This window comes from Lactuca virosa, chromosome 6 (assembly GCF_052849685.1).
Source record: "Lactuca virosa cultivar CGN04683 chromosome 6, Lactuca_virosa_CGN04683_v6, whole genome shotgun sequence".
Classification (NCBI taxonomy): Eukaryota; Viridiplantae; Streptophyta; class Magnoliopsida; order Asterales; family Asteraceae; genus Lactuca; species Lactuca virosa.
In genome coordinates this window covers 101,466,908-101,538,996 of record NC_136431.1, presented here as the reverse complement: position 1 = coordinate 101,538,996, position 72,089 = coordinate 101,466,908, and the positions used below count along the sequence as shown (strand labels likewise).

General features: G+C 37.8%; 1 protein-coding gene across 1 annotated transcript; it reads right to left on the bottom strand.

The window, feature by feature from the left end:
- Positions 1-36,368: 36,368 nt before the first annotated feature.
- On the bottom strand, positions 36,369-48,439 carry LOC145121783 (lipoxygenase 2, chloroplastic-like). Its single transcript, XM_079057484.1, has 8 exons — positions 48,094-48,439; positions 45,006-45,271; positions 40,055-40,292; positions 39,049-39,366; positions 38,881-38,966; positions 38,657-38,767; positions 38,014-38,582; positions 36,369-37,128 (listed from the first exon to the last, which is right to left on the bottom strand). Exons 1-8 carry the CDS (start codon positions 48,437-48,439, stop codon positions 36,369-36,371), a joined length of 2,694 nt encoding a protein of 897 aa, XP_078913610.1.
- Between the last annotated feature and the right edge of the window lie 23,650 nt (positions 48,440-72,089).

Here is a 72,089-nt window from a genome sequence, read left to right as displayed (position 1 = left end):
CACCTCAAGTGTGATGCCTCCAATGCTTCACACAACACCAAGTACACTTGGAATAAACTCTAAGAGAATAAGAACACTTGGATTTTCGGCTAGCCCTCTTTTATTCACTCTAGTAGTACGAAAATGGTGAATAATAGCTTCTTTATATAGTATGTTACAATTAGGGTTACACCATGTAAACCCTAATTGTCATGACCTTTCATTTCCATGACCCATGGGTTATGTAACTCCCATGGAGCATCTTATGGATTTAACCCAACTTGATAATCCATGGAGCCTTGGCCCACTATATAAGTTATGGATGATTGACACAATCAACCCATATATTTAATTAGTCTTCTTTTGATCAATTAATTAATTCTAAATTAATTATTGATCAATACTAACTAAATATTATTATTCTTATTATTAATATATTAGAACTTATAATATATTAATAAACCATAAGTGTCTTATTTCTCTCATTTAGTCTATCCAAGTGCATGATGCCATGCAACCCAAATGGACCATGCCGGGTCGGGTCAAGTACATACCAAATATAGTTATGGACTTAGACACTATATCCAACAGTCTCCCACTTGGATAAGTCTAATAACTATAGTTGCAAGTATGACTTCAGGAACCGATCAGCAATCGTAGCTCTTTCATGGTCTCTCGGAACTGAGAAGTGATGGTGTGCCATTTTAGATAAGTGATCATATAATCCTCTGTTCTAGATATCAGCCGGACAAACACATGGAACAATGTCTTTCTATTGTCTAGCAGTTGTTTCCCGATTTCCGATTTGTTTGACATAGAACTTAATTGAACACATCAATTTAGTTCTGACCGGGCCCGGTACATGGGTCAAAACAAAATCATCGAGGGGCCCAGTTATCGCTTCTAATCCAAGAAGGAACAGATAAACTTCGACTCATATGTTTGCTCTACTACTTGTTGAATTACACACAAAGGTACGTTTTATAACATCGAGTTACCAATGCGTTTTCGTACAATCAATGCATAACCAACTCATAGGTAACAAATCATATGTCTAGGTTTGAAGACTTATATGATATTACCGTCTCACAATCACTCGAGATAAATTACATGAAGTGATACCAGTGAGCGTGGGTTGAATCCAATACTCAGAACTTATGAGCACTCATGAGTGTTGTAGCCCCCTTTGTCCAACATCTTGGACCTCTACAAACCAACCCATGATAGTCTTGATTCATATGTACTTCCAACATATGATTGACTGTGGAGAATTTGAATAATATGATATATACCATAACATAATTATTCTAGAAGTCAAAACATGCAAAAAGAAATACTAGTAAATGATTGACAAGAGATAGCAACACTTTACTCATAAATAACAACTTTTATTTATCATCAAATGTCAATTACATTTTACATATTTCAAAATTATCTAGCTTCTAAAAACTAATATCATCTCTAAGCCCTATGCACCTAGCATGCTGAAGATGCTTAACCCTACTCAGTCCCTTCGTGAGGGGATCTGCCGGGTTCTCATCTGATGATACCCTCTTTGCCACGAGGATTCCTTCTTCTATTCGATGTCTGATGAAATGATATTTTCGGTCGATGTTCCTGGATCTCCCGTGATCCCTTGGTTCCTTTGCTAAGGCAACTGCACTTTCACTATCACAGAAAATTTCCATGGGCTCCTTAATAGCTGGTACAACTCCAAGGTCTCCGATGAAGTTCCTTAGCCATATAGCCTCCTTTGCTGCTTCACTTGCTGCTATATACTCTGATTCACAAGTGGAATCAGCCACTGTATCTTGCTTGGAACTTTTCCAAGTAATTGCCCCTCCATTTAGAGTAAAGACCCAGCCCGACTGAGAGCGAAAAATATCCCTATCAGTCTGAAAGCTAGCATCACTATACCCTGCTACTTTCAAGTCATCACTCCCACCAAGGGTAAGGACCCAGTCCTTAGTCCTTCGCAGGTACTTGAGAATATTCTTTACTGCAGTCCAGTGAGCCTTGCTAGGATTACTCTGATATCTGCTAACCATGCTTAAAGCAAAAGCAACATCAGGACGAGTACAAGTCATAGCATACATGATCGAGCCTACAGCGGAAGCATATGGGACTCGATTCATTTCAGCTATCTCTTCATCTGTACTCGGGCTCTGAGTTTTACTCAGTCTGGCATTACACTGAATAGGTAAATCTCCTTTCTTGGAATTTTCCATGCTGAACCTCTTCAGCACTTTGTCCAAGTAGGTACTCTGACTAGGTCCAATTAGTCTTTTACTCCTGTTTCTCAAAATCTTTATCCCGAGGATATAGGCAGCTTCTCCTAGGTCTTTCATAGCAAAGCACTTCCCAAGCCAGGATTTCACCTCCTGCAAGGTTGGGATGTCATTTCCTATGAGCAGTATGTCATCCACATACAGTACCAAAAAGCTAACTATACTCCCACTAGCCTTGGCATATATACATGATTCATCTTCACATCTCGAAAAGCCAAACTCTTTGACTTTCTCATTGAAGCAAAGATTCCATCTGCGAGGCGCTTGTTTTAATCCATATATGGATTTTTCAAGCTTACACACTCTATTAGGGTATTCTGTACTTACAAAACCCTCTGGCTGAACCATGTAAACATCCTCAGCCAACTTTCCATTAAGGAAAGCGGTTTTGACATCCATTTGCCTTATTTCATAATCATGAAATGCAGCAATGGCTAACAGAACCCTAATAGACTTAATCTTGGCCACTGGTGCAAAGGTCTCATCATAATCAACTCCCGGAGTTTGAGAATAACCCTTTGCAACCAGTCGTGCCTTATAAGTGTGTACATTACCATCCATGTCGGTCTTCTTCTTGAAGATCCATTTGCACCCTACTGTCTTACGACCTGGTACATTGTCAACCAAGTTCCAAACATGATTGTCATACATGGATTGTATCTCGCTATCCATAGCCTCTTTCCATTTAGCAGACTCAGGGCCTGCCATGGCTTCCGTGTAGCTGTTAGGCTCTTCCAGATTTATCAGTGTATTATCACTGATAAGGGTATCACCTTCTGCAGTAATATGGAAACCATAATAATGTTCAGGTGCATTCCTAACTCTGGTGGAACGCCTCAGAGGTATGGACTCTTCAGTCGGCTCAACAGGAGTTTCCTCCTCAGGTTGAGCGCTAGGGTTTGAGGTTCCTTCACCGCTTGACTCTTGAATTTCTTCAAGGTCAACTTTCCACCCACTGTCTCCTTGGCTTATGAGTTCTCTCTCTCGAAAGACTCCTCTTCTTGCTACAAAGACCACATTATTACTGGGTCTGTAGAAGATGTAACCAAAGGATTTCTGTGGGTAGCCGATGAAAATACACCTCTCACTTCGAGGTTCAAGCTTGTCATGAGTCTCGCGTCTCACGAAAGCCTTACAACCCCAAACCTTGATGTGGTCTAGATTTGGAACTTTTCCAGTCCACATCTCGTGAGGTGTTTTGGCAACCTTCTTTGTAGGGACTAGATTAAGGATATGGACGGCAGTTTCTAAGGCATACCCCCAAAATGAGATTGGTAGCGAAACTCGACTCATCATGGAACGAACCATGTCCAACAAGGTTCGATTGCACCTTTCAGCTACACCATTCAACTGTGGTGTTCTGGGAGGTGTCAGTTATGAGACTATCCCACATTCCTTAAGATAGTCAAGGAACTCGGTACTAAGATACTCACCACCTCGATCGGATCAAAGCATCTTAATGTTCCTGTCCAACTGATTTTCCACTTCTTGCTTAAACTCTTTGAATTTATCAAAGGTTTCCGACTTATGTTTGATTAAGTAGACATATCCATATCTACTAAAATCATCAATAAAAGTCACATAAAAGCGATTAGCATCTCTAGTGGCGGTTCTGAAGGGTCCACACACATCTGTGTGTATGAGATCCAACACACCTTCACCCCTAGCACAAGTGCCAGTAAAAGGTGACTTTGTCATTTTTCCAAGTAGACAAGATTCACAACTATCATCCGACTTTAGGTCAAATGATTCCAAGACTCCATCCTTTTGGAGTTGGCCTATGCGTTTCTTGCTTACATGTCCAAGACGACAATGCCATAAGGATGCTTTATCTAAGCTAGTGGAAGAATCAATACACAATACATTATTTCCTAAGTTATCTTCAACAGATACAGTTTCATACACACCATCACAAGGTAATGCTTTAAAATAAAGAACACTATTATAGAAAGCATCAATACCTCCACTTTTATTATCAAAATAAAAGGTGAAACCTTGTTTATACGATGCATGAAAGGAAATAACATTTCTTGCCATTTCTGGCGAATAACAACATTTATTCAAGTCTAATGTAAACCCATTATCTAGTAACAAGGAATAAACTCCAATCTTGGTGACAGGTGAAACTTTCCTATTCGCCATGATGAGGTTTATCTTTCCATGCTCCAAATCCTCACTTCTTCTTAGTCCCTGCAGATCAGAACATATGTGAATTCCACAACCTGTATCAAGGACCCAAGACTTAGAATGAGGTGAGTTATTAGACAATATTGTGTATATACCTGCATGGTTGGGTTTTACTTTCCCATCCTTAAGATCTTGCTGGTATTTAGGGCAGTTTCGCTTCCAGTGCAACTTTTCATGGCAATAGAAGCATTCAGCCTCATTAGGGTTAGCAGAAGGAGTGACAAAACCTTTCTTGGTTTTGCTTGAAGAGTAGCCTTCAAGGGTCTTACCCTTGGTACCCTTAGAAGGGTTCTTTCTCTTCTTACCTTTGCCTTGCCCGATTGCCAAGACATTAGCCGCAGTAGGAGTAGGAGGAGTAGTAACACCCGACTTACCCTTAAGACTACTTTCTGCAGTCTTTAAGATTCCTTGAAGTTTACTAAGTGTAACTTCTTCCTTATTCATGTGGTATGTCATTCTAAATTGATCATAACATGAAGGTAAGGAGTGCAAAATGATATCTATTGCTAACTCCTCAGGAAAGTCAACATTCAGTTTCTTCAAGCGATCCACAAATCTTTGCATTTTCTGCATGTGGGTCGTGAGGGACTCATTGTCCTTCATTTGGGTGGTTATCATGGAGGAGATTATTTCATACCTCTATTGACGAGCACTTTGATGGTATCGCTCCATCAAATCCATGTGCATCTGAAAAGGGTAATAGTCCTCATAGGACTTTTGGAGGTCAGATGTCATTGTGGCAGTCATGATACATGCTACTTTGGTAGCATCCCTTTCATGTGCCTGAAATGCAGCAATCTCCTCTGGGGTAGCAGTTGACTCATCAATCTCCTTCAGCTCCTTCTCAAGGACATATTCTTTGTCCTCATAGCGAGTGACCATCCTGATGTTTCTGATCCAATCCATAAAATTGGATCCATCAAAGATGACTCTCCCACAAAGGTTCATGAGAGAGAAGGAGCCAGTAGGGTTTGAGCCAGACACATTGGTTTTGGAAGACATCTGAAATGAAAGAATCAGTTTAGATTAGATTTCAGGATAGTCCTTAATAAAGCACCCAAATGCTATATTAAGGCTAGGACCCAACACAATATTTTATAACTTAGAAGAGGGATGACGTAATCCAAGCTATAAAATATTTGAAGGTAGGTGAATGACGATTCACCAATTTCCACCATAAAACGGAATAAATCTTATTAGGTTTTAATTGGTTTAGAAATTCCTAGGTTCTTTGAGATTCATTGAACTTTTCAATGGCATGTTTCAATCTCGAGTGTGCCCTTCAAGTTTTGTGACTGGGATGCCGAGGATCACAAAACAAGGTGTGAAGTAACCATGCAAATTACTTGGTACACTTAATGTATTACCCCTCAATCGAAGTGCCGGTTAACCACACACGCTCCAACGATACTATGATAAACATTAAGTCACCCTTTGCCTACCTTGATAAGTCCAAGTTAGTGTGCCGGTTAACCACACATGCTCCACTAACGACTTAATCAAAGTGCAAAGTGTAATTTCATGGATTAGCACCTTATTCACATTTTCCTAAAGTAACTAAGATTGGGAATTTATAAATGTTTAGTTACTTTAGTATATTCATAATACTTATTATGAGAATTTATAAGTCCTTGTTCTACCTTTTCGGCTAACGACCCTCCACCGATCAAGGAAGCGGTGGGTGAGAATGGACACCCATTAAGTTGCCATTTTATAGGCAACAACCTTATACCCCCCTTATAGACCGGCTTCGTGAATGAGGCCTACTAATGGTGAAACGACTTTTATCTTATACATATATAATTATTATTCACTTATAATATTATAAAGTATAAGGGTTGAATTTTAATATTTAAAATTCTAAAGGTTGGAACTAAAGTTTTAATTATGACTTTACTTGTTCCAAAACTTGAGGGCAAGTTTTGTAAACTTTCAAAACTTTTCATTTCTCATAACTTATGATTTTATTAGAGTATTAAAATGAAGACTCTTCATTTTCATAACTCTTGTGTTCTTTTAATAGTTTTAATTCAAGTGAGACTCTTGGTTTTCCATAACTTGAGGACAAGTTATGGACTCCATTAACACACATAATGATCAAGAATTAACTAACATGGAGGTTACAAATAATTCCTATGATCATCTAAATTCATAAGTTCAAGAACATGATTATCAAGAATTTCAAGAATCATAACAAACTTATATAAAACTTGTAATTTTTGATAATAGCCATTGAAAATGGATTAGAACAACCATTACACCATCTAAAACAGGTTTAATAACACTAAAACAGTTTAGGGTAATGTTTCTAGTCCATTTCCAGCAGCAAAGTCGAAAATCTGCATTCTGAGACTCCTACTCGTCGAGTGCACGAACCTACTCGACGAGTAGGATGAGTTTAGTCATGAGCTCGGCGAGTCCCCCATGGACTCGGCGAGTTCATCATGCAGACAGCACAAAATCGACTTTTTTCACTATTTTGCATCAAGTATCAAACAAGCAAGCCTAGGCTCTGATACCACGGTTGGGTTTTGAGCAATTCTAACACTCCTAAGTGTACATGCAACCCTAGAAAACCTTGGATCTATGTTTGTCTAAGATACATGCAAAATACTTTTTCCAAGGTTCATAAACCTATCTAGCATACATGGGGAACTCTATAATATAAAAGATAGCTAGAAATACATACCTTGTTGTTGTTATGATTCCTTGAAACCTTGTGAGCCTAGCACCTCAAGTGTGATGCCTCAAATGCTTCACACAACACCAAGTACACTTGGAATAAACTCTAAGAGAATAAGAACACTTGGATTTTCGGCTAGCCCTCTTTTATTCACTCTAGTAGTATGAAAATGGTGAATAATAGCTTCTTTATATAGTATGTTACAATTAGGGTTACACCATGTAAACCCTAATTGTCATGACCTTTCATTTCCATGACCCATGGGTTATGTAACTCCCATGGAGCATCCATGGAGCATCTTATGGATTTAACCCAACTTGATAATCCATGGAGCCTTGGCCCACTATATAAGTTATGGATGATTGACACAATCAACCCATATATTTTATTAGTCTTCTTTTGATCAATTAATTAATTCTAAATTAATTATTGATCAATACTAACTAAATATTATTATTCTTATTATTAATATATTAGAACTTATAATATATTAATAAACCATAAGTGTCTTATTTCTCTCATTTAGTCTATCCAAGTGCATGATGCCATGCAACCCAAATGGACCATGCCGGGTCGGGTCAAGTACATACCAAATGTAGTTATGGACTTAGACACTATATCCAACAGTTATGTTGTATGTGGTATGATAGGGGAACTCACTAAGCTTCGTGCTTACGGTTTACAGTTTTGGTTTCAAGTACTTTGTTTCAAAGGAAAGGAGTCGGCTTGGTCGCAGCGCATCACACTATGTTTTCCGCACACGAGATCCTTGGGATTATACTCTGATATGGTTTCATAATATTATATTTTGATTATTCACACTTTGGTTTTATGTAATAACCTAATTAAAAATGAAATTTTTGGCCTTAAGTTTTGGGATGTTACAAGTTGGTATCAGAGCCTTGGTTTGAGGGATTCGGGTGCACTCTCGGGTGTGTCTAGACTCAAACTGAGGACTTAGTATGAAAATTGTCAAAAGAAAATCATTTTTATAAAAAAGAGTTTGAAAAGAATTTGGAAGGATAAAAGAACTTTGAAAAGAACAAGGTGTGTGATGCGTGCAATCAGCCGAGCTCAAGTAAGTTTTCCCCAAGATACCCATACATGTTGTGTTATGATATGATATGATTATGAGAACTGCATGATTGACTAGGGCTAAGGATCTAGGAAGATGCCTTATGTGCCTGCTGTATGTGCTTGCTGGATTACATGATAGTACTGATCAGTCAGTGATAGGATAGCCTATTTAGGTTATGCCTGATTGTATGAGCCTTTGGAGTTACATGCTAGTATAGATTCCTGATAGGAGGATAAACTGATTTGATTGGAATATGTTGGTTAGATTTCCCATTGTCTGAATGCTGCTTGCTTTGTGCTTTGAGGGACTCTTGGTAATGTGAGCTAGCTACTAAGTGAATATGCTAAATCGCGAGTGGCTATATTCATGAGGTAGCTAGTTGACGTTAGTGGGAAGTCCTTCAGCAGCTGAGGACTGGGTGAGTACGGGAACCTAGGAAAGCCTAGAAAGTGCTTTAGTGGGTTCGGTTGCGCTGTTAGCGAGCATTCAGGGTACTAGTTTGAGGAAGTGAATTGGAGGATTCAGGAGGATTGCTGAGGAAAGTATGGATAGGTGTGGAAGGTAGTATTGGGCCCGTACTACTGAAAGCACAGGATCCATACTCGATTCAGTGAGAGTCTTAGAGAATATGAGAAGCTTCAGGGGAAGTTTGTGACCCGGTTTGGGGACAGAGGATGTTCCCGTTGTTGCAGCTTAGCCATTGGCAAGTGAGTTAGTGAGCGTGGCAGGGTGTCAGACCCTGAAGGGTATGAGTTCCACGAGGTTGCAGATGTGAGATCGATCTGGAGCACTTGGAGAAGAGAGTTTCGTGCTAGGTGCATATAATAAAGGGTCCCGGGAAGAGACCCATGATTTTTGATCATCAGGAGAAAGGCCAGCAGGGCCGGAGTCAGTGCAGCACGTACGGGAGAGTGCACGAGGGAGTTTGTTGCTCCAAGGGTTAGGCTGCTACAGGTATGGCAGGGTTGGTTATGCCAGCAGAAGGTGGTAAGGATTCTTGGGTATATTCGAATCCTTGGAGTGTCAGTTCAATATGGTGTTAAGCACCCAAGAGTGAGATACAGATTCTAGTTCCAGCTCAGGATCATGGCCTGGTCCAGGCAATGCGCAATCACAGGAGTTCATCTCATCGGAGATTACTTATAGAGTTATGGGAACAAACCTTGGTGGTCTTTCGTTCAGCCAAGGTATGACTTTAGAAGGTCTCGGTGGTTGTCTCGGGGCCTTTTGGGCCAGAATTGTCACGGGAAAGTTAGGGGTTCGTTTGGAACCCAAGGTCTGTGGACCCTTAGAATCTTTTGGGAAGGAATATTCTATAGTTGGTTCCTGTCATCAAGACCAGGATTTCGTTAGATGTTCACGGGAATGTCATCTTATGCCACTTCAAGGTGGATATTGGGAATCAGTATCGCTTCAGAATTATGAGTGTTGAATGAGGATATTCAAGAGGAATGTACTTTCGCATGGGTTGTGATCAGTTAGAGTTCAGTAGTGTTGCAAGATCGGAACTGAGGACGAGGATTCGTCAGCCAGAGTGAGAATTTAGACCTCCAATGGTCAACATGACAGGTGGATTAAGGTGTCGGATTGGACCTGATTTCAAGAGTACTCTTCAAGATTTCAGAGGATGGGCGATCTTAAGGTTTGATTGGTGATGGATCGCTAGCACTGGTAAGTACAGGTTATCATCAGTGGACTATTAGGAAGTAAGAAGGATTGGGAATCCTTCGATTCTCACGTACAGTGAAGACTTAGTCGAATCTAATTGGGGGAGAGACTTTTTATAAAGTCCTCCAAATGTGAGTTCTGGTTGCACGGGGTGCAATCTCTTGGGCACCTTGTCAACCAGAAGGGTATTCTAGTCGATCCGGCCGAGATAGAGGCCGTGATGCAATGGGAGATTTCGAGGTCTCCATCCGAGATTCGGAGTTTCCGGGGTCTAGCGGGTTATTACCGGAGATTTATTCGAGACTTCTCCGAGATTGAGGTTCCCTTTGACCCGACTGACCAAGAAATCGGTGGCCTTTCGCTGGGGACCTGAGTAGCAGGCAGCCTTCGAGACTCTCAGACAGCGGTTGTGCGAGGCACTTATTCTCACCATGCCAGAGGATGTATATGATTTCGTGGGTTACTGTGACGCTTTGATCATGGGCATGGGTGCGGTACTGATACAGTGGGGTCACGTGATAGCAGGTTTCGGGAACCAGGTTAGAGTTCCGGTTTGGATTCAAGCTCAGTTGTGTGTTAGGTCGAGTGCGTGTTCGACCGGTATGGAAAGTGTTGTAAGACTACGGGGGTAGCAGTAGCATTCACTAGCGATCAGATAGTATGGAAAGTGTTGTAAGACTACGGGGGTAGCCGTAGCATTCACTAGCTGTCAGATAGTATGGAAAGTGTTGTAAGACTACGGGGGTAGCCGTAGCATTCAGTAGTGGTCAGTTAGTATGGGAAGTGTTGTAAGACTGCGGGTGTAGCCGTAGCATTCACTAGTGGTCAGATAGTGATAGAGTGTTGTGAGACTGCGGGTGTAGCCGCAGCATTCACTAGGTTAGTAGATAGTGTGAACGCGTTGTTAGGACGTAGACGGAACAGTAGTACCCACCAGTTCGGGTGTAGCAGTAAGGATAAGGAAATCCACGGATCGGATTTCGGAATTACCCAGATGGATTAGATCTGGTTGAACCAATGATAGGACTGTAGGAGCGCCACTACAGTTATGGGATCAGGAAAGCAATGGACCGTATGAGATTGCTTGTGATGTAAGGCTACCATCAGCTTGGTGGCAATCACTTTTAGCCTTGGGTTTGGTGACGTCAGGATTCGACGCATGGAACCGATCGGTTAGATCAGAAAGTTTTTAGAGTCACAGTGGCATGATAACTAGTTGCAACTAGTTCCAGAGAAGGATTTCGTTCAGAAGTCGTGTGAGGCGACTAAGTGGGAGTCTTTTGGCTCCACAGCCGGGCCAAAACCTGGTATTTCTGATGATTGGTGAATGAATCGAGACCAGGCAGGTCTCAGTAGATTCTGGAAAGCAGCCGTGTGGCAACATATTGCGTCAGGCAGTTCAGTGTTCCGACAGTTTCAGCTTTTGGGCAGTGTTAGTATTTGCGTTTCAGGTTGCTGGTACGGACATAATAGTTGGCTGATCGGGAAGTGACAAGTCACTCACAGCGGGATTAGCTGAGCCTTGGATAAGTATACGTGATTTGCAGGGATAATTGGGTCTGTGATCCTGTTTTATAGTGGGAACCTCGATTTATTAGAAGTTGAGTGGTCCGTTGAGGGATAACTGGACTGGGTTCAACGAGTGGTCTGTCAAGGATTCAGACCATCTCGAGACAACAGATTTCGAACGGAGTAGATGAGATCTTGTTGCGAGGAATTCGTTCACCTGCAGATTTTAGGGCTTTACGAGGATTGGTCATGGCTACCCTGGGAAGGCTATGGTATGCCCAAGTTGGTGACCATGCTACTAGAGTGGTTGGCGAGTAAGGAATGGTAAGGAATGATTTCGAGGACGAAATCTAATTTAAGTGGGGGAGAGTTGTAACACCCTGTTTATTTATTAGGTAAATAAATTAATTAATGAACAAATGGTAGCCCTAAAATAAATAATTATATATCAAAGTTTGGTCTCGACGGGCTAATTGTCACAATTTTAGAAGTCAGGGGTTAAAAGTGTGAGTCCCGGACTCAGTTTGTAAATATTTATGAAGACAAGGGCTCTGTGGTAATTATCAGGTTTAATTTGAAGAAGAATTCCAAAGCCAGGGTAGAAAAGGTAAAATTTGGACTTCAATTGTAAAGGATTCAGGAGCCAGGGTTCAAATGGTAAATTTTGGATCATAGTTGAAAAGAATTATATAGAGAAGGACTATACTTGCCATTATGGGGTGAAGTTTCAAAGTTACGGGATATATAACCCCATCTAAACCCTAACCCTACTCAATGATCTACAACCGCCATTTCTCCCCCCTTATGCCTCCCACCGCCGGCCACCACCCTATCCCCCTTATTTCTCCGTCCATCGAGCCTCCATGGTGTCTTTTTGTCGCTGCTGAAGACGGAGACCATCGTGTGATGCTGTTGTTCAGTCAGTAGCAAAGGGAAGCGAGTTGCAGCTGCCATCTCCGATGTTAGAGCCCGCTGCCGCCACTCCTTCGCCATCGAGATACCACGATGCTGTTCCACCTTCCGACATCGCGCAACTGGCGTCCTCGTTGGAGACCATCTCATCGCCGGACACCATTTTGTGGCAGCTGGCGCTCTTTCCCGGTCATTGGCACCACTGTTGTGAACACGAATATCGCTCCTGCCGCCTTTCTCCACTGTTACACCGCAAGTACCACCACCTGCCGCTAGTTCTTCTACTTCTGTCGTCGCCGCCATGTGCCATCTGGTGGCTGCGAGTTGTGTGGGTGTGTGATTGTGCTTCAAGTGTGTGTTAGGTGTGTGTGGTTGTGTTTCCATTTGTATTATGTGTGTTTGGGTGTTTTGGTTAGCCGGGATTCACAAAAGAGCCACTGCCACCACCGTGAGGTGGTGGCTGCCACCATGTGCCACCATGTATGTGTGTTTACGTTAGTTAGGGCGTGTGTGTATTTTGGTATTTCATTGTAATTTGTAAAAGAAAATGGAATAATGAAAAAGAAACCCTAACCACCACCGTGAGGTGGTGGCTGCCGCCATTGGCCGCCGTGTCGGGTGGCGATGTACTTAGTTGTGTTGGGATTGCTAGTTTGGGATGTTTGGATAAGGGACTAAAACCCTAATGGGCCTTGAAACCCTAATGGGCCCAATGAGGCTTAATGGACATAAAAGCCCAAACATGTGATCAATGGGCTTAAGGAAACCCTAATGGGTCTAATGGACCCTAATTGACCCAAAGAGACCTTAATAGGCCCAATAAAGCTCTAAACGACCTAAAAGCCCAACAAATTAATAAATGGGCTAGTATTTGGGTTGGAAACCCTAATTAGGGTTTGGAAAACCCTAATGCCACCAAAACCCTAATTTTGGGGAATTAATCGAGACACACGGGACTTATTAATAACTTGGAATATTAAATAATAATCATTGGCGGAAATTAATCTAAGCAATATTGGACTTAATGGATTAAGTCCTTAATGGGTTAAGTAGGAAACTTAACCCTAATCATCATTTTATGTGAAACCCTAATTTCACTTGGGTTTATTGTTGGGCCTTGATGATTGGGTTATTAATGGGTCATCCAAAGTCAAGCAAATGGACTAGAATAATTTAATGGGCCTGGGTAAGGCCCATGTAAGGGGTGCGGGCCCAATTTGGAAAACTAGGCCATAGATGGGCCATAGTTTGGGCCTTAATGATTATATGATGTTGGGCCTTAGAATGAGACCATGTATAGGCCTAGGCCCAATTTGGAAAATTAGGCCATGTGTTGGGCTTTGATTCTTAGTTGACTTTGGGCCTATGGATTGGGCCTTGGGCTTGAATAAGCCAAGCTTGGGGTAATGTAGTAATTATCCAAGTATGTATTATGGTTATGTGCTGGGACCCAATTATTAATTGGGTGTTATTTTGGTATTGACAGTTCGGGAACCTGTCATCCAGCAGCTAGAGTTGAGTCTGCGGGACTACAGCAGTGTGGGATTGTGTCTACGGGACTTCAGCAGTGTGAGGTGAGTTACCTTCCAGTACGGGTGGGTCTAAGGCCACAATGCCGGCCCACCAACAGGTGTAGTTGGTAGATAATTGTCTTTGTGATAATTATCTTGGTATGCTTATGCGATATGCTAATGAGATATGCTTATGTGATATGCTATGTGTGTCAGTGGTAGTAGCAGGGAATAGTTCTTCCCTGACTCGGTCGTTAGGATCGAAGGGTAGGTCAGTAACCCAGATATGCCTGACTGTATGATTATATCATGTTATTATATGATAGTGGTAGGGGGTGAAATAGTCCCCGGTTACCGGTTGAAAGATACCGATGGCGGATACCGGTTGAAAGACACCGATGGCAGATACCGGTTGAAAGATACCGATGGCAGCTGCCGGTTGAAAGATACCGAAGGGGTATACAGAACCCATGCAATGCTTATCTGTCTGTTTATGATATGTTAGTATGTGATCAACATGTTTATGATATGTTAGTATGTGATCAGCATGTTTATGATGTTAATACGTGATCAGTATGTTTATGACATATTATTATATGATAGTGGTAGGGGCGAAATAGTCCCCGGTTACCGGTTGAAAGATACCGATGGCAGTTACCGGTTGAGAGATACCGATGGTGTTATGTGGTATGTGGTATGATGGGGGAACTCACTAAGCTTCATGCTTACGGTTCACAGTTTTGGTTTCAGGTACTTTGTTTCAAAGGAAAGGAGTCGGCTTGGTCGCAGCGCATCACACTATGTTTTCCGCACACGAGATCCTTGGGATTATACTCTGATATGGTTTCATAATATTATATTTTGATTATTCACACTTTGGTTTTATGTAATAACCTAATTAAAAATGAAATTTTTGGCCTTAAATTTTGGGATGTTACACACTACTTAGCAACAAAAAATAAACTCCAATCTTGGTGACAGGTGAAGCTTTCCAATTCCCTATGATCAAGTTTATCTTTCCGTGCTCCACATCCTCACTTCTTCTTAGGCCCTGCAAATCAAAACATATATGAATACCACAACCTGTATCAAGGACCTAAGAATTAGTGTGCGGTGAGTTATTAGACAACATAGTGTAAATACCTGCATGGGTAGGTTTGACCTTCCCATCCTTAACATCTTGCAGGTACTTGGGGCAGTTTCGTTTCCAATGCCACTTATCATGACAATAGAAGCATTCAGCTTCCTTTGGGGTGAAAGAAGGAGTGACAGAACCACCTTTGGTTCTACTCGAAGAGGAGCCATCAAGAGACTTTCCCTTGGTACTCTTCGAAGGAGTCTTCCTCTTCTTCCCTCTACTTTGCCTGATTGCCAGAACAGGGGCGGTGTTAGGAGTAGGAGTAGTAACAAACAATTTACCTTTAAGACCACTTTCGGCGGTCTTCAAAAGTCCTTGAAGTTTGCTGAGTGTGACCTCCTCCTTGTTCATGTGATAGGTCATTCGGAATTAATCATAACAAGTAGGTAAGGAATGCAGTATGATATCAATAGCCAACTCCTCGGGGAAGGTCACATTCAATTTCAGAAAACGGTCCACAAACCTTTGCATTTTCTGCATGTGGCCCGTGATGGGTTCACCATCCTGCATTCGGGTTGTTATCATGGAAGAGATGATTTCATACCTCTCTTGACGAGCACTTTGATGGTAGTGGTCCATCAGGTCCATGTGCATCTCAAAAGGGTAAAAGTCCTCATAGGACTTCTGGAGTTCAGCTGTCATTGTGGCCAACATGATACATGCCACCTTGGTGGCATCTCTCTTATGTGCCCTAAAGTCAGCGATCTCCTGTGGAGTAGAAGTAGACTCATCAATTTCTTTCAGCTCCTTGTCGAGGACATATTCCTTGTCCTCGTAACGCATGACCATCCTGATGTTCCTAATCCAATCATTAAAGTTTGAACCATCAAAGATGACTCTCCCACAAAGGTACATGAGAGAGAAGGAGCCGGTACGGTTTGAGCCAGAAGCAGCATTGTTGGAAGACATCTGAAAAGAAGAAAGACAAGTTTAGATTAGATATGGAATCCTTAATAAGACACCCAAATGTAATATTAAGGCTAGGACCCAACACAATACTTTAAAACTTGGAAGAGGGATGCCGTAATCCAAGCTAAAAAATATTTGAAGGAAGGCGAATGACGATTCACCAATTTCCACCATGAAAAACAAAATAAATTATTAGGTTTTAATTGGATTGAAACTCCTAGATCTTTTGAGATTCATTGAACTTTTCAATGACATGTTTAAATCTCGATTGTGCCCTCTCAAGTTTGTGACTGGGATGCCAATGATCATAAACAATGTGTGAATAACCATGCAAAACAACTTGCTACCCTTAATCTTTATCACCTAATTGATGTGCCGGTTACCCACACACACTCCACCGATCTATGATAAACAATAAGTCACCCTTTACTACTCTTACTAGTCCATGTTAGTGTGCCGGTTACCCACACACGCTCCACCAACGACTTGGTAAGGTACAAAGTGTAATTTCATGGGTTAGCACCAATTTCACATTTTCCTAAAGTAACTAAGATTGGGAATTTATAAAAGGTTTACTTACTTTATATATATCATTATACTTTTAATGAGAATTATAGCCCTTGTCCTACCCGTTCGGCTAAAGACCGTCCACCAGTCAAGGAAGCGGTGGGTGAGAGTGGACCCCCATTAAGCTGCCATTTTATAGGCAACAACCTTATACCCCCCCTTATAGACCGGCTTCGTGAATGAGGCCTACTAACGGTAAGACTGACTTGATCTTATATATATATATATATATATATATATATATATATATATATATTAACTTATAATAGTATAAAGTATAATGGTTGAATTTTAACTTTTAAAACTCTAGGGTTTTGAATTAAAGTGTGTGTGAGACTTTACAAATTCCAAGACTTGAGGGCAAGTTTTGAAACTGTTCAAGACTCTTCATTTCTATAACTTATGAGTTTTAATGGTTTTAAAGAAAAGACTTTTGGAATTCCATAACTTGAGGACAAGTTATCGAGTCCATTAATTGGCATTTAGATCAAGAATTACACTAACAAACAATTTGCAAATAATGCCTATGATCTTCTAAAACTCATGAGTATGAACATTCATATCAACAATTTCAAGAATCATATAAACACATATAAAACTTGAAATTTTGATAATAACCAATGTAAATGGATTAGCAGAATCATTACCTCATCAAAAACATGTTTTATAAGTCCAAAACAGTTTAGGGTAATGATTCTAGTCCATTTCCAGCAGTAAAACTCGAAAATCTGCACACAGGGCCTCCTACTCGTCGAGTGCAAGAACCTACTCGACGAGAAGGATGAATTAACACATGGACTCGTCAAGTCCCCCCATGGACTCGGCGAGTTCACTGAACAGTGAACAATTTTTTGACTTTTTCAAGCATTTTGCATCAAGTATAATGAAAAAAAGCCTAGGCTCTGATACAACTGATGGGTTTTGAGCATTCTAACACTCCTATGGTGTACATGCAACCCTAGAAACCTTGGATCTATGTTTTCTCTATTATACATGCAAATTTGTTTTTCCAAGGTTCTCAACCTAACTAGCATGTTATGGGGTACTTGTAATATAAAAACCTTAGTAGAATAACATACCTTTTCTTGTGGTTGATTACTTGGAGTCTTGACATCCTAGCACCAATAATGTGGATGCCTCAAGTGGAATCACTAATCACCAAAACACCTTGGAAGACTGGAGAGAATAGTATGCACCAAGTTGAAATCGGCCCACCCTTTGTACTCACACACTAGTGCCATTTCATGTGCCAAAGACCTCTTTATATAGTATGGAGGATTAGGGTTACATCCATGTAAACCCTGTTGGATAAGGTGTCTAAGTCCATAACTTATTTGGTATATACTTGACCCGACCCGACCCGACATGGTCCATTTGGGTTGCACTTCACCCAAACTGTTTATGGATAATTTTATGAGAATTGTATACTTACGATTTATTAATATATTATAAGTTATAATATATTAATATAAAGTCATGTTATTTAATTAGTTTTAATCTTGAATTAATTATGAATTAATTTAGTGATTAAAAGGAAGACTGATTAAATCATGGGCTATTATATTTATATGGTGTGGGCTAATGCTCATTTGTTAATGGGCTAAGCTTATATGGAAGTCCATGGATGATCCATGGAGCTTTTAACCCATGGATCCTTGGAAAGGAAAAGACATGGGTTATTAGGGTTTCACCCTAACCATGCACACTATATAAACAAGCTTATGTTGCATGAAAAACACCCTAAGTGTGTGTGTAATAGTGGTGGCTGAAATCTAAGAGTTAGTATACTCTCTCATACATTTTCCAAGTTTGTGGTGATTTGTGATTTCCATTTGAGGCATTCACATTATTGGTGCTTGGCTCTCAAACTCCAAGGAATCAACAATCAACAAAAGGTATGTAATTCATCTAGTCCTTTTATGTTTAAAAGTACCCCATGCCATGCTAGATAGGTTATAAACCTTGGAAATTAATATTTTGCATGTACCTTAGACAAACATAGATCCAAGGTTTATTAGGGTTGCATGTACACTTAGGAAGTGTTAGAATGCTCAAAACCCAACAGTGGTATCAGAGCCTAGGCTTGTTTGTTTGATACTTGATGCAAAATAGTGATAAAAATTCGATTTTTTTGCTGTCTGACTGATGAACTTGCCGAGTCCATGGGGGGACTCGCCGAGTTCATGTGTAAACTCATCCTACTCGCCGAGTAGGTTCGTGCACTCGGCGAGTAGGAGCCTCAGAATGCAGATTTTCGACTTTTGTTGCTGGAAATGGACTAGAAACATTACCCTAAACTGTTTTGGTGTTTTAAAACTTGTTTTAGTTGGTGTAGTGGTAGTTCTAATCCATTTTCAATGGCTTATATCAAAATTTCATGCTTTGTATGTGTTTATATAATTCTTGAAACTTTGATGATCATGTTCATGTTCTTATGAATTTAGAAGATGATAGGAATTATTTACTGAATTGTTTAGGATTAATTCTTGATCATTTATGTGTTTTAATGGAGTCCATAATTTGTCCTCAAGTTATGGATATCCAAAGGTCACTTCTTTTAAACACACACTTAAAACACATAAGTTACATAAAATGAAGAGTCTTCATTTTTATGAACCTTTAATTCATAAGTTATGAAATGAAAAGTTTTGGATAGTTACAAAACTTGCCCTCAAGTTTTGGAATTTGTAAAGTTTCACACACTTTAATAAACTTTAATTCCAAACCCTTAGAGTTTTAAAAGTTAAAATTCAACCCTTATACTATTTATAACATTAATGGTTAATTATTATATATATGTATAAGATCAAGTCGTTTTACCGTTAGTAGGCCTCATTTACGAAGCCGGTCTATAAGGGGGGTATAAGGTTGTTGCCTATAAAATGGCAACTTAATGGGTGTCCATTCTCACCCACCTCTTCCTTGATCAGTGGAGGGTCGTTAGCCGAACGGGTAGGACAATGACTTTAAATTCTCATTAAAAGTATAATGAATATTATAAAGTAAGTAAACCTTTTATAAATTCCCAATCTTAGTTACTTTAGGAAAATGTGAATATGGTGCTAACCCATGAAATTCACACTTTGTACCTTACCAAGTCGTTGGTGGAGCGTGTGTGGTTAACCGGCACACTAACTTGGACTAGTAAGGATCACGAAGGATGACTTAATGTTTATCATAGATCGGTGGAGCGTGTGTGGTTAACCGGCACATCGATTAGGTGATAATATTAAGGGTACCAAGTGAGTTTGCATGGTTATTCACACCTTGTTTTGTGATCCTCGGCATCCCAGTCACAAAACCTGAAGGGCACAATCGAGATTGAAACATGCCATTGAAAAGTTCAATGAATCTCAAAAGATCTAGGAGTTTCAAATCCAATTAAAACCTAATAAATTATTTCGTTTTTCATGGTGGAAATTGGTGAATCGTCATTCACCTACCTTCAAATATTTTATAGCTTGGATTACGGCATCCCTCTTCCAAGTTATAAAATATTGTGTTGGGTCCTAGCCTTAATATTTCATATTGGGTGTTATATTAAGGACTTGAATCAACTAACTTGATTTTCTCCCATTGTAGATGTCTGGTTCAGACAACTATGATCTTCCCAAATTGCTTGAAACAAGCTTTCCTCCTGAAGATGATGTCCCTCAACATCATGCTTCACTCCCCCCACCTCCTCCATTTATTCTCCCTGACCCACAAGCCCGAAGACTTGAAAGGTTCAAGATCACTCAAGCTCTACTAGAAATGAAACATAAAGATGGAAGACCTGTGTGCACTCATGTCTTAGGAATGAAGTCACACATAGACAGGTTGAGAATGTTGGGTGCTGTTATTTCAAGGAAGTTCGCTGTTGACTGGGTTCTTCAGTCACTTCCTGAGTCATATAGTGAGTTTATTAAAGACTACCATATGACAGATCCCGACATAACCCTAATAGATCTTTCTTATTTGCTTGTTGCTGCTGAATCAGCAATGATTTGGCGCAATGGTCAAGCAAATATTGATGGAAAATCTAATTCTCAAACTTCCATGGACATGGACAATGGTAACATTGGAAGTCCAGAAAAGCTTTCTCGTCCCAATGGAAGGGGATCGGCCTTGGTCAACCCGGTTGACCAAAAGGTAAAGGGAAATGCTAAGTCTGTGATTGTCTCGTGTACCATTCCCAAAGAGTCTATATGTTTTTATTGTCATGAGAAGGGACATTGGAAGCGAAGCTGCCCTGAATACCTGAAATATTTGAAAGCAAGTAGAGACAAAATGTTTGACTCGACTTCAGGTAAGTCCACTATCTAACTTTGTTAAAGTTCCTAATTCTTGATTCTTATTACATGATGTGACTAGGTTGCATCTTGATGTTTAGCAGGATCGAGCAAAAGGAAGGTTAAAATAAGAGTGTGCTGAATCTGATCACGAAGATGGATTTCTATCGCATGGTTCGAGGATCGGATTTTTGAGCTACTACTTAAAAGTTATGATAGATTGCTAGGAAATATGTAATATCATAGTTTTCATTTGAAGATGCATTGTAAGGAATATTTTTCCGCATTTTAATAAAGAAATAAAAGTTTTGTTTAGTTTATTTTATATTATATCCCCTTACAATGGCATTTATGGAAAATTGATGTTTGTATGTTTCTAGCAATATTAGAAATATGAGTTTGATTCTCTCATATGTGGAAGTGTCTGAATTTACCAAATGAGGAAAGGTTCTCATCACCCAAGCTTCAGTTAGACAGAAACTTGGAATCATAGAAGTTGTATTGTATGATGGATGAGAATTTTCATCTTTGTAAAAATTGAGACTAATTCATTGATCACATGCATATGTGAGTCAATTGAAGGACTAAGGAATTAGGTACACTGGGTGTGTGCTGGTCAAGGTCCACCACAAAGATCAATTCGTCATGATTTACTAGAGATTAGTAAATATGGTTATACTTATAAGGTTAAGTATAATTCTGTAACATTGGAAAAGTTTCAATGTATGGCAGAACGGATGAGATGAATCAAATTTGGCAGAAAGATAAAAGTTTCTCAAATCTGAAAAGATGGGAGAGTACTTTAGTATCATGTTTTTATGATCATCTTAATGATTATGAAACCATATCACAAATTCATACTCTAAGGACATCTTAGTGCATTGTTATGACTAAGATGAGGGGTCATGAATTGTTGGAATGGTTAAAATCAAGAAGATGGATCATACATGTTTTTATGATCATCTTAATGATTATGAAACCATATCACAAATTCATACTCTAAGGACATCTTAGTGCATTGTTATGACTAAGATGAGGGGTCATGAATTGTTGGAATGGTTAAAATCAAGAACATGGATCATACTTTGTTCCAAAACAACTCTTAGAGTCATACTCCAAGATTGTAACATTGAGTGACATAAAGTAAGGTTTAAAACACTTATCAAATGTAGTGTAAAATGTTTTCTACTCCTGTACATTTTAAATTGGTAAGTTGTGATGTCTTGGATAAGACAAAGACCAACTAAGACCAATTGTGTGAAGTGTTTATCTTGATAAGAATCCGCACTATCCCTTGAATATTTGTTTTGTCAAGGAATGGTTCTTGACTAGGGAAACTTATATGTCAAGAGGACAGTGGGAGTCTTAAAGATCCTGAAAGGATTTCAAGATTTAATCAAGAGTAAAACCTGAGTTTTATCACTAGCACACGACTAAAGGTTTGAAACCTATTAAGTTGACATAATTCTTGTTTCTGTGTCTGTTCCTATTAAGTTGACTATGCATATGAGTTCTGTTAGTTCTAAACTGTGTGCATAACAGCTTGGAAGCATTGGTGGGCCTTGTGCTACCAGATGACAAGAAATTAAGATTGAACAAGTTCAATCCATATAAGGCTGAATTTGTTACTAACCTTGTCTTGTGATTATGGTTTTGACAAATTCACATGGATAGGAACTCATACACCATAAAATCTAAGTGTCATAAGGTTTCTCTCCGATTCATGAAAATGATGGTGAGGAAATGCTTTCACTAAGAAGATTTTAAGTAGATAGCAATTGTGATGTTTGTATTCTCAAAGTCGTTAGTGGAGCGTGTGTGGTTAACCGGCACACTAACATGGACTTGTGAGAAATGGCAAGGGTCTAAACAATTAAGACTATGATTACGGGATCCCTTTTCATAGTTCTGGAAATTGTTTAGACACACATGTGAGCTATCTAAGAAAGGGTGTACGAATCTAAATTTCAGAAGTCCAGCTGATTTCTGGAAATATGTCAGAGCTAGTGGGAGCATAAGTGTTATGCTGATAATCATCATGTTAGTGGGAGCATGATTATTATGTTTAGTGTTGCAAGTTAGCAATGTTAATTATAGAAAAACAAAAGTTTCAATTCGTAAAGTTGTAGGGGTTGAAAAAGTTGTTTTGCTATAATTAAGGGAGAGGAAATTATACTTCATTTCAATTCTAAAAGCTTAGATTGAGTTTTAATCATCTTTAGTCAAGGATATATATATGAATTTTATGTTGGAATGGTTCAACATAAGGAAATTCTATATATATTGCGTTCTCAAATTCGATTATGATTACAGCATCCCTCTTCATAGTCGATTTTTGAAAACATGGAAAATAAAAAAATATTGTAGCAAAAGACTGATCCAGTATCAGGTCTTTATGTGAGACATCGTGAATCGTGTCCCATATGCTTCGGGTATAGGATCGGTCGCATGTGCTATAATATTCATCCTTTCTAAATTTTCCAAATGCTCAGAGCATTAAGAAGGGAAAAGTATAGAATTGGACAAGACTAAAATGATTAAGCAATTGTCGAGGACTATCTAAGGCTCACCAAAGATTGGTTGCTCAGGGACAGTTGGAAGTATAGTGTTAAATTTTGGAAGGACCATATGGATATATTCTGAAAAGAGGTAGCTCTTGTTCAGATATGATAATCAAAATAGGAATATGGAAATTTTCCATATTGGGAGTTGGATATTAAGAATCTATGAGAAAGTTAGAAACTTTTATGCAAGAAGGATGTTCAAAGCAATGTACTTTGAATATGAGAGTTCATTTCCATAGAGTTGATCTCCTTTGGAATCCTCTGTAATGACTGATGACAAGGTTTTGGTGACCTTGTGCATAATCATTACGAGAGGATCAGTGCATATAAGTTTAAAATCTAACAGTTTTTTGGTAAATGGTAGGAATTAGGAATTCTTACATTTACAATAAGGATTTGGGATTGTGAAATGAGCATCATTGGAATCATGTTCAATTGATCTATTTCACAAAGTAAAAGATCATAGACAAACATAGTGTGCATACTTGGAGTATGGCATAACTATTGTTTAGAAAAACAAAGTGTACATGCTAGGAGCATGGGACGACTGTTGTTTTTGTTCAAGTATTAAGTTGATTATTTGAAACATTATACAATGAATAATGTGTAATCAATATGGTGATAAATAAAAGGTGGTTTTATTTATATTCAAAAGGGTTCTGAGACCATATTAGATTCGATTATTATTGTGTTTCACTTTGCATGTTTTAACTTCCATAATAACTAGGTTATTCTTTCCGAATGATTAAGTTATTCAAACCATCCACAGTCGGTCATATGTTGGAAGTAGATATGAATCAAGACTGTCATGAGTTGGTTGTAGAGGTCTAAGATGTTGGACATGGCTACAACACTCATGAGTGCTCATAAGTTATGAGTATTGGAATTAACCCACGCTCACTTGTATCACTTCATGGAATTTATCTCGAGTGATCGTGAGACGGTAATATCATATAAGTCTTCAAACCTAGAGATATGAGTTGTTACCTATGAGTTGGTTGTGCATTGATTGCACGTAAACGCATCAGTAACTTGATGTTATAAAACGTGCCTTTGTGTATAATTCAACAAGTATATGAGTCGAAGTTTATCTGTTCCTTCTAGTCCTTGGAGGATTAGAAGCGATATCTGGGCCCCTCGATGATTTTGTTTTGACCTATGTATCGGGCCCGGTCAGAACCTAATTGATGTGTTCAATTTAGTTCTTTGTCAAACAAATCGGAAATCGGGAAACAAAGTGCTGGACAATAAGTACGACGTTGTTCCATGTATTTGTCCGGCTGATATCATGAGAACAGAGGATTATATGATCACTTATCTAAAATGGCGCTTCATAGTTCAACAGAGTTTTCGAGAGCTACGATTGCTGGTTGGTTCCTGAAGTAACATACGCAAATACAGTTATTAGACTTATCTAAGTGGGAGACTGTTGGATAAGGTGTCTAAGTCCATAACTTATTTGGTATATACTTGACCCGACCCGGCATGGTCCATTTGGGTTGCACTTCACCCAAACTGTTTATGGATAATTTTATGAGAATTGTATACTTACGATTTATTAATATATTATAAGTTATAATATATTAATATAAAGTCATGTTATTTAATTAGTTTTAATCTTGAATTAATTATGAATTAATTTAGTGATTAAAAGGAAGACTGATTAAATCATGGGCTATTATATTTATATGGTGTGGGCTAATGCTCATTTGTTAATGGGCTAAGCTTATATGGAAGTCCATGGATGATCCATGGAGCTTTTAACCCATGGATCCTTGGAAAGGAAAAGACATGGGTTATTAGGGTTTCACCCTAACCATGCACACTATATAAACAAGCTTATGTTGCATGAAAAACACCCTAAGTGTGTGTGTAATAGTGGTGGCTGAAATCTAAGAGTTAGTATACTCTCTCATACATTTTCCAAGTTTGTGGTGATTTGTGATTTCCATTTGAGGCATTCACATTATTGGTGCTTGGCTCTCAAACTCCAAGGAATCAACAATCAACAAAAGGTATGTAATTCATCTAGTCCTTTTATGTTTAAAAGTACCCCATGCCATGCTAGATAGGTTATAAACCTTGGAAATTAATATTTTGCATGTACCTTAGACAAACATAGATCCAAGGTTTATTAGGGTTGCATGTACACTTAGGAAGTGTTAGAATGCTCAAAACCCAACAAACCCTAATACCCATAACCTTTCATTTCCATAGGATCCATGGGTTAAAAACTCCATGGACTATAAATGCAAGCTTAGCCCATCCTAAATGAACTTGGCCCATTCTATATATATAAGAGTCCATATTTAATTAGTTCCTTTTGATCACTGAATTAATTCTAAATTAATTCCTGATCAATACTAATTAAATAATATGATTTCATATTAATATATTATGACTAATAATATATTCATAAATCATAACTATACTATTCTCAAAAGATTATCCATACAAATTATTTCGGTGAAGTGCAACCCAAATGGACCATACCGGGTCGGGTCAAGTACATACCAAATATAATTACGGACTTAGACACCTTATCCAACAAAAACCACAACCCCTAATTCCAAATCATACGTCGGATAATTCACCTCATGAGGCTTCAACTGCCTCGAAGCGTAAGTGATCACGCGACCACGTTGCATCATTACTGCACCCAAAACCGTGATTGAGGCATCACAATAAACCACAAAATCATTGACACCATCACGAAGGGTCAGATGCGGTGCCTCACACAACAGCTGTCTAAGAGTCTCGAAGTTGTCTGCTGCTCAGGCCCCCACCAAAATGTCACCGACTTCTTGGTCAGTCGGGTCAATGGAACAACAATCTTGGAGAAATCCTGGATGAATCTCCGATAATAACCAGCCAAACCAAGGAAACTCCGAATCTCAGATGGAGACCTCGGAACCTCCCACTGCATCATGGCCTCGACCTTGGCCGGGACGAACAGAATACCCTTCTAGTTGACAAGGTGCCCCAGAAACTGCACCTCGCACAACCAGAAATCGCACTTGGAGAACTTTGCGAAGAGTCTCTCTCTCCTCAAAGTCTCCAGTACCTCTCTCAAATGCTCCTCATGCTGCTCCTGAGTCTTCGAATAAACCAAGATATCATCAATAAAGACTATCACAGAACAATCCAACATCGGTCTGCACACGCGGTTCATGAGATCCATGAACCCGGCTGAAGCATTGGTGAGCCCAAAAGGCATCACCACGAACTAATAATGACCATATCGAGTCCGAAAAGCTGTCTTCTGCACGTCCTCGTCCCTGACCCTCATCTGATGATAACCTGATCGCAAATCGATATTGGAGAACAAAGATGCACCCTGAAGGTGGTCGAAAAGATCATCAATCCTCGGGAGGGGATAACGGTTCTTCACTGTTACCTTATTCAACTCCCGGTAGTCGATACACATGTGATGAGACCCGTCCTTCTTCTTCACTGTTACCCCAAGGCGAACTGCTCGGCCTAATAAATCCCTTATCTAACAGCTCCCGCATCTGTGTAGACAACTCTTGCATCTCTGGAAGAGCCAACCGATACGGAGCTTTGGCTATAGGGGCCGCACCTGAAACCAGGTCAATCCTGAACTCTACCTGCCTCTCCGGAGGTGCCCCTGGCAAATCCTCCGGGAACACATCTGGATAATCCCGCACGACTGGCACATCATCCATGGTCGCATTACCCTTATCCCGGGTATCCATGACATATGAGACAAACCCTGAACAACCTTGATGAAGATAGCATCTGGCCCTCGCTGCAGAACACATAATCGGCCCATGTTGCGGTCTCTCACCCTGAATCATCAACTCTCCCCCACTTGAGGTCCTAACCCGAACCAACTGCTGCTCACATTCGATCACTGCCACATTAGGGCTCAACCAATCCATGCCAACGATAACCTTGTTCCCATGTAGAGGAATGGGAACTAAATCAACTTGATACTGCTCGCTAAATAACTAGAGAGTACAACCTCGATGAACCCTTGAAACCCGAATAGACCTATCATCAACAATCTCAACATCTAGAGGACAATCCGGCTCCCTAGGAGCTCCAACAAATCTCTTGCTAAGCGCAAGAGACACAAAAGATCGGGTAGCCCCCAAATCAAACAATACCAGAGCAGAGATATCGTTCACAAGGAACGATCCTAAAATAAAACACATAAACATGAGCAACAAATTAATATAAATACAGAGATAACGAGAAGATACATACCCGTCACGACATCAGAAGCTGCACGTGCCTCCTCGGCTATCAGCTGGGAAGCCCTGCTCTTCGTCGTAGGTGCATCTGTCCGGCCCTGATGTCCATCAGTAATCCTCAAAGTCGCAGGAGTGGGTGCTAACACCGGACCTGCTGCAGCCAAACTCAGACAATGGGCCTTCTTGTGGGCCTTCTTGTGGCCCTTTTGGTTGCATTGAAAACAAATCAGATTAGATACTAGAGTGATGGTAGTCGTAGCAGTACAATCCCTGCTGATATGACCAGTCCTACCACACTTGAAGCAGCCAGAACCACCCACCCTGCACGTTCCCTCGTGCGACCTGCCACACTTGCCACAGCGGCCTCGGCCCTGCTGGCCCTTCCCCCTCGTATCAACCACCTTGGGCCTCTTGCCCGAAACCTCAAAACTGGACACAGAATCTGTCTTCCTCTTCTTCTCCATCTCTAAATCAACCTCCCTCTCTCTAGCCCTCGCTATCATGTCTCCTAGCGTCCTGCAGCTGGATCGGCTAACAAATTGCCGAATATCACTCCTCAACATCTCATGGTATCGGGCCTTCTTTATCTCCTCGTCCGCCACATATTGTGGAACCAGAAGTGCCCTCTCCATGAACATAGCGGTGATCCCAGCCACCGTCTCAATAGTCTGACAGAGATCCTGGAACTCTCGTGCCAGCTACTGCACCTTAATCACCAGTGGAAACTTGGCTCGGAACCTGGTCGAGAAATCACTCCAAGTCATCGAATCAATAACAGTATCATCTCCTATAGCATACCCCACCTCCTCCTAGCAATCACGTTCCCTGTCCTTCAAGAGGCAGGATGCTAGTCTGACCTTGTCCCCCTCGAGACATCGGCTGGTATGGAAGGCGTTAGCAACATCTGCTAACCACCTGCCGCTCGCAATGGGGTCCCTCTCCGCATGATAATCTGGCGCTCCACACGCCCGAAACTCCCTGAAGGTCAGAGAGCGTGTCCCAACCAAATCCACAATCTCAGCACGAAAGACGCTCAACCTCCCATCAAGAATGTCCATAATTCCCTCCTTGACCGTCCCAAAGATCATAGGAGTCTGCTCAAGGATACTGCGCGTAATCTCAGACGAGATGAACTCCCTTTTCTGGTCATCAAGCTGCCCGACTCCAGAACCTGAGCCAGAGCCCTCACCAATACCAGAACTGCCGACTGGTCTGCCTCGTAATACCACCATACTGAAAATAGACCATAAAAACCATCAGAATATTCATCAAATATACACATTGGGGAAAAATCTCGCTTCACAAGCTCCCTAGCTTCATTGCAGCACTCCTTGAATCGAGTACGAATCCTCTGCTTTCAGTAGTACGGGCCCATACTACCTTCCACATCTATCCATACTTTCCTCAAGAAGCGCCTTAACTCAGCCAAGTCACTCTACATCCAATTATTCCCTCACATATAAGGCTCCCAGCACTAAATCTAATCATAGGTTTTCTTAGGACAAACTCCATACCACTCTCCACCATCAACTGCAGAAGGAACTCCCACTAACCTCCCCTAACTAGTCCATGAATACAGTTACATATTAGAAAAACTAGATAATTCTTCAAATGAAAGGTCTCACACTACAACGGTGAACTCAGAAAAGAGCTGCGTAATAGAGTTAAAACCTAACCTTCTAAAATTACTTAGTTCCCATAATATGTAACTTAGCATATCCGTTTACCAGTTAGTTGAAGTTAGTTAGAACTCCTAAAAGCACAAAGCAAACAGCATTCGAGCATCAAGTAATCAGAACAAAGCATAACCTAATCAGGCCTTCCTATCACTGACTGTGACAACCCGAAATTTCTATCTTGTACAACCGTTCAATTCAATCAAAGTCAGACTTGTTTTTGGCTATCTTTTAGCCCTGTTAAAGGTCTGTTTGGGTGTTTTAAGCATAGTACCTTAAAGGATAAAGTGTTAGGAAGTATCGTATAGAGTTCAGTGTGCAGCATACAAGCCGGAAACTCCATCATAAGGAGTTTACGGCCGTAAACTAGAGTTTATGGCCGTAAACACCTCCTTGGCCGTGAACTCTTCCCTCATATGAGATATTCCTTCATTTTTTAACCTTTTTCACACACTTCCATCTCAAGAACTCGATTTCTCTCAAGTATCATCAAGAACTTTCTTCTTGATCTTCAATCTTGTAAGTAATATTTCCATTTTCAAGTTGATATCCTTCTATATCTAGTGAAGATTCATGTTTTCATCCATGGAATCATTCTTTTTGGTTAGATCTTCAAGTATTCACACTTTCACCAAGAACACTCACTAGTTCTTGGACCGTGAACCCCCTTCCAAGCTTCGAAGACGTGAGTATATCTTCTATCTGCTAGTTAGACTTGTTAAACTCTTCATTCTAGCCTTAGATCATCATAAAATACATGAACATCAAGGGTTTACGGCCGCAAACCCTTGTATGGCCGTGAACTCTTGTGTTGTTGGATGTTTTGGCCCTTAAACTCCCTTATATTCGAGCCTAGAATCGAAAGCACTTGTTGAATGCTAGATAGGACCATAAAACACCTCATTTGCAAGTCCTCCCATGAGTGTACGGCTGTAAACTCCTTGACCGTACACTCTAGGGCCGTATACTCCCTTAGGCCGTAAACACAATGGCCGTAAACTCCATTGTGTGGCCGTAAACCCCTTAGATGCAATCCTTTGTGATTAAAACACTTCAATCCAAGTGTTTCCTTGTCCCTAAGGTGGTTTCCTTGAATGATTAGTTGTATATACACTAATTATATCCATATATGTATCATTATATGCTTATTAGGATTCGTTTGTGCTCGAGGGTTCACTTGACACTTAGCATCCTAAATCGATCTTTCATTCGTATCACTCACTACAGGTGAGTTCATACCCCTTAATTTATCTTTTAAATGACCTTAAATGCTTTTATGGGTGGAATACATGTAGAACTATTATAGTTATTATATCAATCACATGTGATTAATAACTATCAAACAAGCGGATTTTCTTATACTTCAAATTGTTTTATCAAACAAACTCTTCAAAACATTTTATAAAATGACATCAAGTCATCTGTTACCATTCAAATGGTTAAAACTCTTTTGTTAAACTCTTTTAAACTTATATATTGTAAAAATCAAGTCTATATAGATATAGTTATATAAGTAAGGTTGAAAGGACTTAGGAATGATAACTCACTTTATTTCCTGTTCCTTGTTTGGTTGTGGACTTAGGGTATCCGGTTATTTGTCCGAGTGTCGTTTGAATCTTAGTTATATATTATGTATATGTGTATAGATATAAAAGTTCCTACATCAGTTCAGCACCTTTGGGTAGCAAAGGTGTACAAACATACTCAGTCTCTCAAACAACAGTACTAGTAAACTATAATAGGTATAGTTTAGAGGTTTACTACTCATTATTTCTAGTACAATGAAACATACAAGAGTCAGTTCATTCATGAGTCAATACAAACTTACTATTATGAGAAACAGAAAGAACATACTATGATGAGAAACTAAGAGAACATACACTACACTATACAAGAGAACATACAATACACTAGAACAGAGAGAACATACAATGCACTAGAACAGAGAGAACATACAATACACTAGAACAGAGAGAACATACAATACACTAGAACATACTATAACATTAATGTGAGCCACTACTTCATGGCATGGCAATCTACTGCTGTGTCACATTTTGTAACCAGAGTCTCCTGGAGGGAGAGCGTGAATTTGTGTATAGATCTATATGGGATTGACCATCCTACACCTTGCTGCTAGCTACAGTGGGACCTGCAGGTCTACGGGTGACGAATGTCATACCATTTCGATGTCTTCGAACATCGTGTTTTATCAGTCAATCAAGTATGGTTACAACTATATCACATTTTACCTTAATTAAAACAATTGTTTTAAGGTAGTTAGTACAACGGTAGTTGCTATATACAAATACTACAAGTACATCGTTATTATTTTCCCATTACATTCAAATTGTGATCTTCTCACATAAACGGTAATGTAAACTATATTCTTGGTAATGATTAGGGATGAAAGTGGGTCCAAACCCGGACCGGATGGACCCGGACCCGGAAAACCCGGAACCGTTTAACGGGATTTTGTAGAACCGGAAACCGGACCGGTATATAGGAACCGGTTCCGGTTCGGTTCCGGGTACGGTACCGGGTAAAGTGGGTCTAGAACCGGAAAACCCGGAAACATCAAAGTGGGTAGGTTGGAACCGGATAAAGTGGATTTATAACCGGAAAAACCGGAATTTTTTGGTAATTACTTACTACTTAGTGGGTTGAACTTTGAAAATTTTCATATTGATATCCCAACTTTGGGGGAGTGTAACTCATTGAATATGAAACCAAAATTGACAAAATTATAGTCTAAAATCATGTACAAACTCTAAACTACACTCTGGAAAAAACCGCATGTCAATCCGACTTTAAACGAATGAGATATTCATGTGTTAACATTTTCACATAATACAAAGTACAAAAACAAATAGCTGAAAAGTTGAAAATTTTCAGCTTTGATATCCCGACTTCAGGGGACTGTAAATCATTGAATATTAAACCAAAAATGACAAAATTATAGTCTAAACTAATGTACAAACTCTAAACTACAAGTTGGAAAAAAACACATGTCAATCCGACTTCAAACGAATTAGATATGCGTGTTTTAAAACTTTCACAGAATACAAGAAAACTGAAAAACTAAAAATTTTCAGCTTTGATATCTCGACTTTGGGGGACTGTAAGTCAATGAATATAAAACTAAAAATGACAAATTTATAGTCTAAAATCATGTACAAACTCTAAAATACATGTTGGAAAAAACCGCATGTCAATCGGAGTTGAAACGAATGAGATATGCATCTTTTAAACTTTTCACAAAAACCGGTTCCGGCCCTAAAAGTGGTTCCGGTTCCTAACACCGGTTCCGGTTTTTAGACCCGGTTTACCCGGACCCGATGGACCCAAACCCGGATTACCCGGAACCCGGATAAAGCCAATTTTTAAACCCGGAACCGGAACCGGTTCTATATATTCCGGTTCTAACGGTTCTGGTTCCGGTCCGATTCCGGTTCCGGTCCGGTTTTCCGGTTCCAAATCTCATCCCTAGTAATGATAGTCATAATTGGTAAAATTACACACTTTTACAAACGAATAACATACATAACATTTGGGCCTTGGTAGAAGGCTACTTTTTAGTAGAAAATATAGGATTTTCTAGGAGATACAAACATTTACTACAAACACTTACAAACATTTACATCAAACATTTACAAACACTTTCATACAAGCAATGACACTAAAATACTTATGAACTCACCAGCTTTAATGTTGATCTATGCTTTCAAAATAACTTGTATTCTCAGGTCACCAGTAGACAGGTACCGATGACCAGGTTTTGAGAAGACGGAGCTTTCAAGACTCGTCTATATTTTGATTATTCATTTTTTGTGTCTTATAAACTATACACAGAACACACTTGTATTAAATTATACTATTAATGCAATGGATGATGTTGTTGCTTGTTTACTATTATGCATTGTTGTGATACTGTATATAACGTCCTCCATCCCAGAACGTTTCCACCGTTCCGGTTTTGGGGTGTGGCACTGACTAATCAGTACCAACATGCAAATCTATAAGCTCATAAAACAGACATACAAAGGCATCTCTCCTAGATCCTTATCCCTAATCTAGCATGCGATTCACAGATTCACAATTCCAAACATATCATAAACATGTATGGGTATTTTGGGGTAACTTACTTGAGCTCGGCTGATTGCATGCATCACACCCTTTTTCTCTTTTAGAAATTCCTTTTGTAAAAACGCTTCTCTTTTGAAAATTTCTACCAAGTCCTTAGTTTGAGTTCAAACACACCCGAGAGTGTGCCCGAATCCCTCAAACCAAGGCTCTGATACCAACTTGAAACATCCCAAAATATGGTCCCAAATTTTTCATTTTTAATAATAGATAAAATAGTATTTTCTAATATTATCCAAACATTTCAAATAAAAACCAATGTATCAATTGCCATAAAATCATAGTAAAACATCATAAGCGGAATCCTAATTGTGTGTGCGATAGAGTCAACCTGAGCTCTTCCATTTGCAATCGGAAGTACCTGAAACATAAACTGAAAACAATAAGCACAAAGCTTAGTGAGTTCCCCAAACTACCACATACCAAAATTATCACATAACGGGCCCCACCCAAAAAAGATACGGGCCCCGCCCAATGATATATGAGCCCCGCCCACACTCGTAACACGTATACAAGCACACACAAGTATCAAACAGACAACAATTATATTAACATAATCATCAAGGTTCGACCCTGGTGCCTTAGACCCGTTAAACCCAGTGAGGAAAACTCACCTCAAATACTGAACGATAGCTGGACAGGTCCTGACTCCGAATATTGTCTCAACTCAACCCCTAAACAGAAACAATTCCTTAGATACAATCCAAAATGCCCCAAAACCCCTTATTGGTCAAACTTGGTCAAAGACTAAAGTCAAAAGTCAAGGTCAACGGTCCGAGTTGACCCAACACGTTGTGTCGTTCTTCAACACGCCGTGTTTCTACATCCACTGCAAGATCGGGGAAAAACCATACCAACTCACTTTGTTTACTAATGAACACATCGAGTTCGCCAGAAATCCAACAACTTAATGCATTAAGTTGTCTTCATCAAATCTAAGAGCTCCAAAGCTCAGATCTCCACCAAAATTATATCTAGAAGGGTAAAGTTTCCAACTTTACCCTTAGGAACCACCAAAATGGGTCAAAGCCTAAACCCTAGGCTCATTTTAGTGAGGGCTTAACCCATTAAGCTCTTAATCTCCAAAGACATAGTCCAGAAATGCAGATCTGACACCCAAAGGCTGGAAAATCACGTGAAGTTGTCAACTTTACGTTCATGCATGCCAAGAAGAAGCTCTAGAGCTCAAGAAGGGCTTAATAAAGAACTTAATGCATGAATGAGACCTATAACCTAATAAAGCTTTCAAATTTAAGCCAGACGAGGCCACAAAACGACCAGATCTAAATGACAACCCATGAAACACTCAACTCCTTGGACAATCCATCAATGAGCCCAAAAATCATGATAAAACCCCAAAAGAAGAGATCTAAACAATAACAAAGCAAGGTATAAACTTGATACCTCAAAGACACTACAACAAGTGGGGAGATTTTGGATCTATAGCTTTCCCTCCAAGCTAGACACCTTCAAACTTCTAGGCTCCTTCAAAAGATTACAAAAATCAACACTCAAGGCTCTCCACAAGCTCACAGACTCAACTATGGAAGATGATACTCGATTTTAGGGTTTCTGGACAGAGGAGGATGGTAAAGAGGCCAACCAATGGACATAAGGCCTTTAAATAGGGTGCAAAACCCTAAAAATTAGGGTTTCCTTCCTAGCTGCCAACATGCCGAGTTAAGGCACCTCGACTCGCTGTGTTGGTTCATTAATCTCCGCGGCCAAAGCCATCTCAACACGCTGTGTTGAGGCTTCCAACACGACGTGTCCCAAAGAAAATATAAACAATTGGAAAATGTGTTCATACCAGAAACCAAGCGTTACATGGAGGCTCTCACGATGATAATGGTAAGTTAGGGTAGATTTGTCTTTTATGTGTTATGTAAACCTAATAAGTCATAAGTAGTTTTCCAAAGTTACAATTTGGGACTTCTATAAAACTCATTTTTAAAGACTACTCCGAAAGTTGTTTTAAAAGGTCTTTTCTAATACCCAAACACTTTTTTTAACTTATTGACAGTTCAAGAAGTCAACAAGTTAAAAGTCATTTCAAATGAATACCCAAACACCCTCTAAGGCTTGTTTTTGAGTTGGAAGACTAGTTATATGTTCTTAAGAAACTATCCCTTGAACTACCCATGGGAGCATCAAAAGAGAAAATACGCTTGTACAATAAGTTCTTATTTGACTATGTCATGGTTTGTTATCAAATGATCTACATGATTACTAAACTCCCTATTGTTGTAAACCCAATAGATCTTTGCTACATGTTGATCCAACTTAGGGATCAGACCGTGTATTTTTTTAAACCATTTCTATTGTGACCCAATCTCATAGCGAATTTGAATAGTAAAATATCATATTCATGATCTAGGTCAATTTATAAATTACAAGCCACATGTTTCACACTTAAAATCAACATTTTATATATTTATATAATTTTTATCTTTGTAGAAAGCTCAATCCAACTAATATTTTTTAGATGCAAGTTGTGATCTAAATTTGCTCGTTGTGATCTAAATTTGCTCTTTGTGATGAGAAATATGTCGTGACACTCGAAGATGAGTCATTAGTCATCGGGTAGTGTCTCTTCGTTGAGATTTCATCATTTCTTGGAAAATAAAGAAGCAAATAAAACTACATTTTATGGTCTAGTGCAGAAGTTTTTGTTCAAAACATGTCCATGACCACTGCTTGAATTGGTTTTACTAAGAGCAATTTCTCATAATTTAGGAATCACACATTCACATCGAGTCTAGTAGTCACGAAGACATTAAATCTTCTCAATTGTCGATACATCCCAACAAGTTGTGTTAATTGATTACACAATCACATGATATCCGAATGTAATTAAGCAATCTCTTTTTTCAGTTAATCTCTTTATGGAAACGTAAAAATATCCATTTAGTAAATAGCCACAAATTCATGAATCATTCTATATACATATGTTCCTTTCATTGAAAATAAGTATACAAATAGAGAGTAACACACCATTTTCTCACAACAACATCAAACTTTAAAATATAAAATAATAAGCATGTATCAAATTATATATCATTAACTTCTTAGATGGAGATGCTATATGGAACACCTTTTCCGGTGACGCCATGTTCAGAAAATGGCTTGAGAAGCTCATACGGGACTAACCCTGCGCCATATCTATTCTTCAAATTCGGATTACGGTTCCTTGAGTCTATGATACCTTCAATCTCCTTCAACCTTCCATTAAACTTTTCAAATGCAGCCTTTATAGCAGGCTCTTCCCCCCATTCAGCCTCCATGTTAGCTCCAATGTATTCTTCATCTAAAGAATGACTCGATAAAACATCCAAAACCGCCATCACTTTAGTAGCTTGAATCTTGGTAGGGAAGCAATTTAATAAAACATCTTCTGGTTTGTTTAAAAAGGTTTGCCATTCTTCTTCAGTGGGGTCTTCGTTTGGCATTTTAATTCGGGCAATGGTTGGTCTATTGGGGAAATAACCCGCATAATCATATTGACCAAAATTGACTGCTGAATGGTGGGCGGAAGATACCCACATGATTGTTGAGACAACTTTGATTAAATCTTGTTGGGTTTTGAGATTCGGCCACCATGGTTCATTTTTTTTGTCCCCATGTCCCACTGTTCGGATTTCTGTCCACCATGATTGAAGTTCTTCATCCGATTCTACAAGATTTGGTTGTGGGTAGTAGAAAGTTATATAAGCGGTGGCCCATTGTTTAATGGCATCCCATAGAAGTAGACCATCGTTTGCAAATGGGTAGTCCTCGATTGTCAGTTTTATACCATGTGGTGCACTTTCATCTTCAACGGCCATTCCCCTAATTCATTATAGAAAAATAGATTTTAATGAATACAAGGGTTTTCCTTTTTGGTAAAAAACTTGAATATAACCAAATTTTCTCATTTTTCCATTAACAATGTACACAACACTTTATTTTGTGTTATTTATACGATTTAGTATGGTTATATCATGTTCCAGAATGATCAATAATTAAACTTTTATTTGTACATGTAGGGTTCATGATTTTTTTTGTCTGTGAATTAATTGTACCATTAGTACTAATATTTATTATTAGTTAATAACAATTCATAAAAATATTTTTTATGTTTTTAATTCGATTTTTGGTGCACATAGGTCTTTCTAATCATAAAAATATTACTCCAGTTTGAGTGTGGGGCTGCAACCCGTTCGATATAAAGAAAATCTTTTTATTTATGTTGCGATTTTTGGTTTGGCTAAAGAAACATCGTTGATTTGTTTTCTATTTCGATATTTCCTTCGTGATTTTGAATTTCTAGGGTTTGGAGTTTTTCATTGAGGGTTTAATCGCCTAGATGTAAAAAAATATTTTAGTATCCTAGATGTATAGGAAATAGGTATAAAAAGCATAAAATATAATACTTTATTATCAATAGCAAATAATAAATATTAGTGCTAACGACCTAAAAAATACAAATAGATTTTTTTGGTTTAGTCTGGCTGTGTACAAATAAAAGTTTTGTAACCATTTTGAAACACCATAAATAGCAACACACAAATAATTATTTAAGGACCCTACGTATACAAGAAAAAATTCAATAACCATTCTGAAAAATAGGAAAGTTGATAGCCTAAATTCAACTTTTTCCTTTTTTTTTTTTTGTTTTTTTGTTTTTTTTGTTTTTGGAGTAAGATGGGTTTTGAATTTGTTGGAAAAGATTACCTGCTAACCAAGTCATCCGGAAGTGCTTCATGATCAAACCGCCATTGGTGTGCATACGCATCAGAAGAAAGTTGCATGGAGTATTTGGCAAGAGAGAAAGATGACTCGATTATACCACCAGCATTAATGAGGGCTAGTCGAGCTAGGCTATTGATCTCCATTGTATACCGAAGATGAGGGCATAATAGTCTTTGTATAGGGTGCATTTTGCTAAGACGGCGTTTTGTAGCAATTATGTAAGGCTCAGTAACGCAATGAGTTCTTAACCAATGGCTAACAAGCTCATGATAACCAGAATCATGAGCAAGGACATGAGCCTTAGCTAGCTTCCATAGCCAAGCACCCGTAGCATCCCAACATGGTGTGTATACATGTTTCCACTGTGGTTTCCCGTTGTTTGGTGGGCGAGTTAACTCAATGACTAGTGGTCTTAGTGTTCCTTTAGATGTAAGGAACATTAAAGTCCTCGAACCATAGAGAGTTGTTCCTTCAAGCTCTCTTACTTTATTCACATAAGGTAAGAGAAGATCATGATAATCTAACAAGAATAACTTCTTTTGTTCTAATGCCTGAAATGTTAGTCACAAGATTAAGTAAACTTTTCATAATGAAAGTAAAAGTACGTATTTTGCTTTTGCATTACCTCATCAAGAGTGATGAGACCTCCAATCTCTTGCTCAATAATTTCTTTGGTAATTGCTGATTCGACTGGTCCATAAACTTTAGGGTCTAGTTTGCTCATCAATGGCCATTCCTACATGTTTATATCACAACTTTAGCTTACAAGTGGTTCAATTATTTTTCAAGAAACATTACTATATAGCTACTTAATCAATGGCTTAATGCAGGAAGTCAACAAGAACATACCGTGACCAACTTTATGCTATATGGATTAACACCAGCAAGTGTTTGTCGACAAAATTCCTCATCGTGAAACCAAGAAAATGAATCCCCTATGATTAAAACCATCAACAAGCCACATAAAAAAAGATAAAGAAAAAATATGAAAACAGTTGGATTAGATTTCTTGCTTACTTTCCATGGTTCGAGGAGTCTCAAATTGGAGTGCGTTCTGGGTACTATCGGCAACACTTTTGACAAGTCTTGGTAAACAACTGAGAAATCCATTTTCCATAGCAATGTCATCAACATCTTCATCATAAAGTAAATGAATATCCTTGAATGAAGAAAATCCCTTGTTGGGGTCCGTTAATATGGAATCTAGCGTTGGAACAACTGCATGAAGCACAGAGTACAATGTTCTCGCACCAAATGATGCCTCCTTTATCTCTGAAAAATCTTCATCTCTCGGCACATAAGAAGGGAGTGTTGTTCTCGACTCCGACCAGGGTTCTACAATTCCACAAAATCCTTAATTTCAAGATGGTTTGAGTATGTAGACAGTAGAACTATGATCCTAACCATGTCACGAAATTGGACAAAAAAAGTGGATTTTAAACTCGAAATTGATGGAAATTCGCTTATCTAGCTAGTGCTAAAATGATAATAAAAACGACGACTGCTAGTGATTATGATTGGCATTTTAGAGAAGTTAATGATTTTATCAATTTTGAATTTCTTAATCTCTCATTTTTGTAGAGGTAACAAGTAATTACAATATTATACAACTCTTGTTTTATAACGAATAGGTACACCGTACACCATGTTCGTACACCATGTTCTTGAGTTTTTAGATTGACGAAAAGAAAAAAAAAGTTAATTATGTCGAAAAGAAATGTAGTGTTAGGTACTCAAATTAGAAGGAAAATAAGTATGAAATGACGTTTTTATATAAAGAAATCATTTTTTTTGGCATAATAATCCTTTTGGCCGAAAAATGGACAAATGGTTTTGAAAGGAAAATTTGTTAAATTTGTTCTTTGTAATCTCTCAAAATATTTCATTTTTCCTTCATAAATGAAACCGATAACACATTTATCGTTATTTATACTTTTCTTTCCTTCCTTAAAAAACATTCGAGAACAACGCGATAATACAAAACATGAACCAAAATAATGGAAAGCATATGAGATGTTTGTACCTGTGGAGGTCATTTTCCGACCTGTACGACAACGTCTAGGGTAAGGATACTTCTCGCCACCAAGAACGGATCGACCCAAATCTGAGCTAGTATCCGGATCACCGAGATCATCATAGATGTCGTAATCGTAGATCCTTTCAAATGATTTGCGCTCTCCTTCACCATTGCCCCGAAGAGACAAGAGATCTTTCTCCCTTAAAGACTTTAGCGCATCAGGTGTTTCTGAAGGTAGATACGACTGCTTCACGAAATCGACACATATTGGTTAGTACTCGACTCGTGAAAAATTATTCCTCGGTGAAACAATTTATACCAATTTTAGGAAAAGTGTTCATTGCAAATGTCGAGTAAATTTATAACAAAATCTATGATTTTGATACTTGTTGAGACTTAGGTCCACCAAAGTTTCCATACTAAAATTTGGGTACTTCTTTTTCTTGAACGATAAGGGTTGGAAACTTGGAATTAGTCTCTAGACTATTGTCTAAGTACTCATTTATTCATTTTCTTTGAGTAAATTACACGATTCGTCCCTCGTCCGAAGGCTAAAATACACGTTTAGTTCCTATTTTCAAAAATTAACTCGGATCATCCCTCATATGTTTAAAACTTACATGTTTTGTCCCTAGCTAACCTAAAATGACTATTCTGCCCTTCGACATTTATTTTTTGATTTCTTTTTAGTTTGTTTATTACTTTTAATATAAAAAAAATTAAAAAAAGAAATATGGACCCACACCACATCGTTCCACCTTCAACCTAGGTCCGTGTATCTCATCTGTTCCACCAAATTCCAAAACCCCATTTATGAACCCTAAAGAGCACCGCCACACTCCGATTAACATCGCCGACGACACTATCGAGCACCGGAGGACACAAATCGCCACCGAAAACCCTTATTTTCGGAGCAACCGTCATACAATCCATGTGAATTTGAAACCCAAACCATCACCCCAAGATCTACCTGTAAATCTGGAGTACACCCCAACTTCGAAGCAACTTTCTTACCTCTCTTCTATCGTCGGTTTTCTTCTCCGCCTTGTCTTATTGAGTCGGTCACTAGCGGATTTCGAAGTTCAGATTCTAGACAATGGGTTTGGATTCGGTGTTTCAAAAATCAGGTTTGGGAAGTTGGAATTTCAAAAATCAAGTCACAGGTAGATTTCGACGTTGGGATTTCATTTCATCACATTCACCTCCACTGGAAACCACCTCTCACCCTCTTCTTTTATTCTTTGAATCTAAAGTTCTTGTGTTCAATTTCTTTTTTTGATCTCATTTGTATGTACCTTAAGTCTGGGTTTTGATTCTGAAAGTGAAACTAAAAAGTTATTGCTGGATAAGATGAGCACCAGATTCTGGCGAAGATGCTCTAGAACGACGACCACCACCATTTGTAGGATTTTGATTTCGATTTCAATTTCTGAAATCATTTTCGATTTCGTTTTCTGGAACTAATTGTAGGTTTCTTTTTAACTTTGGTTTGGTTTGGTGCTCATTACAGGTGGTTGCTAGAGGTGGTTCCCGGAGCTGAGAGAGAGAGAGAGAGAGAGAGAGAGAGAGAGAGAGAGAGAAGAATGTTGAAGGTAAAGGGTGGTGGGTTTTATTGGAAAACAAATTTGTCTTGGTGTATGTTTGTGTTTGTATGGCGTGTTTAAAAAGGAGGAAGGAGTAGTCTTTGATGGTTGGGATTTAACCACCGGAGATGAGAGTGGTGTCGGAAAGGTGGCTGGTGGTGGTGTCGGGGAAGGTATTTGGTGAAGAAGGGGGTGGAAGGGAAGGGATAGGGGAGTGTGATAGGTGGTGGGTCCCACTAAACTATAAATCATAATATTTTAGTTTTTTTTTCTAATTTATAAATAGTAAATAAATATTAAAAAACTGAAAAAAAATAGAAAAGGGCAATATAGTCATTTTATGTAAGTGAAGGACGAAGCGTACAACTTTTAATTATATGCGAGACCGTCCGAGTTAATTTTTGAAAAATAAGGACTAAATGTGCAATTTGACACTTCGACCAGGGGCGAATCGTGTAATTTTCTCTTTTTTTTTTCTTGTTAAGGGTTTTCAATTTTTTTATCAGGTGTACATTATATTATTTTGATACCCTATAATATGTTTCTTAAAACCCTCGATTCTTTTTGGCCATTATTATTTTTTTTGGCGTTCCAATATTTTATAAAACTTTTTTTTTTGTTTTTTGTTTTTTTTTTTTTTTTGTTTTTTGTTTTTTTTTTTTTTTACCTTTTACCTTTTTGTCTTTTATTCGTTTTTGAACTGCTTCATCTTTACAAAACTTTGTTTTACATATTTTCTTACACTTCCTTTTACGATTTCATATTTTTATTTCATTATATATATATATATATATATATATATATATATATATATATATATATATTCACATATTTTTACATGTTTTTTTTTTACAATTTGTTATTTTAAATTTATTTTTATTTCTATTTTCCATAACTTCATTTGGCGGTGACATAACATTTTAAAATCAAAGTGATCGTATTCGTAGGTGTTGTGGCAATGTGCATAATCATGATTAAATTTTAATACAACAAGTTAAAAAAGTAAGAAAAATAAATAGAGTTGTAAAATTAAATCGTTAAAAACATGTCGACTAAATTAATAAAATGAAGAGTAAGTTACAGTTTTGGTCCCTATGGTTTTGTCAGATTCGTATTTTCAGTCTAACCTTTTAAAATTTGACAAGATACATCCATACAGTTGAAATAAATTTCACTATACATCTTTAGTTCATTTAAAAAAAACATTTTACGATTACTTTTATATTTTTGTTTTTCTTTTTTAGACTTACCAAACCACAGGGACCAAAACTGTAAATTACTCTATAATATAATTGTAAAAACAAATTATATAAAATATATATAAAAAGTAAAAAGATAAAGTTCTAAAAACAAACTGTAAAAACATCTAAAAACAAATTAAAAAAACGAAGTTATAAAAAAACATGTGAAAAAACAAAACATAGTTAAAGGACCTAAGAAATCTAAAATAATTAAAAAACCATAGAAAAAAAGAGTTGTAAAATTATACGATTCAGATAAACAAGGCAAATATCCTTAGTAATTAATCTTAAAAATAAGTTTAGCAACCAAGGTCATCTCCAACCCACCCCCAAACTCTATTTCTTCCCCCATTTTTGCTCCCATTCTTCTCCAACCCTACCCTAATTTCACCTCGAGATATGAATAGTATTCCCCCATATAAGGGGGAATACTATTCATATCACCAAAAATAAATGTGAAGTTTGGTTGTCAATTTTAGTTCCTTTTATTTTTATTTTATACATTTCTAGTTTATTTTATCTACTAATTATAATTTAAATGCAATATTTAATATTTATAATATCATGTTATATACTAATTTATATTAATTAATCATAAATATAGAATTTAATTAGTAGAGGGGTGTATTTGACAATATATATAAGTTGTAAAAATTGAATATTCTAGGAATATATTTTTTGGGGTAAAAAATGAGGTATAAAATGGAGTAGGGTTGGAGATGAAACACTATTTATTCCATTTTTTACTCCATTTATGGGGGAAAAAATGGAAATGGGTAGGAGATGGTGTAAAGATAGTATTTATAAAACAATTTTAACCTTACCCTTTTTCTAATTAGCGATTAGATCATTTTCAATGATTAACATCTAAAATACGTAACTCGTTACATCATATTTCTATTAATATTTAATCAACAAAAAAACTTTCTTATAAACATTTTCAAACATCTTTTCTAAATTAACTTATTTATCTTTTATCCATCTTAAATATTTTAGTAAGTCCATTCATACAATTTATTATTATTCATATAATTATTATTTTTTAAACATGTCATATTTTTCTGAAAATAAAAGCAGTTGACATTAAATAAAATATGGTTGTGTTTTGACACGAAACTTTTTGAATGTTTGGAAGTTTCTAACTTTTAGCTTTTAACAAAACGCTATAGTTTAAACAAAAAGATTCGTTTGGCAGTGCGAGCGTTTAGTTTTTAGTATAAATAAAACGCTCAAAATCTAAAAACTATTTCATGTAACGTTTAACAAAATGCTACTGAGATTTTGAAATCAATTTCCATAATTACACTTAAAAATATATTTATATATTTATTTATTTTTAATCAGTTGTCCTTTTACGTAATTTTATATATTTTAAAAGCTTACAGCTATTTTTGCGAAATACTCATATAACAAATAAAAGCTACAGGTTCCCGCTACCAGCTACCGCTACACGTTATCAGCTATCCGCTACCCGTTTCCAGTTAACAACTACTTTTGCTAAACATGCCCTAAATATGATACATATTTGAGAAAAAGTTTTAAACTTACGGTCTATTTTGCTTTTAAAATAATCGATAATATTTTTATTTATAATGTTTTAACAATCTATATATATATATATATATATATATATATATATATATATATATATATATATATATATATATATATATATATATTTAATTTTGTTTTGTATATTAATTGAATTAGATCACTATAAAAAAATAAAGATTTAAATATTTAATATCTAAATATAACTAGTATATGATATGAAATGTTAAAGATAAATTAAATATCATTTTATTTTTTGTTCTTAATTTTCTTCCTATCTATTTAAGATAATTACAAGTTTACATATCTAATATTTTTATCAAATTTAAATTAAACCGAGATAATTACAAGTTTACATATCTAATATTTTAATCAAATTTAAATTAAACTGAATGACTTTTGCTAGTTGCTATCATCTTAAAAATCCTTTTATACGCATTAAAGTTTTATTCTATCATCAGTTTTATTCTGCCAACCACTCTTTCATGTTGTCGTTTGCTAATACTCGAATTCTTTTAACTAATTTTTGTAGATTCAAACAGAAGAAATAGAAGAACATGTATTTTTCAAATTAGAACTAACCTTATTGGTGAAAAATATTCTTTTATCAGGGTTATCGTGCTTGGAGTGAATCCATGACTCACAAGTAAAAGTGATTTCGTCATCACCAAGAACAACATTCTTGAGATACATCTCGCTATGATGTTTATTCTCTATCAACACTGCGCCTATCTTCCCAAATTCTTGAGGAACCTCAAACATGCACTCATATCTGTATAATTTTCCATCATCGTCCAATCCAATGTAACTTGCATATGCCTTTACCGTCTCTTTCTCTTTACCCGATGCTTCATATAATTATTATGAAAATGAACTTAATAAAAACATATCAATCAATATTAATGCTATTCTATCAATTTAAAAATTGATCATATACTAATTTTAATAGTTAACTAATTTTAAGAAAGAGCTTGTAGCCTATAACCATGAGGAGTTAACTGAAATGAAAGAAAGGTGACTATAAGCCAAATATTGAGAGTTTTATTTAGTAAATAAGATTATTTGAAGATCAAGTAAATTCCAAAGTTAACTATAAAAGTTTTGAAAGATGATCAATGGATTTAATGTTAATTGGAGTATCTTTAATACATAAATCTTTGTAAAGATTTATTTGTTCAGTAAACTTTTCATTATCAAATTGATAAAGAAAAATATCGCATTGCATATAAATTTCACAAAGTTTATTTATTTATTTTTTATTATTTTTTTATATATATAGAATAATTTAAAAAATTAAAAGCTTTTGTTTAAAAACTTTTTGATAAAAGATCATCAATTTTTAAATGACCTATTCAAAGAAATGTTTTAATTTTATTTTATTTTAATTTTATTTTTTTCAAAAAAACTTGTATTAGAGATGATATTAGTTTTAGTTTATTATTCAGCAATTGTTAATAGCACCATTCAATTTAATAAGTACAAAACGACGTGACACGAATAGGACATAAAGGCTGATAAAGTTTGATTTAAAATAATATATTAAATTAATATAAAAATTAATTTATTATCGTTTTCTAGATTCTTTACTTTTAGCTTTTATTTTTTTTTTTAAAAAAACTTTTAATTATTATTTCTCAAAATAGAAGTTCATGTATATTATTCTATTATTTATAGTAGTTAATTGTTTATTATTTACAGTATACTGATTTATATAATTATCATAATTGTTACTATCTTCATATTTATTTATTTTATCATAAACTTTTGTTTTATATTTATTAACTATAGTTTTTTTATATTGAAAGATTTAACATAAAATAACATTATAAAATATAAATAATAAAATATTAATATATTTAATCAACAAAGAAAATGTTCTAGCAGATGATATTAAATTTTAACATAAAATAAAAAAATATATAAAACTTTAAGTTATAAAATAAACGCAAAATATATAGATGAAAAATAAAGTTTGTTAATAAATATCATACATGTGTATCATTGCTGCTATAGGTTAATAAAACTTTAAAACGTAAGTTTTTATATTAAATAATTCAGAATATATATACATTATAAAGGTTATTATAAAAATACAAAAGGTTATTAATAAAAAATAAGTTTTAACCCGAATATAGTTTTTATTTTAAAAAGGGTTGTAAGTAGAAAAAAATTATATAAATAAAGTATATTTAACAATATATACTTAATACAAATTAAATAATGTACAAATATAGTTAAATATACATTATTTAAATAAAATAAATAAAATAAAAAATTGATTTTTTTTCAATATAATGTGGATTTGTCATCTTTAAAAATTAATGTAATTTACCAAAACCAAAATGATTTTTAATTCTCGTACGAGGGTGTCAATAAGCAATAGAAGGTGATGAATGTACATTTTTGCACAGATAAATATCATATCTATATCTATAGTTTTATTATCGATATGAATGAGAGAACTCATAGTGAAATCTTGTAAAATAATTATATAAACATTTATGTGCTTGCATATATAAATCCTAAGCGTTTTAAACACCGAACTATAGAATATCTGGTACTAATGTTCTTAAAACAACAAAAATATGGTATTTATGGTAGTGTTCCCCAATGTTTTTTTTTATGGAAAATTAGTTAAACAAATAAAATATCATGCTGTAAAATATTTTAAGATGCACATAATTATCCGCTGAGGTTAATTTATGTGTTCCTTATATACCCCGACTTATGTATGAGGGCAAAATCATAAAGATGTCAGCTTTGGTTACTTTTATATCCACCTTGAGAACATGAAAGTTAATTAACTGTCGTTTTCATCATGTATTTGATTTCCAAATGAAAGGGATTTGATCCTTTAGAATCTATCAAATTTTATATCTGATATATTTCACCGTTGTAAGAGGATTCAAATTCATAGCTTCTTTTTTATTGAAGAACAACGTAGCTTCATTAATTATATATGTATTAAAATTAACAATTTTCAGTTAAATGATATATTCAAATGAAGAAAAAATATGTATATATAAATCAAAGCTTAAAAATTACTTAATTTTTGTTATAGAGTTTTATCTCATCTATGCCGATCAAAAAACGTGACTAATTATGATTCTTTAAAATTTCAGTTCATTCATATTTAAATTTTCTATTTCAAATTCATCTTATAAACCAAACGTCAGTAAAACAATTTTCTAATATCTTTTTCTTGAAAAAACTCGAGAATACAATGTTTTATTTATTAACATGTTAGAGGTGGTACATCCTCTTTCTTGCAAGTTTAATTTCACTAAATATATTTACTTATAACAAATTTTAAACACTATTAGTTTACATGCATGGCCCGATATGACGGATTTTGAATTTGTATCCATTAACTGAATTGTTTGGTTGCTAATTGACATAATTCAATTCTACAGGAATCATCTAAATTGCATGTTTTAAGGATTTCAGTATCTATAGAAAAGAGAGGGAGGAATTCAATTACATTATTTAGTTTTTTTATAAAAATATAAAAATAGCTTCACTATATATAACAGATTCAGTTTGTTCAAAAAAAGGTTTACAATCCAAACGCATCCTTGGTTTGAATTATAGTATTTTTTTTTTTAATTTACAACTTAATAGATGACAAAAAGTATATTGTAAATAATAATAATTCTAATATGATACTTACAATCAAGATTAGCAGCAACAAGCTCCAACAAGAATGATCGTTCTAAATGATCTTTAACACCATCAACCACATGCTTTATAAGACCCACAGTCACGTTGGCCAGTGAGTCACTAATGGTGGGTTGAAAAGTGATGACAGCTTTCATCGTCATGGACTTGCCAACTGAAGGGGAGTATTTAGCTTTTATGTTACTACAACTGTAGTTAATTCGAGTATTGCTGTGTTTCTTTGCTAGGAATGGTTGCCGGAGAACTGCAGGGGAGTAGGTGGAGCGCTTGATGATGGACGAGTTACCTAGCAATGGTAGGTTAAAGAAATGTGATCGATGGATTTGATCTCTCAGCATTATGTTTTGTCTTTATTTGGAATTTTAGCTAAGGGTTGTAGATTTTCCAAATGTGACACCCATATTTATAGGGATTTTGGTGCAACTAATTTTTGCATGTTGAACATTATTAGTCTTTTGATTCAACTCCTTCGAATTTCGTAATATGTTTATTTCCGATATTAAGTTGATTGTTTAAATATCGATATGAATTAACACTATATAGGCTGAAAGCTAAAAGCTACCAAAGTAAAAGTATACTTGTCAAACGCTTTTAATTATGCGATGTAAAGAAGTATACTTCATTCTCAAACGCTTTTAATTATGCGATGTCAAATTTTTTCTCTTGTCAAACTCTTATATAAAATTAGTTTCATGAAATGCACATATAAATACTACATAGCAAGAAAGGATGAAAAATTATTTAACTCATTATCTTTATAAAAATCATAATTTTGCTCTTAATAAACATGTATTTGATACTACTCATCATAGTGCTTACGAACACTTCACTTCACTTCTACTAGCTGAGTAGACATTTAATAATCAATTCTAGTAAACAATTATACCGTTTATTAACACCTTAAATCATTCCAAAACCTCTTTTATAGTACTAGCTATCTTATTTATGTTATTTTCTACCATTCAAAAAATACTACATAAGAAAGACAAAATAATTAACCATCAACTTCTTACATAGCATCCTAGCCTACCATCAATGTCCCACATAAAGTCATGTGACTACGATATCCACATAGGACACCCTTACATATCCAAAATTCTTGGAATCTCGATGTAACACCCGACTTCTTAACACAAAGCACACTAAAAATTTCAACTTTAAAGTACAAAAACAGTATACAATGATTCTAAACAGCTAGATACAAGTATTTGCCATTTAGGATTTCAACGGCGATCCTAACCTGCGTTACTAACTTTATACTTCTCTACCATCTACTTGAAACTGAATGAAACACATTAACAAAAGGTAAGCAACAAAGAGCTTAATGAACAACCTAAGCAATAAGATATAAAATAGTTACATAACTAGTTATATTAACACATTGACAGTTCCATACAGTCTCCAAGTTCCCTTTCACCATAGCTACTATAATTGTAATCGCCCATCCAGTAATACTATGTCCATTAAAAATATCACCATAGTCAACATCCGACAAGTGATGCCACGACTACCACATATTAATGGGTTTTCTATGCATCTTTACACTAGATTTAGGTAACAGAAGCATTCAAATACCTAAGTGTACATGTACCATGGAACTAGGTTTTACTATTATAGCAACGAACTTTGAAAAACTATGAAAACAAACTAACAAAAAGAATAGAATACCAACTTTTCAAGTATAATCGTATATACTTGTATTCCACTTGAAGATCTCAAACTCTTAGTTACTTCTGGAAGATCTAGCACCCAAAGTAGAATGTCTCTAATGATTCACATCTAAAAGACTAAAAACCCTAAAATATTTAGGAAGGAGGAGAAAGGTTGGTGAGATCCGAAATTCCCAACCTTATGAGTGGTTTAATCGATTTTTCTAAAGGCCAGAGGGGTACTTATATAGCTATGATAACTTGCAGATAAACCCTAATTTGAATCAATTAAGTATTCAGATTTAATCCTGATTCAAATCATTACCTTATTTGTTACCTAGATTGATTCTGGAAGGCTCCAAGAGCTCCTAAAACCGTCCACCCCATGAGGACTTATAGACTGTTACTATTGAACAATTAACATTTAATCTTTGCACCTTTGATCAATTTCTCATTATTTCTAATTAACTCAAAATTAATTCCAAATCAATTAGAATAAATTCTCAATTAATTCTAGCTAGTTTCTAATTACTTTATTAATTTGTAATAAATAAATTAACTACTTTTCTCACTCTCTTAAATCGTTTCTAGCTATTTTATCTCTTGAGGGCAACCCAAAAAGGAATTTCTTATTATTCTCAAAGGTATACCAATTAGTTATGACATTAGACACCTATTTCCAACACACATATCAAAACAATCCCCATCCGACTAGTGATACTACAACCACCACATCTATCACAATAGTAAACATCAGAGTAGTGATACTACGATCACCAAATTTATCACAACAATCAATATCCAACTAGTAATACCATAATGACTACATCTACCACAACTGGTAACCTTCGAATAGTGATACGACAATTGCCATATTTATTAGTCTCAATAAACAATGTATTGCATTCTCACTTGGTACTCGTCTTACAGTTCATCTATATGCCACGAATAATAATGTGTATGGCTAACATTGAACCAAATATATATTCATAGCCACAATATAGGGAGATGCCCCCAACAGATCTCTTAATAGATATATATTACCATTTGTATTGGATACCCTAAGGATATATCATCCATCCATTTCTTATCCTATCTATGATATTCATCAAATTTTTGGTTATTACTAAACTTGAACATCAAAAATTCAAGTGTGGACACAAATTCATTCTAGATTTAATAATAGAATTAAGTCGTGACTTAGTAGATACCTCAGAATGATTAGAAGCAACTTAGTATATAATTAGCAATCACATGAATATGTGTATACATCAACTTTTTATAGAGTGCCAAAATCTAAACATTAGGACATTTTACATAATAGAATTAATCAAGTTGCAAGTTTAAGATAAAAAGAAATACCTTTAATACTTTATTAAATTAATTAAGTATTTAACTAGTTCATAGAAATTAAGTAACTCATTATATATTCTATTCAAATGTAACTTCCTAAAAATACTGGTAAAAATTTTCATTTTCAAACCACAAAACCCTAAAATAATTTGTTCAAAAACCATCCAAAGTTTAATGTATTCTCAAATATAAGAGTAAGTCAAAAATAGATAATGTGGAAATAAACTCTAGGGGATGCGGCACGATCAAGTCAGACTCTTCACTTTGGAACAAGAAGTACCTGAAACATTTGAAACTAAAATTGTAAGAACAAAACTTAGTGATTCCCCCAAAATACCATATGCCATACATATTAGCGGGGCCTAGTCATGGGGTGTATTTCAACCCTACGTGAATGCTATGATCCAACCATAGTCTTCTAATCACTTTGTAACATTCCAAAAATCATAAAAAATTAAAATTTTCAAAAACAGCCATTATCCATAATTATTTACAAGAAAAGCCATTGTTTCAAAAATAAAATCATATTAGAGTGTCCTAAAAGTTAGTATTATGAAAATAGGAATATGTGCATGATCAAAGCTTCGCTTTCCCGTGATCTTCTAAAGTACCTGAAATAATAAACTGAAACTGTAAGCCAAAACTTAGTGAGTTCCCCCAAAGTACCATCACACAATATAACAAATAAAACATGCAAATATGAGCCTTCAGCCTGACTAGACCGCCTCGCAGGGCCTACAGCCTATCTGGACCGCTCTACGGGACTTCGGCCTAACTGGATCGGCTCGCAGGGCCTACAGCCTATCCAAACCGCCCCGGGTGTCTTGGCCTTTAGCATAAAGCAGGACCGCCTCAACCCAACTAGAATATGTCGACCTATGTAACAAAAAAACATAAACACAGACCCAACAAATACAAATACCCATATATATCTGCTAATTAATCATATACTAGCATAACACTATCCTATAATCAGGATACATAATCTAGTAGGCCGCATTGGTGCCTTCAACCCATGAGTACAGTGAGGAAAACTCACCTCTCAGTCCGAACACAGGCTGAACAAATCTCTGCTCTAAATACCGGCTCTACCTGACACCTATTAATCAAAATATTGCCCAAACTAAAATTAATGTCAACCCAGCAGAGTCGACCCAGCAGAGTCGACCCGACCTCATACGTAGGGCGTACTCATATGTACACGGGGCGTACCCCGCTTGACCGAGGAGTCGCGATATAGACTGCGCACGCGCAACGTACTATTTGGTACGCCCAACGTACGTACCTGGTCAGCAACCCTTCTCAAAAGGGGTTAGTGCATTAAGTCTTTTCGTCCAGAACCATATCTATACACAAGATAACATTATAAGTCATAAAGTTTCCAACTTTATGACTTTGCATGGTTAGAAGTGCTTAATACCAACAAACCCTAACTTCTTAATCCATTAGGACATCCTAGCACATGCATGGGGAAGAACTAAGAGCCAAGATCACATTTTTATGCTTCTAGACATCTAAAAATGTCTGTAAGGACAACTTATATGGGCTAGAGCATGCCATATTCATAAAGGTCAAGACTTGGGACCAAAATGCTCCATAAATTAAGACTAAGAAGATCTACAGAAATTCAAGACAAGTTCAAGACTTTATACCTCCAAATGATGACAAAAGATGATGCTATTCTGGATCTAAAGAGTCCCCCTCCTCCAAGGTTTTCATTTCTTCTTCCTTTCTCCTTCAAGGCTACCAAAACACACACAAAAAGCTTGTGACAACCCGAAATTTATTCCGTCACTGTAACCCATTCTGTTAATAAAGTTTATTTTATTATTAAAGTTTTCCGTTAACTTTTAAGTTAAATAATTCATTTAGGGTTATTGTCATAATTTCCTACGTGTCGGAAAACAATAAATCACATGAAATACCCTCGAATTCTTTCGGAAAAGTTTCTAGTTCACGACTAAGTCGGGTTACGGCCATTTAATCGGGTACAATCTTAAACTTCGTTTGATGTCGGGATTGGGTGGGTCCCCACCTAGCCGTGAACTCAACCCCATATAAGGGTTGAGTGGTCTCCATTTGAACCTTTTTCACCCACCTTGGAACTTTCTCTCTCTACTCTCTCTCTAAAAATTGGGTTTTGATCAAGAATCACCTCATTCAAGCTCCAAAATCGTAAGTAATCCTTCCTAGCTTGTTGTTCAGCTTGGTATGCATGCAAATTCGTGATTGAATCATTCAAAAAGCCCCAAAAACTTGTGTTTACGGTTTGGGAACACCTCCCAAAACCGTAAACTCCCATAAGGGGGTTTTGAAGCCCCAAAACCCTTTCAAACCACTTCTAATGCTTAGCTATGACTTAGGAACTTGCATGCACGAACTTAGAACCCCAAAATCATGTCTTTATGGGAGTAAACATGAGTTTATGGTCCATGAACATTCATGAACCGTAAACACCCTAAAAAGGGGTTTTGATGCCCCAAAACCTTTCCAATGCTTGGCTAATGACCTAGAAACTTGCTTGAATGATCTTAGAACCCTAAAACATGGATTCAGAGGTGTAAACATGAGTTTACGGTTTGGGAAGGTCTCGCAAAACCGTAAACACCTCCAAAGGGTGTTTAAGTGCCCTTAACACCTTGTATGGCTTATATTTGGGTCTAGAACCTTGCATGCATGACCTACAACCACCAAAACACATGAAAAATGGACAAACATGAGTTTACGGCCGTAAACCCATGTGTTTACGACCGTAAACTCCCCAAGGAGTGGTTCAGAAACCGTAAACTCCAAAAAGGGTCCATTTCAAGCCCCAAACACTTCCTAAGCCTTTGATTCAACCCTAGGACCCTTCTTTGTGAAGCATGAGACCTTGAAACACCCAAATGCACCATTCTCATGAGTTTACGGCCGTAAACTCATGGGGGATATGGTATTGAAACCGTAAACACCCCTAAGGGCTTACGCTTGAAGAGTAAACTCCTTAACGAGGCCATACACTCCTTAAATGCAACCTGCGCCATTCCTAACACTTGAAATAAAGTGTTTCCTCGCATTAGAGTGTATTTACTTGCTTAATTAGTTGTTTAATGGCTAATTAGATACAATTATGTATCACTTCATGTTACCTAGGACCCTTGCGTGTGTTCAAGTCCTAAGTTGACACCTAGCATCCTAACCCGGCACACCCATGTCAGGTGAGTTCATACCCCTACCTTTTTCTGAGTTTTTCATGTTTTCAGGGGGGGGGGGGGGAATACAAGCAAAAGTACAAGGGAACTTGTACTCAAAACTTATTATTTCGTATGAAATGTTTACATGTTCAGCATGCTTTTATCACAGAAAACCGTTTTACCAATCGAATAAGAACTTAACTTGTAGAGTTAGTTTTCAAATCTATAACAAGGAAACTTGAAAAGCTTATCATAAAATGTTATATTTTATGTTTTACAAAGAATTCATGTCAATCATAAAACGGGATTTTCATATTATTACTTGTAAATTCGTTATTCTTATGATTGGAGACTGTCCTTGGTAACACTCCCCCGGATTCGTGAGTGTAGGACTAATCCTGTAACCAGAATCTCCTGGAGGGGGAACGTGACTTTTGTGTATAGATCTATATGGGACTGACTACCCCGCACCTTGCTGCTAGCTACAGTGGGACCGACAGGTCTACGGGTGACAAAGTCATAAAATGATACTGGCCCCTATTACGAGCCATATCTAGTTTATTGTATGGTTATAGAACTCGCAACTTAGATAATGGAGATTTACTTTCAGTAATAATGAACCTAGTGAACTAACCTCAAAGTAATAACTGTTTTGATTACTAGAGGGTATCAGTAATACCCTTAGGAATTAGTTCACTACCTACTTATTAGTTTTATATAAGTGTTAAAACTAATGTACCTTATCAAGATTAATCTAACGTTCAAGGAAACTTCGTCTAACTAAACAAGTATGGTAGATACTTGTGTACTTTATTCTGGATCGATAATCAACTATTAACTTTAAAGGAAAATATAGGTTTTTCCTGGGATAACTTAACTTTTCATAAACAGTCTGTTTAACAAATGGATAACCAAACTTCTTTTATAAGAAAATATGGGATTTTCTTGGGAAACAACTTTTCATAAAATCAAAGGAACATTTTCATTCACCAGAAACCAACCGCTTATGAACTCACCAGCTTTATGCTGATATTTTAAAACTGCTTGTATTCTCAGGTTCTCGTTAGACAGGTATCTCACTTACTTTTGGAGAAGACGGTGCATATAGAAGTCTCGTCTATACTTGTTATACTGATGTATATAAAAACTATGTATTTCTCCACTTTCAAACAAATGTAAATATCCTTATGTAATGTAATGGTTGTGTTTACTTTACTTACTATGTTCAATGGTTGTGATACTACGCATGACGTCCTCCGCCCCGGAACGTTTCCGCCATCGGTTTCGGGGTGTGACAGATTGGTATCAGAGCCCTTGTTTATAGTGAACTAAGTATACCGAACCTTACATGGTATACAACTATAAACACTAAGGGGCCTAAGAGCTCTAAACTAAAAGTATGCTTTTGAAATATAAGTATTTTTACAAAAAGTATACAAGTATACCCGAGTACCAGAATCCGTGTCATGAATAGATCAAAACAAAAGTATTTTGGATGTTGAGCACTGCGGTTAAACCTGGGCAGTTATGTAATCATGTCTAGGGTCAATATAGCCTGATCAACTATATTTATTAGAGACATGACCAACATGTGCTTTGGAGTGACTACGGTGTACAACAGGCCTAAAACTTACCAAATATCCGAACATCAAGTCATCATCACAACAAAACATAAAATACTATAGGAGTATTTTAGTCAAAACCGAACACATTGTAGAAATTCATTCCGAGTGTTGCTACTCATTTTTTTTCTTAGCAATAGTCTGCTCGCTTTAGTAACTTTTCCTGTTCTATCGCTTAGTAGAACACTCTAACTGCCAATAATGAGATATCTCTTGTTTCATATCTCTTAATTCTATCCAGAGGACTTACCATCCTCTCCTTCCTGATCATTTTAGATCAAGATGGCTCCAAAGAAAAGACCCAGCTCAAAGAACAACAATCCTCCGCCACCACCTCCACCTCAATTTGATCCTGTCATGTTCCAGGCAGCTGTTACTGCTGCTGTGGCTGCCGCGATGTCACAAATGAATCCTGGCGGGTCTGGTGGACAGGGAGGTGGTATGCATCCCCAAATCCAGGAAGGTGGTCAAGAACACCAGAAAGAATGCTCTTATAAGGATTTCATGAATGCAAAACCCACATCTTTCGACGGCAAGGGAGGTGTTATTGCCCTGACCCAATGGTTTGAAAAGACTGAGTCCATTTTCGAAATTTGTGCCTGTTCCGAAGCTAACAAAGTGAAATTTGCCGCTTGCACTTTAGCCAATAAAGCATTAACCTGGTGGAATGGCCGGGTCAAGTCCTTAACCCTACCGGTGGCAAATGCTATGGGTTGGGAAAGTCCAAAGGATCTTATGATAGCCGAGTACTGCCCACGGGGCGAGATGCAGAAACTCGAACACGAACTCTGGACCCTAAAGATGAAGGGTTCCGACATTTCTACCTACACTTCTAGGTTTGAAGACCTAGCACTCTTTTGTCCGGGAATGATCTCCCCGGAGAGCAAAAAGATTGAAAGATTCATTTGGGGGCTGACCCAGCCAACCAAAGGATATGTTTTGGCTGCTCAGGCAACTACGTTTGACAGTGTTAAGTGTCTGGCACAGACCCTCATTGATCATGGAGTCGAGCCCGACGAAGTGACAGCCACTCCTGAACCAGTTAAAGGGAGTGGTGAGAAAAGAAAATTCTGGAAGCAGAAAAAGGTTCAATCTTCACAGGAGCCCTCAAAGAAACAACAAATGGTAACAGTTCACGCTGCTACTACCACTGTCGCTGCTCCTGCAACTCCAGCACCTACCAGTAAGTATACTGGTACCCTTCCTTGGTGCAACAAGTGCAGTTACCACCATCGTATCCCAGGTCCATGTCGTGAGATGCTCTGCAACAATTATGGTAAAAAGGGCCACCTGGCTCGAAGCTGCAGAAACACAGTTCAACAAACTACTCAGGCCTCTGGAGTAGGTGTTGGTCAAGCCTGCTACAACTGTGGGGAGGTTGGGCATTACAAGAGGAACTGCCCCAAGGCTGCAGCAACTAACAACACTGGGAGAATTCTAACTATGGGGCAAGAGGAGGCCGTGGCTGACCCTACCGTTGTGACGGGTACGTTCCTCCTCGACAACTCTTATGCATGCATTCTTTTCGATTCTGGTGCTGAAAGAAGTTTTGTTAGTCATGCATTCAAGCACTTTCTTAAACATAAATCCCAACCATTAACCGAAAAGTTTACCGTCGAGATGGCTAACGGTGAGAAAGAGAGCGCTAACGAGATATACGTAGGCTGTACCCTTATCTTAAACGACCGTTCATTTCCCATTGACCTTATGCCAGTCTCCATAAAAAGCTTTGATGTCATCATCGGCATGGATTGGTTGAGCCCCAATCGTGCTGATATCCTTTGTTTCGAAAAAGCTATCCGTCTCAATCTTTCCCCGGATGAAACTCTTGTAATCTACGGTGATAAACTCAGTTCAAACCTTCGCATCATTTCGTGCATCAAAGCCCAGAAACTCCTGCGGAAGGAGTGTTATGCATTCCTAGCCCACGTCATTAACGAGAAGCAGGAAGTTAAAGACCTCGAGAGCATCCCCGAAGTCTGCAGCTTTCCCGATGTTTTTCCAGAAGATCTCCCAGGAATCCCTCCTGAACACCAAGTCGAGTTTCGTATCGACTTAGTCCCCGGAGCTACCCCCGTAGCCAAATCTCCTTACCGATTAGCAGCGACAGAAATGCAAGAGTTATCTAGTCAGCTCAATGAGCTGCTCAGCAAAGGATTCATCAGACCGAGTTCCTCACCCTGGGGAGCCCCGATCTTGTTTGTGAAAAAGAAGGATGGATCCTTTCGAATGTGTATCGATTATCGAGAGCTGAATAAGCTCACAATCAAAAACCGTTACCCTCTTCCTCGAACCGACGACCTCTTCGATCAACTTCAAGGAGCCAGCTACTTTTCGAAAATAGATTTAAGATCAGGGTACCATCAGCTACGAGTCCATGAGGGTGATGTTCCTAAAACAACCTTTCGGACTCGATATGGTCACTACGAATTCGTAGTTATGCCCTTCGGTCTAACCAACGCACTGGCAGTATTCATGGATCTAATGAATCGGGTGTGTCGTCCTTTCCTGGACAAGTTCGTCATCGTATTCATTGATGATATACTTGTCTATTCCAGAAACGAGGAAGATCACAAACAGCACTTGAGATCAGTACTGGAAACCTTAAGGACGGAGAAGTTGTACGCGAAATTCTCCAAATGTGAATTCTGGATCCGAAGAGTAACCTTCCTAGGTCACGTAGTAAGCGAGGAAGGCATACACGTGGACCCCACCAAAATCAAAGCGATAGAGAACTGGTCAGCACCGAAGACACCCACCGAAATCCGTCAATTCTTGGGTCTCGCTGGCTAGTATCGCAGATTTATCCAAAATTTCTCCAGAATTGCCAAACCCTTAACCACTCTAACTCAGAAAGGCGTACCCTTTTGTTGGAGTGAAAAGCAAGACACTGCGTTCCAAACATTGAAGCGGGCCCTATGCAGCGCACCTATCTTGTCTCTGCCCGAAGGGACAGAGGACTTCGTTGTCTACTGTGATGCATCCAATCAGGGCCTAGGTTGTGTGTGATGGGTTTTGAGCATTCTAACACTTCCTAAGTGTACATGCAACCCTAATAACCTTGGATCTATGTTTGTCTAATTATCATGCAAAGTTGAATTCCAAGGTTATTCCTATCTAGCATACATGGGGAACATTTTTAACTTGAATGAAAGATAGAATAACTTACCTTGTTGTTGATTATGATCCTTGAAACCTTGTGAGCCTAGCACCCCAAGTGTGATGCCTCAAATGCTTCACACAACACCAAATGCAAAGGAGTAAACTTTGAGAGAATCTTACACTTGCAAAATCGGCTCTAGCCCTCTTGTTTGTTAGTGTCGCCGATTTTGGGGAGAACACCTTTTTTATATAGTGTGTTGCATTAGGTAAACCCTAATGTAACATGACTCTTCATTTCATGATCCATGGGTTAACTCCATGGAGCATCCTATGGGTGGAACCCAACTTGATAATCCATGGAGCCTCTTAGCCCACTATATAAGATATGGAAGATTTACATAATCTACCCATATATTTAATTAGTTATCTTTTGATCACTTAATTAATTCTTGATCAAACTAATTAAATATTATTATTATTATATTAGAACTTATAATATATTAATGAACCATAAGTGTTATTTCTCTCATTTTAGTTTATCCAATTGCATGGTGCCATGCAAACCAAATGGACCATGCTGGGTCGGGTCAAGTACATACCAGAAATAGTTATGGACTTAGACACCTTATCCAACAGTGTGCTCATGCAACGGGGAAAAGTCATTGCTTATGCTTCAAGACAGCTGAAAGTACACGAAGTCAACTACACGACGCACGACCTAGAATTGGGAGCAGTGGTCTTCGCATTGAAAATATGGAGACATTATCTCTACGGAACTAAGTGCACTATCTTCACTGACCATAAAAGTCTACAGCACATCCTCGACCAGAAGGAGCTGAACATGAGACAACGGCGATGGGTTGAACTACTCAACGACTACGAGTGTGAAATCCACTACCATCCCGGCAAGGCCAATGTGGTGGCAGATGCCCTCAGCCGGAAAGAGTACTCAGGTCGTAGAGTGAAGGCACTGACCATGACTATCCATTCCCATTTATCCGCGCAAATCAAAGAGGCTCAGTTGGAAGCCTTAAGACCAGAGAACATGTCGGGCGAAGCCCTGAGAGGAATGGAAAAGAACCTAGAGATCAAGGGAGACGGAGTCTATTACTTTATGAACCGAATCTGGATCCCAAAGTTCGGTGATTACCGAGAGGTTGTAATGAACGAAGCTCACAAGACCAGATACTCCGTTCACCCAGGTTCAGACAAGATGTACCTCGATCTCAAAAGACTGTATTGGTGGTCGAACATGAAAGCAGAAATCGCTACCTTCGTGGGCAAGTGCCTGACTTGCGCCAAGGTGAAGGTCGAATATCAGAAACCCTCCGGTCTAGTCCAACAACCAGAGATAACTGAATGGAAGTGGGAGAGGATTACTATGGATTTCATTACCAAACTACCTAAATCTCCGGGTGGGTACGACGCCATTTGGGTAATTGTCGACCGACTAACCAAATCCGCTCACTTCCTTCCTATCAAGGAAAACTTCAAAATGGAGAGACTCATGCGAATCTACATCCAAGAAGTAGTCCGACTGCACGGTGTGCCTGTTTCCATCATTTCCGATCGAGATAGCAGGTTCACTTCGAGGTTCTGGCAGTCACTACAGAAGGCTCTTGGAACTAAGTTGGATATGAGCACAGCTTACCATCCTCAAACAGATGGACAGAGTGAGAGGACCATCCAAACCTTGGAAGACATGTTGAGAGCCTGCGTCATCGAATTCGGCGCATCGTGGGACACTCATCTTCCTTTGATTGAATTTTCCTACAACAACAGCTACCATACCACCATCAAAGCTGCGCCTTTCGAAGCCCTCTATGGCCGCAAGTGCAGATCCCCTCTGTGCTGGGCTGAGGTGGGCGACACGCAGCTGGTCAAGGGACAAGTCCCTGACTGCACTCTCACTGGTCCAGAAATCATCCGTGAAACCACCGAAAAGATCGTACAAATCCGAGAACAACTTAAGGCCTCCCGAGATAGACAAAAGAGCTACGCCGATAAACGACGAAAACCCTTAGAATTCCCGGTTGGAGACCGTGTCCTGTTGAAAGTCTCACCCTGGAAAGGCATGATACGCTTCGGAAAGCATGGAAAGCTGAATCCAAGATACATAGGACCTTTCGAGATCCTTGCTAGGATCGGTCCCGTAACCTATAAACTCCGTTTACCCCAAGAGCTTAGCAACATCCATCCTGTATTCCACATCTCTAATCTTAAAAAGTGTCTATCCGATGAAACCCTTGTGATTCCTCTTGATGAGATCGAGATCAACGAAAATCTGAACTTTGTGGAAGAACCAATCGAAATCATGGATCGAGAGATCAAACGAACGAAACAAAGCCGCATCCCGATAGTGAAGGTTCGCTGGAATGCCAAGCGGGGACCCGAATTCACTTGGGAGCGCGGAGATTCAATGAAACAGAAATATCCGCATCTCTTTCCAAATCCATGATTTGTAACTTAATTCTAAATTTCGGGACAAAATTTCCTCTAACGGGGGGATGATGTGACAACCCGAAGTTTATTCCGTCACTGTAACCCATTCTGTTAATAAAGTTTATTTTATTATTAAAGTTTTCCGTTAACTTTTAAGTTAAATAATTCATTTAGGGTTATGTTCATAATTTCTTACGTGTCGGAAAACGATAAATCACATGAAATACCCTCGAATTCTTTCGGAAAAGTTTCTAGTTCACGACTAAGTCGGGTTACGGCCATTTAATCGGGTACAATCTTAAACTTCGTTTGATGTCGGGATTGGGTGGGTCCCCACCTAGCCGTGAACTCAACCCCATATAAGGGTTGAGTGGTCTCCATTTGAACCTTTTTCACCCACCTTGGAACTTTCTCTCTCTACTCTCTCTCTAAAAATCGGGTTTTGATCAAGAATCACCTCATTCAAGCTCCAAAGTCGTAAGTAATCCTTCCTAGCTTGTTGTTCAGCTTGGTATGCATGCAAATTCGTGATTGAATCATTCAAAAAGTCCCAAAAACTTGTGTTTACGGTTTGGGAACACCTCCCAAAACCGTAAACTCCCATAAGGGGGGTTTTGAAGCCCCAAAACCCTTTCAAACCACTTCTAATGCTTAGCTATGACTTAGGAACTTGCATGCACGAACTTAGAACCCCAAAATCATGTCTTTATGGGAGTAAACATGAGTTTACGGCCCATGAACATGTTGGATAAGGTGTCTAAGTCCATAACTATTTCTGGTATGTACTTGACCCGACCCGGCATGGTCCATTTGGGTTGCATGGCACCATGCAATTGGATAAACTAAAATGAGAGAAATAACACTTATGGTTTATTAATATATTATAAGTTCTAATATATTAATAATATTATTTAATTAGTTTGATCAAGAATTAATTTAGAATTAATTAAGTGATCAAAAGATAACTAATTAAATATATGGGTAGATTATGTAAATCTTCCATATCTTATATAGTGGGCTAAGAGGCTCCATGGATTATCAAGTTGGGTTCCACCCATAGGATGCTCCATGGATGCTCCATGGGAGTTACAAACCCATGGGTCATGGAAATGAAGAGTCATGACACATTAGGGTTTACATGGTGTAACCCTAGATGTGTCAACACTATATAAGAAACCCATTCTCCACCAAAATTGGCTACACTAAGAAACAAGAGGGCTAGAGCCGATTTTGCAAGTGTAAGATTCTCTCAAAGTTTACTCCTTTGCATTTGGTGTTGTGTGAAGCATTTGAGGCATCACACTTGGGGTGCTAGGCTCACAAGGTTTCAAGGATCATAATCAACAACAAGGTAAGTTATTCTATCTTTCATTCAAGTTAAAAATGTTCCCCATGTATGCTAGATAGGAATATAACCTTGGAATTCAACTTTGCATGATTATTAGACAAACATAGATCCAAGGTTATTAGGGTTGCATGTACACTTAGGAAGTGTTAGAATGCTCAGAACCCATCAGTGGTATCAGAGCCTAGGTTTGTTTGTTGTTTTTTTTGTGTGCAAACAGCTTGAAAAAAAAATCGTTTTTCTATTTTCTGCTCGTATGAAAGTTTGCACATTTGTTGCTGGAAATGGACTAGAAACATTACCCTAAACTGTTTTGATGTATTAAAGCTTGTTTTAGATGGTGTAATGTTTATGCTAATCCATTTACAATGGCAATTATTAAAATTACAAGTTTTTTTTTAAGTGTAATTTTTGATTCTTGAAAGTGTTCATATTCATGTTCTTGAACTTATGAAGATTAGATGATCATAGGAATTGTTTGTAACCTTCATGGTAGTTTAATTCATGATCATAATGTGTTTCAATGGAGTCCATAACTTGTCCTCAAGTTATGGAAAACCAAAAGTCTCACTTTTATTAAAGCCATTAAAAGAACACAAGAGTTATAAAAATGAAGAGTCTTCATTTTTATTACTCAATTAATTCATAAGTTATAAGAAATGAAAAGTTTTGGAAGTTTACAAAACTTGCCCTCAAGTTTTGGAACATATAAAGTCTTGATTAAAACTTTAGTTCCAACCCTTAGAATTTTAAAAGTTAAAATTCAACCCTTATACTTTATAATATTATAAGTTACTAATATATATATGTATAACGTCAAGTCGTCTTACCGCTAGTACGCCTCATTCACGAAGCCGGTCTATAAGGGGGGTATAAGGTTGTTGCCTATAAAATGGCAACTTAATGGGTGTCCACTCTCACCCACCGCTTCCTTGATCGGTGGAGGGTCGTTAGCCGAACGGGTAGGACAAGGACTTATAAATTCTCATTAAAAGTATGATGAATATTATAAAGTAACTAAATGCTTTTATTAAATTCCCAATCTTAGTTACTTTAGGAAAATGTGAATAAGGTGCTAATCCATGAAATTACACTTTACACTTTGTTTAAGTCGTTAGTGGAGCTCGTGTGGTTAACCGGCACACTAACTTGAACTTAACAAGGAAGGTAAAGGGTGACTTAAAGTTTATTATAGGTCGGTGGAGCTCGTGTGGTTAACCGGCACATCGATTGAGTAATAAACATTAAGTGTACCAAGTGATTTGCATGGTTACTTCACACCTCGTTTTGTGATCCTCGGTATCCCAGTCACAAAACTTGGAGGGCACACTCGAGATTGAAACATGCCTTTGAAAAGTTCATTGAATCTCAAAAGAATCTAGGAATTTCTAAGAACCAATTAAAAACCTAATATCTATATTTCGTTTTTCATGGTGGAAATTGGTGAATCGTCATTCACCTACCTTTCAAATATGTTATAGCTTAGATTACGACATACCTCTTCTAAGTTATAATATATTGTGATTGGATCCTAGCCTTAATATTACATTTGGGTGTTTTATTAAGGACTCTCTTAATATCTAAACTAATCTTGTTCTCTTCTTTCAGATGTCTTCAAACAATGCTGCTTCTGGCTCTAATCCTAATGGCTCCTTTACCCTTATGAACTTGTGTGGGAAAGTCACTTTTGATGGATCCAACTTCAATGAATGGATCAGAAACATCAGGATGATTACCCGCTACGAGGACAAAGAATATGTCCTTGACAAGGAGCTTAAGGAGATTGATGAGACCACTGCAACTCCCCAGGAGATCGCTGACTTCCGGGCACATGAAAGGGATGCTACAAAAGTGGCATGCATCATGTTGGCCACCATGACAGCGGAACTCCAAAAGTCCTATGAGGACTTCTACCCTTTTGAAATGCACCAAGATCTGATGGAAAGATACCATCAAAGTGAACGACAAGAGAGGTATGAAATCATATGCTCTATCATAACAACCATGATGAAGGACGGGGAATCCGTCACGAGCCACATGCAGAAAATGCAAAGGTATGTGCGGTTGCTGAAGCTTAATGTGAACTTCCCTGAGGAGCTTGCAATAGATATCATTTTGCACTCCTTACCATCGTGCTATGATCAATTCCGCATGACATATCACATGAATAAGGAAGAGGTCACACTCATCAAACTTCAGGGACTCCTCAAGACCGCAGAAACAGGTCTTAAGGGTAAGTCGGTTGTTAACACTCCTACTCCAAACTCCGCCCCGGTTTTGGCAATCGGGAAAGGTAGAGGGAAGAAGAGGAAGAGCTCTTCGAAGGGTACCAAGGCTAGGACCTTTGATGTCTCTTCTTCAAGTGGAACCAAGAAAGGTTTTGTCACTCCTTCTTCTGACCCTAAAGAGGCTGAATGCTTCTATTGCCATGAAAAGTCACATTGGAAGCGGAACTGCCCAAAGTACCAGCAAGATGTGAAGGATGGGAAAGTTAAACCCAACCATGCAGGTATTTACACTATCTTATCTAATAACTCACCCCATTCTAACTCTTGGGTCCTTGATACCAGTTGTGGTATTCATATCTGTTATGATTTGCAGGGACTAAGAAGAAGTGAGAATGTGGAGCATGGAAGAATAAACTTAATCATGGGGAATAGGAAAGCTTTACCTGTCACCAAGATTAGAGTTTATACTTTATCGCTAAGTAGTGGGTATAGTTTAGATTTGAATAAATGTTGTTATTCGCCAGAAATGGCAAGAAATATTATTTCCTTTCATGCATTGTATAAACAAGGTTTCACCTTTTCATTTGATAATGAAGTTGGTTCGATTAATGCTTTCTTTAATAATGTTCTTTATTTTAAAGCATTACCTTGTGATGGTGTGTATGAAACTGTATCTGTGGTTGATAACTTAGGAAATAATGTATTGTGTATTGATTCTGTTAATGATAATAACTTGGATAAAGCATCATTATGGCATTGTCGTCTTGGACATATAAGCAAGAAATGCATAGGCCAACTCCAAAAGGATGGAGTATTGGAGTCATTTGACCTAAAGTCAGATGATAGTTGCGAATCATGCTTACTTGGAAAAATGACAAAGTCACCCTTCACAGGCTCTTGTGAGAGGGGTGAAGGTTTGTTGGATCTTATACACACGGATGTGTGTGGGCCCTTCAAACATGCCACAAGGGATGCTAATCGTTATTATTTGACTTTTACTGATGATTACAGTAGATATGGATATGTCTACTTAATCAAGCATAGGTCAGAGACTTTTGAAAGGTTTAAAGAGTTTAAACAGGAAGTCGAGAATCAATTGGGAAGGAACATTAAGATGCTTTGATCCGATCGAGGTGGTGAGTATCTTAGTTCAGAGTTCCTCGACTATCTTAGGGAATGTGGGATTGTCTCACAATTGACACCTCCCAGGACACCGCAGTTGAATGGTGTAGCTGAGAGGCGTAATCGAACCTTGTTGGATATGGTTCGTTCGATGATGAGTCGAGCTTCGCTACCAATCTCATTTCGGGGGTATGCCTTAGAGACTGCCGCCCATATCCTTAATCTAGTTCCCACAAAGAAAGTTGCCAAAACTCCTCATGAGATGTGGACTGGTAAAGTACCCAAACTAGACCACATTAAGATTTGGGGTTGCGAGGCTTTCGTGAGACGCGAGACTCATGATAAGCTCGAACCTCGAAGTGAGAGGTGTATTTTCATCGGCTACCCACATAAATCCTCTGGTTACCTCTTCTATAGACCTAGTGAGAATGTGGTCTTTGTAGCTAGGAGGGCTTTCTTTCGAGAGAGAGAGAGTTCATAAGCCAAGGAGACAGTGGGAGGCAAGTTGACCTTGAAGAAATTCAAGAGTCAAGTGGTGAAGGAACTTCAAACCCTATCACTCAACTTGAGGAGAAACTCATGTTGAGCCAATTGACAAGTCTGTACCTCTGAGGCGTTCCACAAGGGTTAGGAATGCACCTGAGCATTACTATGGATTCCATATTACTGCGGAAGGTGATACACTTATCAATGATGAGACACTGATAGGTCTGGATGAACCTAACAGTTACGCGGAAGCCATGGCAGGCCCTGAGTCAGCCAAGTGGAAAGAGGCAATGGACAGCGAGATACAGTCCATGTATGACAATCAAGTTTGGAACTTGGTTGAGAATGTACCAGGTTGTAAGACTGTAGGGTGCAAATGGATCTTCAAGAAGAAGACCGACATGGATGGTAATGTACACACTTATAAGGCACGACTGGTTGCAAAGGGTTTCTCACAAACTCCGGGAGTTGATTATGATGAGACCTTTTCTCCAGTGGCCAAGATTAAGTCTATTAGGGTTCTGTTAGCCATAGCTGCATTTCATGACTATGAAATATGGCAAATGGATGTCAAAACCGCTTTCCTTAATGGAAAGTTGGCTGAGGATGTTTACATGAGTCAGCCAGAGGGTTTTGTCAATACAGAGTACCCTAATAAAGTGTGTAAGCTTGAGAAATCCATTTATGGGTTAAAGCAAGCACCTCGCAGATGGAATCTTTGCTTTGATGAGAAAGTCAAAGAATTTGGCTTTTCTAGGAGTGAAGATGAATCTTGTGTATATGTCAAGGCTAGTGGGAGCATAGTTAGCTTTTTGGTATTGTATGTGGATGACATACTACTCATAGGAAATGACATCCCAACTCTGCAGGAAGTTAAGTCCTGGCTTGGGAAGTGTTTCTCTATGAAGGACCTAGGAGAAGCTGCCTATATTCTAGGGATAAGGATCTTGAGAGACCGGAGTAAAAGACTAATTGGACTTAGTCAGAGTACTTACTTGGATAAGGTGTTGAAGAGATTCGGCATGTAGGACTCCAAGAAAGGAGAGTTACCCATCCAGAGTAATGCCAGATTGAGTAAGACACAAAGCCCTAGTACTGAGGCCGAGATAGCAGAAATGAGTCGAATACCTTATGCTTCGGCTGTAGGATCGATCATGTATGCTATGACGTGTACTCGACCTGATGTAGCCTTTTCTTTGAGCATGGTTAGCAGGTATCAGGGGAACCCTGGCAAGGCACACTGGACTGCGGTAAAGAATATCCTCAAGTACCTACGGAGGACTAAGGACTGGGTCCTTACCCTCGGTGGGAGTGAAGACTTGAGAGTTGTAGGGTATAGTGATGCTAGATTTTAGACTGATAGGGATAATTTCCCCTCTCAGTCAGGCTGGGTCTTTACCTTAAATGGAGGAGCAATTTCTTGGAAGAGTTCCAAGCAAGAGACAGTGGCTGATTCAACTTGCGAATCAGAGTATATAGCAGCTAGCGAGGCAGCAAAGGAGGCGATATGGCTGAAGAACTTCATTGGAGACCTTGGAGTTGTACCAGCTATTAAAGAGCCAATGGAAATTTTCTGTGATAGTGAAAGTGCAGTTGCCTTAGCCAAGGAACCAAGGGATCACGGGAGATCCAGACACATCGACATAAAATACCATTTCATCAGACATCGAATAGAAGAAGGACTCCTCGTGGCAAAGAGGGTATCATCGGATGAGAATCCAGCAGATCCCCTCACGAAGGGACTGACTCGGGTTAAGCATCTCCAGCATGCTCGGAACATAGGGCTGAAGGATGATATTAGATTTAGTAGTTAGATAACCTTGAAATTTGTAAAGTGTAATTGACATTAGATGATGAATAAAAGGTGTTTTATTTATGAGTAAAGTGTTGCTATCTCTTGTCGATCGTTTACTATATTTCTTTTGCATGTTTTGACTTCCAGAATAATTATGTTTGGTATATCATATTATTCGAACCTCCACAGTCGGTCATATGTCAGAAGTAGGTATGAATCAAGACTGTCATGATTGGTTGCAGAGGTCTAAGTTGTTGGACATGGCTACAACACTCATGAGTGCTCATAAGTTCTGAGCATTGGACTCAACCCACGCTCACTGGAATCACTTCATGGAATTTATCTCGAGTGATCGTGAGACGGTAATATCATATAAGTCTTCAAACCTAGATATATGATTTGTTACTTATGAGTTGGTTATGCATTGATTGTACGAAAACGCATTGGTAACTCAATGTTATAAAACGTGTTCTTGTGTATAATTCAATGAGTAGTAGAACAAACATATGAGTCGAAGTTTATCTGTTCCTTCTTGGATTAGAAGCTGATATCTGGGCCCCTCGATGATTTTGTTTTGACCTATGTACCGGGCCCGGTCAGAACTAAGTTGATGTGTTCAATTAAGTTCTTTGTCAAACAAATCGGAAATCGGGAAACAAACTGCTGGACAATAAGTAAGACATTGTTCCATGTATTTGTCCGGCTGATATCTAGAACAGAGGATTATATGATCACTTATCTTAAATGGCGTATCATCATCTTCTCAGTTCTGAGAGACCTTGAAAGAGCTACGATTGCCGATCGGTTCCTGAAGTATTGCAGTTATAGTTATTAGACTTATCCAAGTGGGAGACTATTGGATAAGGTGTCTAAGTCCATAACTATTTCTGGTATGTACTTGACCCGACCCGGCATGGTCCATTTGGGTTGCATGGCACCATGCAATTGGATAAACTAAAATGAGAGAAATAACACTTATGGTTTATTAATATATTATAAGTTCTAATATATTAATAATATTATTTAATTAGTTTGATCAAGAATTAATTTAGAATTAATTAAGTGATCAAAAGATAACTAATTAAATATATGGGTAGATTATGTAAATCTTCCATATCTTATATAGTGGGCTAAGAGGCTCCATGGATTATCAAGTTGGGTTCCACCCATAGGATGCTCTATGGATGCTCCATGGGAGTTACAAACCCATGGGTCATGGAAATGAAGAGTCATGACACATTAGGGTTTACATGGTGTAACCCTAGATGTGTCAACACTATATAAGAAACCCATTCTCCACCAAAATTGGCTACACTAAGAAACAAGAGGGCTAGAGCCGATTTTGCAAGTGTAAGATTCTCTCAAAGTTTACTCCTTTGCATTTGGTGTTGTGTGAAGCATTTGAGGCATCACACTTGGGGTGCTAGGCTCACAAGGTTTCAAGGATCATAATCAACAACAAGGTAAGTTATTATATCTTTCATTCAAGTTAAAAATGTTCCCCATGTACGCTAGATAGGTATATAACCTTGGAATTCAACATTGCATGATTATTAGACAAACATAGATCCAAGGTTATTAGGGTTGCATGTACACTTAGGATGTGTTAGAATGCTCAAAACCCATCAGAACATTCATGAACCGTAAACACCCTAAAAAGGGGTTTTGATGCCCCAAAACCTTTCCAATGCTTGGCTAATGACCTAGAAACTTGCTTGAATGATCTTAGAACCCTAAAACATGGATTGAGAGGTGTAAACATGAGTTTACGGTTTAGGTAGGTCTCCCAAAACCGTAAACACCTCCAAAGGGTGTTTAAGTGCCCTTAACACCTTGTATGGCTTATATTTGGGTCTAGAACCTTGCATGCATGACCTACAACCACCAAAACACATGAAAAATGGACAAACATGAGTTTACGGCCGTAAACCCATGTGTTTACGACCAAAAACTCCCCAAGGAGTGGTTCAGAAACCGTAAACTCCAAAAAGGGTCCATTTCAAGCCCCAAACACTTCCTAAGCCTTTGATTCAACCCTAGGACCCTTCTTTGTGAAGCATGAGACCTTGAAACACCCAAATGCACCATTCTCATGAGTTTACGGCTGTAAACTCATGGGGGATATGGTCTTGAAACCGTAAACACCCCTAAGGGCTTACGCTTGAAGAGTAAACTCCTTAACGAGGCCATACACTCCTTAAATGCAACCCACGCCATTCCTAACACTTGAAATAAAGTGTTTCCTCGCATTAGAGTGTATTTACTTGCTTAATTAGTTGTTTAATGGCTAATTAGATACAATTATGTATCACTTCATGTTACATAGGACCCTTGCGTGTGTTCAAGTCCTAAGTTGACACCTAGCATCCTAACCCGGCACACCCACGTCAGGTGAGTTCATACCCCTACCTTTTTCTGAGTTTTTCATGTTTTCAGGGGGGGGGGGGAATACAAGCAAAAGTACAAGGGAACTTGTACTCAAAACTTATTATTTCGTATGAAATGTTTACATGTTCAGCATGCTTTTATCACAGAAAATCGTTTTACCAATCGAATAAGAACTTAACTTGTAGAGTTAGTTTTCAAATCTATAACAAGGAAACTTGAAAAGCTTATCATAAAATGTTATATTTTATGTTTTACAAAGAATTCATGTCAATCATAAAACGGGATTTTCATATTATTACTTGTAAATTCGTTATTCTTATGATTGGAGACTGTCCTTGGTAACACTCCCCTGGATTCGTGAGTGTAGGACTAATCCTGTAACCAGAATCTCCTGGAGGGGGAACGTGACTTTTGTGTATAGATCTATACGGGACTGACTACCCCGCACCTTGCTGCTAGCTACAGTGGGACCGACAGGTCTACGGGTGACAAAGTCATAAAATGATACTGGCCCCTATTACGAGCCATATCTAGTTTATTGTATGGTTATAGAACTCGCAACTTAGATAATGGAGATTTACTTTCAGTAATAATGAACCTAGTGAACTAACCTCAAAGTAATAACTGTTTTGATTACTAGAGGGTATCAGTAATACCCTTAGGAATTAGTTCACTACCTACTTATTAGTTTTATATAAGTGTTAAAACTAATGTACCTTATCAAGATTAATCTAACGTTCAAGGAAACTTCGTCTAACTAAACAAGTATGGTAGATACTTGTGTACTTTATTCTGGATCGATAATCAACTATTAACTTTAAAGGAAAATATAGGTTTTTCCTGGGATAACTTAACTTTTCATAAACAGTCTGTTTAACAAATGGATAACTAAACTTCTTTTATAAGAAAATATGGGATTTTCTTGGGAAACAACTTTTCATAAAATCAAAGGAACATTTTCATTCACCAGAAACCAACCGCTTATGAACTCACCAGCTTTATGCTGATATTTTAAAACTGCTTGTATTCTCAGGTTCTCGTTAGATAGGTATCTCGCTTACTTTTGGAGAAGACGGTGCATATAGAAGTCTCGTCTATACTTTTGTTATACTGATGTATATAAAAACTATGTATTTCTCCACTTTCAAACAAATGTAAATATCCTTATGTAATGTAATGGTTGTGTTTACTTTACTTACTATGTTCAATGGTTGTGATACTACGCATGACGTCCTCCGCCCCGGAACGTTTCCGCCGTCGGTTTCGGGGTGTGACAAAGCTCA

What these genes read in the sequence shown, in the direction of transcription:
- LOC145121783 (XM_079057484.1), bottom strand. Translation starts at nt 48,439, where the DNA reads ATGCTGAGAGATCAAATCCATCGATCACATTTCTTTAACCTACCATTG. An exon ending in TGTTGCTGCTAATCTTGATT is followed by an intron (nt 45,272 to 48,093) that starts GTAAGTATCATA and finishes AATTATATGAAG; the next exon opens with CATCGGGTAAAGAGAAAGAG. An exon ending in CCGGATGACTTGGTTAGCAG is followed by an intron (nt 37,129 to 38,013) that starts GTAATCTTTTCC and finishes ATAATGAATTAG; the next exon opens with GGGAATGGCCGTTGAAGATG.